Below are 72,089 nucleotides of genomic sequence, written 5' to 3'. Positions count from 1 at the left end.
GCGGCTTATATTCCTCTTTTGGCTTCGCCAAGGTCCGTTCCCTCAGGACCGGATCGGCTTCCTTCTAAAGGGGCCCGATCCCCCAAACGCGGTCGATAACATTATTTTACAAAACAAAACAGCAGGCATGAACTCCATTTCTATCGAATACAGGCACTTGCCATGTTATAAACTCCCAACTTACATACGACTCTAGCACATGCTGGGCGTATTGCAGTATTTGAAAATATTTACATGCGTGTGTAGAAAATATATATGTCAAAACAAAAATTGCAGTTAAAGTAGAACTCCATGCAATTTTTTTTAGTTTCGGTTAGTATTGTGTGGGGTTAGAGCCACTGTGAGATTTTAACTGCGGTCTGTATCCGCATTAAAAAGATTTAATCTCACTTCCTGCCCCCCAAGACAAGAGGAAGTAAGAGGAAATCTATCTCTAGGAAGGGAAATGTACTCTTGTAAGATTATGGGGAAAAGATGTCTTCACTGAAGCTTTATCACAGGGGTCTCCAAATTAAGGCCCATGGGCCGAGGTCATTTATCTGGCCCCTGCCCTCAGTTTTAGACTTAGGCTCACCCTAAGTCTGAAATGACTTGAAGGCACAAATCAACAACAACAACAACAACAACAATCCTAATTAACTTGACTATCTCATCAGCAAGAAGTAGGCCCACACTTCCTGTTGAAATCCTGGTAGGTTTATCTTGGTTAAAATTGTTCTTACTTTTAAATATTGTATTGTTCTTTCATTTGTTTGTTTGTTTGTTTTTGCACTACAAATAAGACATGTGCAGTGTGCATAGGAATTTGTTCATTTTTTTTTCAAACTATAGTCTGGTCCCCTAACACTTTGAGGGACCGTGGACCGGCCCTCTTCTTAAAAAGTTTGTGGACCCCTGCTTTATCACTTTGATCATCCTTGGTTCAACGACAACCTAAGATCCAATTGACACAGGGAAAGAACGTGAAGTGAAATCTTCTGAACAGGGGTATAGATGACAGAAAAAAATGCTAAAGCGGTATCCCTATGATATCTAAGAAAACAATTTGGCTGGAGTTACACTTAAAAATGTACCTGTTCCAATTTACATACAAATTCAACTTAAGAACAAACCTACACAACCCATCTTGTTCGTAACTAGGGGCGGATCCAGACAGCAGTTTAAACCGGGATCTGTTGCATTTTTTAAAAGCTGGAGTTCCTGACTTCTAGTTCACACACGCTCCAGAAAATGTGTGCTTTCTGGGGCAGGTGTCCAGATGCCCTGCTGGGCCTTCCAGCAAGGCACCTGGATACAAAATAAAACCCCTTAAAAGCCTTTTGAAAAGTGAAATAACTCACCAGGCCTCCATTTTTTCTTTGGCTCTCTTCAGGGTCATGCTAATGATGCTCTTAGAAAGGGGGGGCAGGAGTGATCCCCCCTTTCCAGGAGCATCATTGGTACAACCCAGAAGAGGGCCAAAGAAGAAAAAGTGGAGGCCTGGTGAGTTATTTTGCTTTTTAAAAGGTTTTTTAAGGGGCTTTGGGAGGGAGTGGGGTCTGTTTTGGGTTTCTTGGGCTCCAGGAGCCCAAAAATCCTGAGACATCTGTGTGGATTGGGACCGGAAGTTGCGCAACATGTTCCCTGTGCGCAATCCACACAGCCTCTGCAACTGGAAAGACGTGTCTTGTCTTTCCAGCTGACAAATAATCTCGGGACAAAGGAGAGTTTTCCTCCTTTGTGCTGGAACCATTCACATTTACCTGAGGCGTCGTCTGGATGCCCTTCTTAAAGAAGCGGGAGCTCCCACTTCTAAGGGGCTGTCTGGATGGGCCCTTGGGGACTGCCTGTGTAAAGGACAATATTGCAAGGCCTCTAATGTTAAAAAAGAAAAGCAAGACCTGCAACTATGAGCAGCATAGTAGGTTCGTAATCCTTTAGTACTGAGTGATTTCTTGTGTACATTTTAGTATTTGGGGAAGGAGATGTGCTGAAATAATAAATAATGTATGTGTGCTTTTTAGCATCTACATGGAAAACATGGAGCTTTTCAAAGAGAACATGATATTCAAGAGGTTTCAAAGTTCTGGCTTAATTTTTTTGCTAGTTTAATACTGTATGATGACAACACTCCTATCATGAAGTGCAGTCAAGCCCAAACAAGATATATCGTAACCATACTCACTTGAATACTTACCAACTTAGAACAAGAGATGCTAGATACAGCCTGTGAGCCTACAGATGATGTTGAAGTGCATTGCCCATTATCCTCATTGTCAGGCTATTTGGGGCCAATGTCTGTTAGAGTCAAAAAAAAGTTTGGAGTGGCTGCTGGTTTCCCCACCCCTCACTTGGAGTAAGTGAGACCTTCTTTGTGTGGGAGAACCTAACCATGAAATACATTTGCAAACAAGCTGAAACCTACACATTCTTCTTTTCCAGAGCATAGTACATGTCAGTGTGAACAAAGACTGAAAAGACATGAAAGAGTCCATTAGCACCTTTGAGATAAATTGGGAAGGAGACATTTTTATTTTAGGCATTCATAGCCACAGTCCACTTTATCCATTGCAAACATTAGACATTGTCTCACATGGATGATAATCTGGATGAAACAGAATCTTGAAGCAATGACAAAGCAAACAGCCACAGCAGTCTGTGCTAACAGATTTCAAGGCTTGTTGAGGAGCTATTTGGAGAAAACACTACTTTGTTTTCTTTCCACATAACAATTAGGCAGAAGATAGCCATGTATAAATATGTGAGGGGAAGTCATAGGAAGGAGGGAGAAAGCTTCTTTTCTGCTGCCCTGGAAACTAGGACATGGAGCAATGGCTTCAAACTACAACAAAAGAGATTCCACCTGAACATTAGGAAGAACTTCCTAACTGCAAGAGCTGTGCGGCCGTGGAACTCTCTGCCCCGGAGTTTGGTGGAGGCTCCTTCTTTGGAGACTTTAAAGCAGAGGCTGGATGGCCATCTGTCGGGGGTGCTTTGAATGCGATTTCCTGCTTCTTGGCAGGAGGTTGGACTGGATGGTCCATGAGATCTCTTCCAACTCTATAATTCTATGATTCTAATTTATTTATTTCGTGTCAAAAGCATTGTACATTTCAAATAATGGAAATAAAAATAAAAAAAATTTAAAAAAGAAATCACAAGCAACTAAATAGTTTTGGACCAAAAGTGGGCAACAGCAACCGCATTGTCTGTAGCTTTAAACAACTCCTCCTCCGTACATGAGGCAGGGCATTGTGGGCAAGCATACATATGCTGAGTTGTTTGTTCAGCTCCACAGTCACACAAGGTGGAGGATTCCTCCAGGTAGTGCCACCTTGCCAAGTTGTCTTTAGATCTGCCCACTCCGCTTCTGAGTCTGTTCAGGGACTTCCAAGTTGCCCATTCTTGGTTTGCCCCTGGAGGAAGACCCTCATGGGGGGTCATCCAGTTAGAATTGCCAGGTTTAGCTGCCCAGAGAGACACCCTTGCTGCTGCTGGAGGAACATCAAGGGGAGTGGTGGTTCTCATGAAGCCCTTCCTTGATTTGAGTCTGGTGGGAGGAGGCTGATAGTCATGCAGTGGGTGGCTTTCACAATGTTCGACCTTTTTTCTCTCACCATTAGTGTGATCGAGGTGACCACCCCCCCCCCCCAGGACTTTGTAAAAGATAGTTCAAAAATCAAGACTTTATGTTCTATATTCCATATATTTATAGTAGAAGGTGATTGAGACTTTTTACTGGAGTTTACTGTGACTCTCTGCACAAAAGGTGTTTGACCTTTTAGCCTGAGGCAAGAGATAACAACTTCATGAATTGTAAAATCATGCTGCTAAAACTCCACTTTTATGAATTTCCATGCTGGGTTCTCCAGATGTTATGAACTTCGTTCTTATCAAATATTTTCAATTGTTTATATCATTCATGATTCCCCTTTATGCAATGTAACTCACTTTTATGAATTTTCCCTTATTTCCATGAAATCTATCTATCTGCCTATATGTATTTGTACTCTTTGGGATCCCCGGAAAATATGTATTTTTCCCAGCATGGTTTATATTCCAACTTTATTTTATTTTTCATTTTATTTCATATAATTGTCAAATCATGAAATCAAATAGGAAATATTTTGAACTCAACCTGAACCCCAGAACTTATCCCATTTCCTATGACCCAGGCTTCCTTTCCCAAAAACAAAAGGATAATCTGCCACCGCTAAATCCAATCAAATTCAAATTGCATGGACAATATAGGGCTTGAGTCGCCGAATTCGGAGTTTGCTGACCTAAAGGTGATTCGCCCCAAGGCAAACATTGTCATATCTCACCCAAAGGAAAAACCAGGACACCTCAGGAAGGCGCCCTGCAGAGCCTGTCAATATGGCTCATCACCACCCATCTTTGCTTCCATCTCTGACACCCCAAGGCATATCTAAAATCTGTATACGTGACAGAAACCCGGACACCCTTGATTGCTGCCATTAATAAATTAAGCACCCTTTAGAAATCGGTCTAGCAGGACTTAATCCGCTAGTTCCTGTCCCGTCACCTCATTGTTTCGATAACTCCCGCCTTCTCTTTCCTGATTGGCCCGAGTAGAGACCAAAGGCAGCTTCCTATTGGGCCAACGGAGCAAGGCGGGAAACGAAAGCCCGCCTCGTTCAACCTTCTAGCCTATCAACGATCAGATGGGCGGGGAAGCAGGGCGGGAAATTCAAAGGGTTGTCAGACTGAAATTTTGTATAAGTATGGCTTTATTTTGATTGTATGGTACCCTAGTAGACCGAATGATCGCTACTAGAGTCCTCTTCAGCTGAATTGCTCAATAAAGACTCCTTGGCGGATTTTCCTTCAACTTTGGCGGACCTTCTTCATTTCGGCTTCAGGTTGTATTGCGGCTCGTAATTCTCCTTTTGGCTTCGCCAAGGTCCGTTCTCTCAGGACCGGATCGGGTCTCTCCTTAAGGGCCCGATCCCCTAAAACGCGGTCGACAACATTAGCAGCAACTTCCCGTCGCAAAAGCATTGGATGTATGATTCTAAGAAATGCCATTATCGTTTACTGCTGAGCTGAGGAGAGGACTGAAGGTGGGTTCTTAGCTATCAAGCTTGGGGAACATCTACACTTAACACAGAGGTTCTCAACCTGTGGGTCCCCAGATGTTTTTGACCTTCCACTCCCAGAAATCCTAACAGCTGGAAAACTGGCTGGCATTTCTGGGAGTTGTAGGCCAAAACACCTGGGGACCCACAGGTTGAGAACCACTGACTTAACACAACGGGCTGGGGAATCGGCTCCAAGGCAGCCTAATGATAAAGAGAACTGATCAGCGTTAACATGGGCCAAAGTGGCTTAACATGGCCTCAGGTTCACCAAAGCCATAGGTTACTACACATTCTCCCCAGAATCTGAGCAAACTACAACTCTGGATCCATCTAAGCAATTGAGCTGGAATTGTGTGCAACTGTTTACATGACCATTCCATGTTTCCTGGGCTCAGGTGACCTGGGAACACAGAACAGCACTCATCATCCCATCACTCCCCCATGTTCCTCATTGCAGTAGCCAATGTGCACAACAAGGCTCATGCTGGTTGCTTGTTGCCTGGAGTGATGCTGGTCAGAGTGATGAGGTGATTGGGGACAGGGAGAGGAGGGGGCACTTTTTCCTCCCCTCCTCCCATATCACTCTGGCTGGTGTCATTCCAGGCAACAAGCGCCTGGCACAACCCTTGTCATGGCCACTGCCCACCGTGATGAGAACAGGGGGAAGAGTAAAGGTGGCCATTGGGCACCTTCCAACAGGAACCACTGGATAGTCAGGATTCCCTCCTGTCTCAGCAGCATCCAGGTTGGTGGTGATCTAAACCCCCTCAAAGGAGATCCAGCACTCTCCACTGTGGGCTGGTCCTGGAATAAATGGTCAGTGTAGATCCACTCCTGGTTTGACCTTTCAAATGCATTTCATTTTTATTATTTATTTTATTGGATTTACCTTTATTTATTGGAGTAACCTTTCTTCTCAAAAAAATGCTCTCAAGTTGAGTTGAGACCCAACAAAAAGACTATGCAACTCTAAAAGGTAAAGGTGAAGGTTTCCCCTAACATTAAGTCCAGTCGTGTCTGACTCTGGAGGTTGGTGCTCATCTCCATTTCTAAGCTGAAGAGCCGGCGTTGTCTGTAGACACTTCCTAGGTCATGTGGCCAGCATGACTGCATGGAGCGCCATTACCTTCCCACAGAAGCGGTACCTATTAATCTACTCATATTTGCATGTTTTCGAACTGCTGGGTTGGCAGAAGCTGGGGGCTAATAGGAGCTCACTCTGTTCCCCAGATTCAAACCAGCAACCTTTCGGTCAGCAAGTTCAGCAGCTCAGTGGTTTAACGTGCTGTGCCACTGGTTAAATCATCTGCAACTCTGGATGCATCTAAACAGTTGGACTGGTTTTGAGATGGAACCGGGCGCAACTGTTTACATGGCAATCCCATTTTTCCTGGGCTCAGGTGATCAGTAGACAGACAGTCAGAATGCCTTGTGAATTGTAGTTCTGGGAAGTGAAATAGTGCTGACGGAGAATTACAAATCCTTTTCTTAACTACAAATCCCATAGGATGAAGTTATGACTGTTAAAGTGACATGTTTCGCTATAATTGTGCAGTGTGGATACAAACTAACTTGTGAAAAAGGCAAGAAATAACAGCAACTGCCCTTTTCCTATAACATTATGTTCATTATACCTAGCCTTTGCATAATACAGTTTTACCATACTTTTGCCCGCACTAGTCTCCCCTCCAACCAGCAATGTAATCTTATGTTCAGCACATACTCATTGAGGCTGTGTCCCTAAAAAATGCAAACAGGAACATCTCATCTCCATAGTTAAAATTAACACCTGATATGTGCTCAGGAACACCAAGGTTACTTCTTTATTGTTTCTGCTACTCATAATCCCTCCTCTAGTCAAAGACTATTGTTATAGCCCATCATCATGATGAGAAAGTTATTTCAGATAGCAACACTTTTGAAAGAGGTGTTCTCAGATTCCCAAGTTCCCTTTGTTGGGTACAACCAACACAAATGAGAAATGAATGATCAATAATCAAGCTTCATATATATTTTCAAGAACTACATGAGGTATACTGCTTTGTCTCTGCTTCCCTTGGAGCTCTGTACTTTACTATATCTTAACAGTTTCTTTCTTTAAGAGTTCCTGCCCTTCTTTGAAAGGAGTGGCGCAAAACAAGAGTGGATAAGAAATGAAGGCAGCATGTGCTAAGAGGATTACTGCTAATTCCTTATTACATTTTATTGTTTTATTGCTCCTTCCTAAATTGTTTTACAATCTTTTCTAATTATTTTGTAAACTAACTTGGGGAGGGCCAAAGACTGAATTCTCCATAGTAACCTATGGATGCAAGAGCTGGATCATAAGGAAGGCTGAGTGAAGGAAGATAGACACTTTTGAACTCTGGTGTTGGAAGAAAATTCTGAGAGTGCCTTGGACCACAAGAAGATCCAACCAGTCTATGCTCCAGGACATAATGCCCAACTGCTCACTGAAGGGAAGGATATCAAAGGCAAAAAAGAAGTACTTTGGCCACATAATGAAAAGACAGGTAAGCTTAGAGAAGAGAATGATGATGGGGAAAATGGAAGGAAAAAGGAAGAGGGGTTGACTAAAGGCAAGATGGATGGATGGGATCCTTGAAGTGACTGGCTTGACCTTGAAAGAGCTGGGGGCTGCCGACAGGAAGCTCTGGCGTGGGCTAGTCCATGAGGTCATGAAGAGTTGGAAGCGACTGAATGAATAAACAACACAAAGACTGAAAGGAGACTGAAGAGTGAAAAGAATATTTGACTCCTGTCTCTGGAGACGGCTGATGTGTATTGTGAAAACCAAACCCAGCAAAAGTAAATAAGTATGTAAAAATGTGACAAATATGAAAGTAAACAAGCAAGACAAACAAGCAGGGCAAATAAAGAAAGCTGAGCAAAATGAGAATCCTGGATAAAGCTCCAGCCCTCCTTACATATCAAGAGGAATGATGGTGATGATGTCACAATTCTTAACACTTCTAGTGATAAATGTTTGTGTCTAAGACTAATGAAGCATCTATCCACATTAAACAGTTTTAAAAGAGTAATACAATAGTTAAAAACAAATAAGTGTTTTTTATTTATCGTGTCAGAAGCGAACCAAGGGTACAGTTGTAATGTATTTAAAAACACAAACAAAGTTAAAAACGTCACATTATATTAAATGTCTTTTGACCAGTAGCTGCCCACTTGGACTGCCTCTGGGTTGCTATAAGAGGGATCACCATTGTGCATGTGACAGGGCTCAGACTGCATTATAATAGGTGGTCTGTGGTTTGCTCATACTCACATGTCGTGGGCTCCACTTTGTGGCCCCATTTCTTAAGATTGGCCCTGCATCTCGTGGTGCCAGACCAGAGTCTGCTCAGCACCTTCCAAATCTCCCAGTCTTGTGTGTGCCCGGGAGGGAATCTTTCATTCTGTATCAGCTATGGCTTGAGGTTCCGGGTTTTAGCCTGCCACTTTTCGACTCTCACTTGCTGCGGTGTTCCTGCGCGTACCTCTATAGATCTTACGAAACTATTTCTTAATTTTAAGCATTGGTGTTCTGGCTGATATCCAAACTGGATGGGCTAGAGATGTCACTGCCCAGGTCCTTTCATTATTGGCTGCTACTTCCCAGCAGAAGGTGGTGCAATACTGGCTAAGCAGTATAATTTCTCCAGTGGTGTGGGGCATAGACATCCTGTGCTAATGCCGCATGTCTCATTAAGAGCCACATCCACTGTTTTAATGAGGTGAGATGTGTTCCACACTGGGCATGCGTACTCAGCAGCAGAGTAGCAAAACGCAAGGGCAGATGTCTTCACTGTATCTGTATCATGTTCTGTTTCTATACATTTACTTTGTTTGCTGTGTTTCCTTTTTGTTTTTGTTATTTAATTTGGAACTGCATATCTCCACAGGACTAAAAAGATGTTTCTACATTTGGACAGAGGTCAGGAAGTTGCGTCGTTGTACAAGATCTGCCAAAAAGTAAATAAAGGAGGAAGACAGTCATGTGGGGGACCATTCATGAGAGGAATTGAGAGGAGTTATCTATGCGCCATATGATAAGTCAAAGATGCATTATTTTATTAGATACAAGAAGAACAGCGCCTGGTATGATGGGGTTGGGATGTATCCAGTATGTGTCAAATTCTCATTCAGTCTTCTTAAAACACAGGTTGATGACTTAAAAGGCGTTTCCTCTGGTGCGTGTGATCAGGTCCTTGAAGATTGAAATTATTCTAAGCAGATTCCAAGTCTGGCTATCTATGCCTCATAGTGAAAGACACTTACCGTATATACTTGAGTATAAGCCGACCCGAATATAAGCCAAGACACCTAATTTTACCACAAAAAACTGGGATAACTTATTGACTTGAGTATAAGCCGAGGGTGGGAAATGCAACAGCTACAGGTAAATTTCAAAATAAAAATAGATACCAATAAATTTTCATTAATCGAGGCATGAGTAGGTTAAACGTTTTTGAATATTTACCGTATTTCAAAGAAAAACAATAAACTAGCTCTATAAATGGAAAAGTAGGGGCAACAAAAACAATATGGTATCAACAATAACATAACAACAACAACAACAACAACAACAACAACTTCATTTGGATCCCACCCTATCTCCCCAACATAGTAACAGGCAAACATTCAATGCTTATATAAACAATACAGAGCTAGATATAGATCTATAATTATAGATACTATTTTCACATATGCAATTAGCTGGCTACTTGGAGTGCCTCTTGTGTTGTTATAAGAAGGTCCTCGACTGTGCATGTGGCAGGGCTCAGACTGCATTGTAATAGGTCAGTGGTTTTCAACCTTCCTAATGCTACCTCTTAATACAGTTCCTCATGTTGTGGTGACCTCCAACCATAAAATTATTTTTGTTGCTACTTCATAACTGTAATTTTGTTACTGTTATGAATCATAATGTAAATATCTGATATGCAGGATGTATTTTCATTCACTGGACCAAATTTGGCACAAATACCCAATATGCTCAAATTTGAATACTGGTGGGGTTGGGGGGGATGATTTTGTCATTTGGGAATTGTAGCTGCTGGGATTTATAGTTCACCTACAATCAAAGAGCATTCTGAACTCCACAAACGATGGGACTGAACCAAACTTGGCACACAGAACTCCCATGACAACAGAAAATACTGGAAGGGTTTGGTGGACAATGCCCTTGAGTTTTGGAGTTGTCATTCACCTACACCCAGATAGCACTGTGGACAATGATGGATCTGGACCAAACTTGGAACTAATAGTCAATATGACCAAATTTGAACATTGGTAGAGTTTGGGGAAAATAGGCCTTGACATTTGGGAGTTGTAGTTGCTGTGAGTTATAGTTCACCAACAATCACAGAGCACTCTGAACTCCAACAACGATTGAATTGAACCAAACTTGGCACACAGAACTCCCATGAAAAAAATGTGCTTTTTGATGGTTTTTGGTGACTCCTCTGACACTCCCCTTAAGACCACCCCCAGTGTCCCGACCCCCTGGTAGAGAAACGCTGTAATAGGTGGTCTGTGGTTTGCTCTTTTCCACACTTGCATGTCGTGAACTCCACTTTGTAGCCCCATTTCTTAAGGTCGGCTCTGCATCTCATGATGCCAAAGCGCAGTCTGTTCAGCACCTTCCAAGTCGCCCAGTCTTCTGTGTGCCTAGAAGGGAGTCTCTCATTTGGGTGAGTTAAAGCACACAGATCATGTTTGGGATGTAGGAAACATTACAAATAACAAAAGGGGGTTTATGGCAATATTTAGAGTAACCAGAAGAACAAGGAAGCAGCACGTATGTGGTTTTGTATTTCTCATACTGTCATTCATGGGAATATTTCCAGTTCATTTCTTTGACCAACCCAGTGTAAATCTATATGAGTTAGTTGAAAATGCTTACTGATTCAAAATGAGGAAGCTACAGAACTAAATATCAAAGTGCCAGTTGCATTCAATAACAGTTGCAGATATTCACAATAAGTATCATGTATTAAAAGTTAAAAGTAGCTAAAATGTATTCTTTAAACACTCCAAAGAAGCTCTGAGATGTCAGCCCTACAGTTAATCCCAAGACTAGAAAACTAAGTGGTGCTATGATAAAACCTACTGTATACAGAACAAATGTTTAATTCAACCCATTAGTTAGGTAGTGACTTACTTAGTAAGTCATGTTTCAATTCAAGCCCTTATCTCTGAACACCACAACTTCTCTTCTGGGAAAAGAGAATTTAAGCAGTACGTTAGGCTTGTCCAGGAGTTCCCTTGGAAATATATATCATTTTCAAACAATCCCAAAGAACAAGTAAACAGAAATAAAAACCTGCAATGGTGAGAACAGGATTTTATTTCATTTTAAAGCTTGAAGGAGACATGTTTTTCCCCCTGACAGGTTTTGCTTCATGCTGGAATGTTGCAATAGAAAAAAAAAACAAAAAACAAAGTCTGATGACATCTCAATGACTAGCAAATATTTTTGGGAAAGAGCAGGGGACTAGAGACATGAGGTTAGAACAGAAATTTGAAAAGTTTTGCTTAATCACTTCCTTCATTCCAATCCTTACTTTCTGAACTGGATTGCAACTGTTCTTCTTGCTCATCTTGTTGGTTGGTAATAATACAGACCTGAATCATATGCTTGGTCAAATCATTTCCGAGCAGACATGGCATTGAAATATCCAAACAAAAACTAGATCCTGTTATCCCTACCAGTCTTTATATTTAATGCACACCTTTGCAACTGGTATTGGAAAAGCTGGTCCTAGGCCCTTAAACATGACTAGTTTCCTTCCAAAATATTTTCTTTATTTATAAGGTGAGATTTGGCAATGTGTAAATGCCTGGATTGTGTAACTTTCTCTTTAAGGACAGCATCATACTGATTGCTCCCCCCACCCCTCTATTTAATTCTGCTTTGTTGGCAATTGCCGACGAAATGTAAGGCACGCAGGGTGCCTAGCAGTGACCAGCACACTCTTCCCCCATCACATGGGGGCATCGAGACAAGGTGTATTGGCACCCTATCCCTGACCTCATCAGACTGGGGGAAAGGGCCAAAATGTGGATAGCTCAATTGGAGCAACCCAAAAAATGCCTTACTTCCTGTTGTTGGTGAGGAAGCATCTTATGACGATCAGTGGGGCGGGGCCATGGACAACATCATGTGGTGGCGCTCAGCAGGCCCCATCCCCAAAGAGGAGCAAAGACCCCAAAACCCCCAGTGTGATGAAGTGGCAAGAGCAGAACCGGTCTCAAGTGTGGTAATACATATACAATGCAGCAAAGTTCCTGAGGTTACAATGTCAGATGTTCCTATGGGTGGTTGTTTCATTGGAAACCTCACTGGCTTTTTCGCTAGAGGAGACTGAATTTTCCTTGCATGGTTTACTCGACTTTGACTTGCAAGTATATTTCTTTTAATTGTGACAGGGCCATTATACTGAATGTACGCTCACAATGCACATAAAACAAGTTTTCCTTCCATATTTTCTCTGGTTTGTGGGCTAGCAGTAAAACTCTCTTCATTTCTGCCATCTATTTTAGAACAATGCCACTATCAATTTCGGGGGGGGGGGGGAGGGGGAGGGGGGGGAGATATGGCAAGGTTCTGATTCCATTTCTGAAAAAAATTGTCTTTTCTCTCTTGTACCACATATTAACACCAGATCGTCCATATTTCACCTGCCTTTGCCACTGTTTTTAATTGTTTGTCTTGTACCTACCACCTGAAATCTTGAGGTAAGATGTTATAAAACTGTTCCAATCCAAAAACATATATTACATTTCACTAAGTTTCAGTCTTGAATCCTTCAATCCAGTTACCCAACAGCTTCTCCAAGCTACAGCCTACTTCTGTCCAGATTTCCTTGATCTTCTTTTTTAATCTTTTAAATGCTTTTATATTGTTTTCTGGTGTTAATCCTAATATTTGTTTAACTCTTTCCTTAAATAATTCATAGTCCTTTGTTTTTTCCAGCCATTTCCCCAAACATTTCTGCCAGATCTCCATGAATTAGATAGCTCAAATATCCTATCCTTTCCTCAGCATTTTAGACATGAAAGCAAAGAAAATGATCTCAAATGGAGGAAAACACTTATATTGTGAATAGGAAAAAATAATATAACAGAGGGATGAAATAAACAGCTTTACTTACTCAAAACATTTGATTGTATTCAAAATTTATTTTGAAACAAAACCAAGACAATAATTTTAAATAAACATGGTATTCTTAACATGTTGACAGACAGTTTTAAATTAGCCATTTTGAACCCTTACTTTCTGCTGTCACAGTGACCTCCTACAATTTTCCAAAATATTATTTTCTATTTCATAATCAACCCAGTTTCTTATACAAGAAATCAAATTACTCAAGTTTCACAAATGTGTACACACACAAATGGACACACATACACCCACACACCCTCTAACTCTGTTCTTCATAGCTACCACACACACACACACACACACACACACACACACACACACACACTGAAGTCTGTTCAGCCTTTTTGGTTTTTGGTATTACACTGCACTCATGGTGATCATCACCAAGCCAAATCAGCTATGCTTCATCTTAGCAGTGCAATGGATGGCATCAACCAAACTTCTCAAAACAAATAAAAATGCAAACTTTATAATACACAAAATCAACAGTGATTAACAATGAGGACAATAAAAATGCAGCCTGACAGGGTCATAACCAGACTTGTTTGCAGTGTGCAACCTTCCTCAGGAAGCATTCTTCCCGATTCACATGTAGAAAATGGAACGCGCATTAAAAGCCTCTGTTTGTGAAGATGCCCTTCAAAACAAATTCTGTAATGTCATAAGGCAAACAAAGAGAATTTGGGATATGGTTTGGGAATGTTTCATAGTATTCGTCTGCACACAAAACATGTGCATGTATATATACACACACTGTTACATTTCAATGTGTGTACACCAGACAATCAAATGGACTGGCTCAGTAAATCAGAGAAAAGTCTATATAAACACTCAAGTTATTGCTAATATGCTACAGTTCTGGTCTGTGCCACAGACCTGGCATAACCTAGAATTTAAAGCTCCCATGTTGGCAACGCACTTAGCAACAGACCTTTATGGTGACAACATGCCATGCCCATTTGAAAGAAAAAAGCAGCATAAATACATTTATAAAAGAAAACAAAAGGCTTTATACCATGCCCCTCCCAGTTTTGCTTTCTGTATTGTCAGTTTTAAACAAGTCCAGTTCACCATGTTAAGACTAACCCCACAGCAGGGTTAGAGAGCAAGCTGATAAGAAATGAGAGAGAAAGAGAGGGGTGCGGAGAGAGAGAAGAGGGGAAAGAGGCAGCATGCATTTACAACTTGTTTACAATCTAGTCTTTTTTAGCCATTACAAGTTGAATACAAAAATCAAATTTAGAAACTAGATTAAATGAAGGAAGGAATCAAAATTAGTCCTAGTTTCATAGTTAAAGCTTACAATTTCGTATCAGTAAGAGCAAACTCATCTTGCCTTTTAATATATTGACAAGTATCTATTGCAATTTGATATTCAAGGATGACTAATGTATAAGAGAGATCTATGTCCATTTAAAAAAGATATTAAATACCTGCATCATGAAGTTACATTCTTAAGAAGACAGTGTATAGGAAAATAGCTCAGACATGAAATGTTTCTGAAATGCATCCCCCACCCCATAATTATCAATCATTCACTCACAAGGAAACAAAAAACCTCACCCCCTTAAAAAAAAGTGAAGATGGGAATGAAGGAGAATATTAGCGAGGCTAATTACAGCACAGTGATTAAAAATGGTTCAAGACAGAACCAATTAGAGTTGGCCAAAAGATGCCCTCTAGGCATAGCTAACCATTAATTCTTCCCACCCTGCCACATCAAACTTTTGGCTCATTACAGAGAGACCAAAATCATTTAATCTATATATCCACACACAGAGACAAGCCAACAGCGTTTGCTTTTTTTCATAAGACTTACCTACACATTTCTATTTGTCACACAACAACTGCAAGAGGTAGGCATATATCAACTAACAAGCTTCTCCCCTTCTGTCTCATCACTTGTGCTTTCAAAAGCAAACTGCACTTGTACAAAAAGGTTGTTAGCTCTTTGAAGGATGCAATCCAATGACCAAAAGGCCATGGAGAACAAATTCACAGCTGTGCCTTGCACAGTTCTCATTCGTTTCCAATGGACTTCTTATGTCCTGCTGATTAATTCCTTTGATTAGCAGAGAGTAGCTTTAACTATGCTGAAAGATGCCATCTTTAGAACTTCCTGCAGAAAATTCCTAAGAAAAACAAATCCTGGAACCAATTCCCTTGATTTGGTTTTGTACATGGAAACAAGGTACCATTTGGCCAAGACTACAGATGTACTTTTTCACAGATGCAAGTGCCATGCAAAATAAATTAAAGAAAGAGATACGAAAACATACAGGTAATAAAACTATTGAAGGTAGATCTTTTAAAAGCATTTATATAAACATAATTTATAATACTTTCTTTTTTCTCCTTTTTTCTTTTCTTGAAATACACAGTCATAAAGCTGTGGCTATACATCAAGGATCTCCTCTGCAGTGCCTCCACAGCGTAACCTGTAGCGTCCTGTCCTCCAGCTAATCGTAGGATCCCACAAAGCCGAGAGGAAAATGTATATCGTCATTGACTCTCTGATGAACCATGCTACTGCATAGTCAAGTTTTGAAAAGCACAGCGAACCACCCTGAGGATGATACAAACAGACATCCACACTTAGTCAAAATGCTAAAAACTATATCTAATATTTACTTAATGATAACAAGCAATACTGCTATAATGTCTAATTATCAGTAGATCTGTTAAGGTGTTACCCTTTAGCTATACGGGACCATGTCTGGGATATCTCTTTCTCTGAGGCCGACAGAGCATGGCTTTCCCTGAGTGAGCAGGGATTTGAACCTCAGTCTCCAAAGTCACAGTCCAGAGCTCAAACCTCTATAGTATGCTGGCTTATATTAAATTTAACAGTAGTTCCTCAATGAGCATACTGTGGGAATATTATCAAGAATTTAACTTACTTTTAAACTTGTGGATCTAATAACTGTATTACAGAAATTTATTTAGCTATTTGTTTGATTTAGATCAAGTGTTAGCTTCTATCTTTTCCTGGTTTCAATACAACCACACTATTTAAACATCAGTTCTAACACAAAATCCAGTGTATATCCAATTTTAGGCTCTCTGGAGCAGCTAGCTTTTACTGTTTCCAGTCTTAACGGAAAAGTTTCTGTACAACTAGTAGGTAGAGAGGACATTTTAAAAATATTACCTATCTGTTACATTTCATCCTGCCTTTCCAATGAAAATAGTTCTTATTATACTGAATAATAAAACAGAAACAAAAGCAAGTCAAACCTCTGATTTTATGCAAGTCCAATTTTGTATAGGAATTATTCCAATTAGGATCTATCATTTCTTTCTATCACAACACAAGCAACAATAAAGTATTGAGATATGGAATGTTAAATGATATGAGTTCTATATCATTTTGGTAACAAAATTATATTTAGTAATTGGGATTCCCTCCCCCACTTTAAAAACAATTCTCCCACTGCATTTAACATGCAAAATATATCATTTAAAACATTTTAAAAAACTAATGACAAGTGCAACCAATTTGGTGCACCAGAAAAACTAGGAGGCTCTAAAAAATGGAACCTACCTGGACAGCTCTGAGTTGAATGTAGTCAAATATAAACCATGCCAAACAGTGACACATAAAAAAGACCATTATATCCCATCTGAAAACATGGTGTACTGCCCATCCAATAATTAAGCTTGCAACAAAGCACTCTGAAATTGGTTCACAGATTATCGTGGCTGGAAGCATGTTGATTCGTAGCTTGGCCCACCTATGATTAAGCAAGGGAAAACGTAGGTTTGAATCAAGTAGCAACTCTTAAGCTACATTAGTAGAACATCTTTCTGAGATCAAGGTAAATCCTAGTTTATAGGAACAGAGAGTTAGTAATACAGTTGATGGTAATGTTTAGTGCGCTGAACTGGCAATTGGGAGAGCCGAGATCTAGTCTCCATGGAGCCATTAAACTTCCTGCATGATCTGGGACCAGTAACTTTCATTCAGCCTGACCTACTGCCCAGGTCTGATATCAGGATAAGGGAAGGTGAGGGAGAAGTACATACATAGTCTTGAGCATGCTGGAAGAAAGGCAAGATGTAAATCAAGAATGGAGTATGTGTGGTATGCATATCACATAGTCCCCTAGCCATGTTTTCAGCCATACCCCTATACACTCTCCAAGAGGATTTGAGGCAATTGTACTTCATTTTTGCCTCCATAGGTATCTTATAGCAATAAAATTGCCAAGAGCGGGTGGAAAACCTGGCTAAAATTTCCTCCACATGCCCTAGAGGGCATATGGGGAAATTTGGCTGCAAATAAATTATAAAAATTGTTGAAGGGAATCAATGAGGAATGTGACCTTCTGAGGTCTTCTCAGAGCCAATGCAATCCTATAACCTATGACAGCTGGTCTATCCAATATAAATGAAAATGCAGTCCTGATTTTTATGCAGTGTTATTTTTAAAATATATACTTTTTCAAAAAATAAAATATCAAAAAGTTACATAACTAGACATTCAACTTATGGAGGAAATGATAACATGTACTACTTTGATCATAGGAAAAAAAATCAAAGATGAGGGAAGAATTGCTATTTATTCTGAAAATTACCGTACCACTTTCTGATCTTTGAGCAGAATCTTGGAAGAAATGAACACATGATATTCTAATATCTTTTAAAAGATGTGCCTTTCACATGAATGTAGTAGATTTTATAGCAAAAAAGGTGTAATAAGTTTTTTCCAGTTAAAACGCTGATTAAAAATAACTACCGTATTTTATGAAACTAATTTCTTACTAGTTAAAAGCTTTTCCAAATTTAATCATCCAATATTAGAATAAGGAGCATTACCATACAAGATAATAGCTCAAAATCAGTCAATCAGTGCGGTGAACATATATAGCTACTGCTATACAAAAAGCAGAATGAGATATAGTTTAAAATTATCAGGAAACCCCCTTTTCAATACTTGAAATGAATACCTGAAGTAATTTAGTATTGTATGAGTAAACTTATCATTTTAAAATAAGTAACTGTAGGAACTATAAAGGCTAATTTGGTTAATAATTTTACTTCTAAATATGTGACATTGATCTACGTTTAGTTAACAGCAACAGCAAATCTGTCCTTTTGTATGTACAATCATTTCATGCCGAGCTCATACATAGAGAATTAAGCTTCCCAAGGCCATTCAAGAAGCAGTTCCCTGCCCCATGTAAGGCTTGATGGATTGTTTTCTTTCTGTGCATAAAAGCAAGGAGCTTTGATTTCACCAGTAAATGATCATACTTAAAATACTATGCATCTGTACAATCCATAGTTCCCTGCCATGGCTTATACCAGTGGTTCTCAACCTGGTGTTTTTGGCCTTCAACTCCCAGAAATCCTAACAGCTGGTAAACTGGCTGGGTTTTCTGGGAGTTGTGGGCCAAAACACCTGGGGACCCACAGGTTGAGAACCACTGACCTATATCATTTTTTTTTTAATCGTGTCAGAAGCGACTTGGGAACATGCTGCATGTCGCTTCTGGTGTGAGAGAATTGGCTGTTTACAGAAACGTTGCCTAGTGGATATTGGGATGTGTTAGCTGAGAAGCTCATCTCATGTCTCCACAAGCTAGAGCTGACAGATGAGAGCTCACCCCATCTCATGGATATGAACCAGCAACCTTCGGGTCAGCAACTCAACCTTCAGGTCAGCTACCCAACCTTCAGGTTAGCAGTTCAACCAACACAAGGATTTAACTTATTGCGCCACCTTGGCTCCTTTGGTCATACAGCAAAAAGAACCGCCAGACACATTTCCTTGTCAGTATAACTATTACAAGAGGAAATTTGCATGTTAAAAGGTTAAAAGTAAAAGTAACTAGAATAATTTTACCTGATCATTCTGGATTGAAATTGGGAAATTGAATAGGAACCAGAGTTTTGCATTGCAACTTGTGTAGCCATTGCAAATTTCCAGCCTCTGAAAATTAAAGCACACTATGAATGCAATTATAATAAATAATGAGCAATGCTAGGTTTGAGAATTCCTATGTAAAGGTGGCTTCTTTTACATACCAAATCAGCACACTGGAAAGAAAATTAGATTTAAAAGTTTTCTGTTACCTATTTTCAGTATGTGATGAAATTTAAACACACCATCTCTAGTCTAAAATTATATATAGTCCAGCTCAAACTACACTACATAATCCTTTCAAATATGTTGGCTCTTAATTTCTGTTTCTGAAGACATAAAATGAGATTTCAGTTCATTTCCTACTACACAACCACTTTGACGCCAATCAGCTGTACTCCACAAAAAATGGGGACAGAGTAATAAAATACAACATTAGCTTCATGACTTCTTACTAGGTATAACTATACTTGTTAAAAACAGTTGTTCACACTTATTGAATCATGTTTCGGGATACTTATTAAAAGAAATATTCATGATATACCATAATATTTTTTCTCTGAATTTTTACCAGGTGCTAATGATCTGAAATAAGAAAATATTGGCTGAGAAACTATTAAATCTTGGGTAAACAGAAAACTCCTCTGGTATTTCTAGATTGTCAAACTGTCTTTCACATGCTTTCAGCATTAGAAGTTCCCAAGCTACCCTTTTTCCATACTATCTCAGCTCCAAGGAATCCTAAATAGTGGAAAAATAGATTATTATTATTATTATTGACACAACGACGTTGTATGACACAGCAAACAAGATAGATATGCTGGATTTCGTTTCACAAAATCACAAGTCGAACACTTCCCAAGTGTCTAGGACTGTGTGATGTATTTTCGGTTGATGCGTGCAGATCCCAGCAGGGTGGCCTTTTGCAGTTGGCAGATCGTAATTTTGTCAATGTCTATTGTTTCCAAATGCCGGCTGAGATCTTTTGGCACGGCACCCAGTGTGCCCATCACCACTGGGACCACCTGCACTGGTTTCTGCCAGAGTCTTTGAAGTTCAATCTTGAGGTCCTGATAGCGGCTGAGTTTTTCCTGTTGTTTTTCTTCAATGCGACTGTCACCTGGGATGGCAACATCAATGATCACAACTTTTCCACAACTGTGATGTCTGGTGTGTTGTGTTCCAGAACTTTGTCAGTCTGGATTCGGAAGTCCCACAGTATCTTTGCGTGTTCATTTTCCACAACCTTTGCAGGTTTGTGATCCCACCAGTTCTTAACTGCAGGGAGGTGATACTTGAGGCATAAGTTCCAATGAATCATTTGGGCCACATAGTTGTGCCTCTGTTTGTAGTCTGTCTGTGCAATTTTCTTACAGCAGCTGAGGATATGATCAATGGTTTCATCGGTTTCCTTGCACAGTCTGCACTTTGGGTCATCAGCTGATTTTTCGATCTTGGCCTTGATTGCATTTGTTCTGATGGCTTGCTCCTGGGCTGCAAGGATCAGTCCTTCTGTCTCCTTCTTCAGGGTCCCATTTGTGAGCCAGAGCCAGGTCTTCTCTTTATCAGCTTTTCCTTCAATTTTGTCAAGGAACTTTCCATGCAGTGTTTTGTTGTGCCAGCTGTCAGCTCTAGTTTGTAGTGCAGTTTTCTTGTACTGGTTTTTTGTCTGCTGTGCTTTGAGGAGTTTCTGATTTTTGACTTCAATCAAAGCAGGTTCTTCACTTTGCTTTACATATTCTGCCAGGGCATGTTCTTCTTCTTTGACTGCTTGTTTTACTTGTAAGAGTCCTCTGCCCCCTGATCTTCTAGGCAGATACAGCCGGTCAACATCACTGCGAGGGTGCAGTGAATGATGAATGGTCATGAGTTTTCTTGTTTTTCTGTCCAAATTGTCCAGTTCCATCTGTGTCCAGTTTATAATGCCAGCAGTATATCTTATGACAGGTACGGCCCAGGTATTTATGGCCTTGATGGTGTTGCCTCCATTGAGCTTGCTTTTGAGAATTTTTCTGACCCTTTGTGTGTATTCTTTACTGACCACAGTTTTCACATGTTCATGCTTGATGTTGTCCAGCTGTAATATGCCCAGATATTTATAGGCCTCTGGCTGGTGACACCTTATTGTTTGGCCATTGGGCATATTGATGCCCTCACTTTCAATTATTTTTCCCTTCTTCAATGCCACTGTCGAACATTTGTCCAAACCAAACTCCATGCTGATATCAGTGCTAAAAATTCGGACAGTGTTGGTCAGAGATTGGATTTCAGTTTCCGTTTTCCCATATAGCTTCAGGTCATCCATGTACATCAAATGTGAAATTTTGTGAGAATTCTTAGATGTTTGGTAGCCGAGATTTGTTTTTTGTAAGATTGTTGACAGAGGGATCATGGCAATAATGAAAAGCAGAGGGGACAATGAGTCTCCCTGGAAAATTCCTCTCCTGATGTTGACAAGTCCATAACTTTCGTTTCCAACAAACAGTTCAGTTTTCCAGTGCTCCATCATGTTTTCAATGAAGGTGCCAACGTTTTTACTAATCCCGATGGCGTCCAGGCACTTGATGATCCAGCTGTGTGGGAGTGAGTCAAAGGCCTTTTTGTAGTCAATCCACGTCATGTGAAGATTAGCTTTTCGGCTCTTACAGTTCTCCAGAATCATTTTGTCAATCAATAACTGGTCTTTTGTGCCCCTGCTTTTCCGTTTGTTGCCTTTCTGTTCATCTGGCAAGATGTTTTTTTCTTCAAGATAGTCTTGAATTCTGTCAGCTATGATGCCAGTCAGTAGTTTAAACATAGTGGGCAGACACGTTATTGGCCTGTAGTTTCCTGGTGCTGCTCCTTTTGCTGGATCCTTTTGTATCAGGTATGTTCTTCCAGTTGTTAGCCATTCACTGATACTTCCTTTCTGCAGCATCTCATTGAATTGTTGGGCCATTTTTCCATGTAAACTAATCAGATGTTTGAGCCAAAATCCATGGAGTTGATCACTACCAGGCGATGTCCAGTTCTTGACTTTTTGCACTCGTTTGCTGATCATTTCAGTTGTTATTTCCATCTGTTCCATTTTGTTCTGTGAGAATTTTCCTTCAAACTCCTTTATCCACCCAGCGTTTTTGTTGTAGTTCTTATTGTTTTCCCAAAGCTCTTTCCAGAACTTCGTTGTTGCAGTTTTCTCTGGCTTTATGGTTACTGTGTCTGTTTTTTGGTTCAGGCTCTGATAGAACCGTCTTTGGTCTGATTGAAACAGTTGATTTTGTCTGTACTGGATGATTCTGGCTTCATACCTTTCAATTTTTCTGGCTGTTGCTGTAATTTGTTCTTTCACAATTTCCAAAGCTTCTTCAATTTTTCTGGTGTTCAGCCAGTACTTTCGGATCAGGTATTGCTTGATTTTGTCATTCTTCAGTTTCTTCTCTTTCATATTTTTCAGGTTACTTGCATCTGATCTAAGCTTTTTGATTTTCAACTCTAGCCTGACCTTCCACTTTGGTTTTCCAGTCGATTTTCTTTGGGGCTGCCTTGGTTGTAGGAGCCCAAGCTCTTCTGTTACTATCATTGCTGCACTGTAGGCATACTGGTTTGTTTGTTCAATTGATGTTATCTGGACAGTGGAGAGTGCTGCATTCACATCTTTCATGAGAGGCGCCAGGTGTCTCTTGGGCACTGTTTTTAGAGTTGGGAGCCGCTGTCTTATTGCATTTGCTGCAGCATGAGCCATGATCTTATCCTTGAGCTCTTGTTGTCTTGCTGTCAAGGTTCCTGGTGGTTCAGCAGATGTTTCAAGTGCTGGTTCATGAAATTCTTGCAAAAGCTCCACACTTTCTTCTGGTTCAATCTGTTCCACCATTCCAAGTGTTGCTGGAGTCTCTGCTGCTGTCTGTGCTGTGGTCTGATGGTAATTTACTTTGCAAATTTTCTGGATTTCTTCAAGTTCAACTTCACTGAATACTTTGTTTCCGATTATGAATCTTCGTTGGTCAGCCAGTCGGGGTTCTGTTATCTGTGAGTCAGGGTACTCTTGTTTCCATAGCTGATGCATCCTTTTTTTGGTAGCCACGCCTTTGAGGTTCAGATTTGTAGTAGCATTTCATAATTGTGCGGTTTTCTGGCATTGTATATTTTTGCCGCTTCTGTGACTGTTCATTTGGGTTTTGATGATTCCGTAGCCCACTTGTCGATGGATGTCCAGAATCAGCAGCATCCACCGCGGTCCTTTTTATCCTGGGCGACGACCGAGCCAGTATAGACTTCGTTTGGGTTTGTTTCTCCATAATGCTAATGGGTTAGGTGCTCTTAGTTCTGCTCCTCAGCTGAGGCCTCTCTGGCTTGGTTGGACCTGCCGGTAATTACACTACCGCCAGCACAGCCCTCAGTCATCATTGGAGCAGTTAAGCAGTTATTATTATTATTATTATTATTATTATTATTATTATTATTATTTAAAAAATCCTGTTTCTGGGTCTAGATGTGAGTACAAGGTCAACTAGGCCACCTGCCACTTGTCTTCCACTCCCACTGGTCTTCCATTTCTGGCATGGACAACAAAAGTGTTAAACAACTGGGAGAACCCTCTATTCTGTCACTGACTTGACACTATAGGATATCTGGCCACTTTCTAGGAATGACTGGCATGGCAGAATGGCTCTAACTGACTAAGATCATGATTATAACAGATTGTGAATGCAAAACCCCAGGAATTTCCTCTTTGAAGCCCTATTCAAGCAGATGATGTACCTTTCTCCAAATATGATTTGAGGAAACACAACCCAATGTCTGGTAATGTCATATGAAAGTAGTATTAATACTGAGTATTAGATTAGTGGAATTATACAATCCCATTTTTGTGTAAGAGTCAATAAATGCTTTGAATGGACTTTGAACTTCTACATACCTCTCCAACCTCACTGAACAAAGAATGGTTAAATGTTTTAGTTGTTTTATTTGTACGTATTAGTTTTAATTCAGAACACTCTTAATAATGTGCTTTAAAAAAGAGCATGTATGAAACTCTATAAAGAGTAAGATTAGGAAGAATTTTGACGAGAGAAAGTCTTTACTTACCTATCTGCTATTGCCTTAGCCATGAAGTAATCCTCGGCAATATACTGTGCGAAGGCTATAAGTCCTCCAGCTTGGTCCAGAACATCCTTTCTCATCAAGCAAGACATCCCAGTTACACATTTGAAGCCAGTTACATGGGCAGAAATATATGTCCTTGGATGGGAAGTGCCAAAATACACCTGTCCAAAAAAAGGGATGACGTATGGCTAAGTACTCTCACTTCTCATATTGTCTTCCATGCTGGCATGCATTTTGTTTGCACTTTCACCCATCATATGAATTTTAAATCCTCTGTCTACTGTATGCAGAGACAGCATACTTTTAATGGTGCACAACTAGCATACTGGCTACCACATTTATGTAAATGTTTGTAAAATAATTGCATCAATTTGCAAAGGCAAGACACATCTTATTATTAAGCAACCATTTATGCCTGTCTGTGCTTAATGGAGATTTCGTCATTCATATAAAAATCTGTGCAGATGCCTTATTGTGAATTTACTAGTACAGACCATAAAAGTTGAACCTGTATGTTTACTTTATGTTGTCATTTTTTAAAAGAGAATAATGGTTAAAACTAGTATTTGTCCTAGGCTACAAAGAGAAGCCAAATGGAAATATTCCATATATAAACCAATACAATCAATTTCACTCTTCTATGTAGATAAAAAGGTATACCCCAAGTTAAAATTACATGGATAAGTCTATGAATTTAAGAGTATTCTTATTCTACTTTTTAAACCAATGTTTGAAATAGATTACAATAAAATCATATGTAATAAAATCAACGGCTAAAAACAATACAATAATCCAATAAAAACCCTGCTAAAACACATGGTAACTGATAACATTAACAATCAGATATATAATGTCTCCATTCTCATTTTCCTACAAAAATCCTATGTGATTGCCTAGGCAAACAAATACAGTTTTTGTTGACTTTGAGATATCAACAAAACCCAAGGTAAGATTGTTTCTCGTAGGGGGCATCTACATATTTAATGAAGTTCAATACCATTTTAATTCTCATGGTTCAATCCTATGGAATCATAGTTTTACCCTTCTCTGCAAAAAAGTACACCAAACTACAAATCCCAGGATTCCATAGCATCGAGCCATGGCAGGTATCAAACTGCATTAATGTTATAAATACAGTACATGTATAGGCACAACAACAGAAAATGCCCTTCATTGCACCTTAACTAAGTAAACATCAGTAAGCCATGGTGTGCATGGTAAGCAGGTTAATATTATTCCGAGAGCAGAGAAACTGCAAATACAGCAATGACGTAAGAAAAAGAAAAAAAATATTAGGAAAAAGAGATGCAAAGTAAACAAGGTGCCATGAAATATGGTAAAATGTGTTCCACATCAACACTTTTAATTTCTAATACTAATCACCAAAATACTCCACTTTAAATCTGATGTGCCAGCATAAAAACGCAGTCTTAGCAACAAAAAGCTTCAATCATTTAAGTGCTCAGACATAAAAGTTAGCCAAAACAAGCAAAACACCCGAGCAATGATGTGTCATACCAAACATATGTTACTTGGTCTGTGTACTATACAGCAATCAATAAAATATTTTTAACGGGGGGGGGGGGGGGGGGAGGGGGGGGGGAGGGGGGGGGAATCAGCAGCAATTATATTTTTCCTAAACATGCTGATTCATCAAAAGGAAGTTTTTAAGTAAAGAATAGATGGCCATCTGTTGAAAGTGTTTTGATTGTGTGTTCCTGCATGGCAAGGGATTGGACTGAATAGCCCTTTTGGTCTCTTCCAACTCCAAGATTTTATATGTTATCAGCTTTGTTTTAAATATATTACGTTGTATACTTTCAGAACAGACATTGATGATAACCCCCTTTGTCCCCTGCATGCCCTCACAAATCTGCTTCAGTATGGAGATATGTCTGTGTGCAGAGACTGGAAAGGAAGATGGGAAGAATTCCATCTATGCAATACTGGATTTAACCAACTGGTTTAGAATTCAGGAAAATGAACAAATGACTACGTGATGTAGCCTCTAGTCCAGTGTTTCTCAACCTGGGGGTTGGGCCCCTGGAGGGGTCACAAGGGGGTGTCAGAGAAGTCACCAATGACCATCAGAAAACACATCTTAAGAACGCCTTTGGCAGAGAAGGATGGATGTAGGTGAACTACAACCCCAAAACAAGGTCAATGCCCACCAAACACTTCCACTATTTTCTGTTGGTCACGGGAGTTCTGTGTGCCAAGTTTGGTCCAATTCCATCGTAGGTGGAGTTCAGAGTTCTTTGATTGTAGGTGAACTATAAATCCCAGCAACTACTACTCCCAAGTGATCAATCCCCCCCAACCCCACCAGTATTCAAACTTGGACGTATCAGGTATTTGTACCAAATTTGGTCCAATGAATGAAAATACATCCTGCATAACATATATTTACATTACGATTCATAACAGTAGCAAAATTACAGTCATGAGGTAGCAACAAAAATAATTTTATGGTTGGGGGGGTCACCACAATGTAAGACACTGTATTAAGGGGTCATGGCATTAGGAAGGTTGAGAACCACTGCTCTAACCCCACACAAAAATAATGACCACAGAATAATGAATCATTATTGAAAGCAAATAAAACATTCAAATTGCTTACTCACTCAAACCCATTAGAAAGCCCAGTTAAAAGGGATACTGCATACAAGACTGATAAACTATAGCTTTTCTATATGAAACCATCAGGAAGAACTAAAATATTTTATCCTTTATTATCCTGTATTAAATAATGAACCATAGAATCACAGAGTTGGAAATGGTCACATCAAGCCCAAGTTCTTGCTCAGTGCAGGATCTTCAGCATTTTGATTAAAGAAAGAATAGAAAGAAAACCAGGAAGGTGTTTTTATTGTTCTTACACATTTCATGATCTCAAATAGCTGGTGTTTCTGTTGCTCTTTGAGCTTTGGAATTGTCAGAATTCCCAGAAATTTAAACAGAAGAGGGAAAGAACTGAGAAAAAAAATGCAAAAGCACAAAATAATACTCACCTGTTCTAAAGTGGCAGCAAATCCCTGTCTATCTGCTACATAGGGAAGACCATGGACAAGTCCAACCTTTTCTGTCATTTGATTAGCCATATCTGTTAGCGTATCTGGTGTTACTAAAAATAACAGTGTAGATTGTAGTTAATAGCTAAGAATTCTTTAAAAACATTATTTTAGGCTTAATATAGCTTAAATTAATAGGAAAATATTCACTTCTCAATTATACAAAAGATTTCAAGCTCATAAAATTCACATTTTTATGTTCATTTATAAACAACAAAAAAGAAAGACAGCCATCAAGCCCAAGTTCTTGCTCAGTGCAGGATCTTCAGGATCTTCTTGACATATACGTATGATAACAAGACAGTTACAACAGTCTGAATCTGAATTTTAAACTCAAGCACTCTTGAAAAATTATCAGAAAACAAACAGAGATGTTGCAAATAAATCTACATTTCCAGTTTTCATAATGTGAAGCAAAAAAATCTCCTAATGCAAATACCTAAGTATCATTCAGGCTTCAAATGTATCTGGTACAATAAGAAACAAGATCTATACTACAGTCAGAAGTACTGTGTCATGTAGTCAAATGAGTATTATGCCTACCCTGCTAAAAGTGAGGGTAACAAATTATTCGGCCTGGGCAGTATTTTTCACTTGATGTATCTTGCAGAATCAGAACCAGCAAATTCAAGTTTTAGCTTAAGATGTATTAATGTGATGCCACTACACAAAAATCCAGTCTTATTCCCCAAACTTCACCTAATATGTGTATGTGTATGCAGTAAAGCAAGTAGTATAATTAATTCATGATAAAATATTGTGAATGTAAACATATTTCATATTGCTTTTAAATACTAATGATTGAGGCCTTTGATTACAAATGCTCAATGCCACCTTCCTTTCACTGTGACTGTTCCCATTGTCTCCGGTTTCCTGAAAACTGATGCCTTACCTTCTTTGGGTAGCAACCTACTATTTTTATTACTGTATATATTCATGTATAAGTCTAGAAATTCAAGTAAAAAAATCAATCCAAAATATCTGGGTTGATTTCTCAAGTACAGTCCATTAACTCTTAAAGAGTGCTTCTTTAGGCTCTACTGGGATGGTCTATGCTCTTGGCTTTCAACACTCAACTCACAGAAGGGAATGATTCATTTTTTGATAAGAAGTTAGTGCTGTACCTGAACTTTGATCAAAAAAGAAACCATTCCCTTCTCTGAACAAAATGATGAAAGGCCTTTTTGAATGCCTTGGCAGGAAAATAGTGGTGGCAACGTAGCCACTTTCTCCTCCCAGCACAATGACCCTTGACTTACCCATGGGTAATATCAAAATCCATAATTTTGGCCTCCAAATGTGCCCTTGACTTATACATGAGGTCTACTTATACATGAATATAAATGGCACACTCTGTCAAGTCCTATATACTGATGGAATAAAAGCAACTATTAGTTAGTTATTATCAAATTTAACAGCACGCTTTCAAAGTTTTTGCCACGTACCAAACTCACATACCTCTAATGCCACTATCACAAATCCATATGAGGTCATATTTGGCAACTTCATATGCTGGCATTAAATTGTTGATCTTTGGATTTATCCCAACCTTTTTACCACCTTAAAGGAGGAGAAAAATAATGTATATTAAAAAACTATACATTTGTTTGTAGGATACCAATTTCCAAATAAAATGGTGTTAAAGAGGTAATTTATGAAATGTCAGGTTCACAACACAGAGGTTCATAACCCCTAATCAGGTTCTCAAACTGGAAATCTAGCTGGGGAAAGAATAGCAATTTTGATTTTGAATAAACATTGCATGATCACCAGATGCAGAGTGAACTTGAGAAGCTGAAGTATAGATCCTTTGATAATATATGCCTGTCTGCAGCAAAGAAGTAGAAGCACAGATGTATAGACAATATAACATCTTGTTGCAAATATTTCTTGGTGATTACATTTACATACACCAAGCTGTATTAGTCACTTTCAGGAAGTGCAGCAGTTTCAATAATATCTATCCAGCAGCATCATAATACTTCATCTTCTCTGTAACGTTCTGGCTCCACTGCACTTTATAGTTTACTGACTCTTTGCTACCAAGCAAAAGAAGTTAGAACTGACACTAAGTCTTTATGTTGAATATATTTGCAAAAACATTAATCACAAACATTTCATGGGATTACAAAAAAGTTATCAGCTATGGCATGGTAGACGCCAGAGATGGATTGACATGCTTTACTTGTCCTTTGCATTTAAGGTACAACATTTTGAAACTAAAAATATAATATTGTACAAGCAGCAGCAATAACGGACAATGTTAACTCAAACACCGTTTACAGTCAAGGTGCTGCACTGATGTTTTTCTGAGTAACTGCAGCAATAGAAGTTGATGTTTGTATGATTACAAAGTTATTATGATCAAATGTAATTCTGATAAATATGAAACATCTATTTAGAGCAGTTGCTGTTAAGCTATGTTTGCATTTGTTTTACTATCCACAGTGACAATGTTTTAAAAAGAAAAATAAATTGACAGGTTAGCATCACTGTCCCAGATTCTTCTCCACCTGGGTTTCTCTCTATTAAAAGGCAACTCCATGATATGCAATTGCTCTCACTCACCTATAAATAGTCTTGCATCAATATTGGGATATTTGCCAAGGAGCTTTTTGCACACGTCAATAGCAGGATCATCATGATCTTGGACACAAAGAAGCACTTCATACTGGGGAAAAGAGTAAGAGTATATAATCACAGAATAACCAATACCTTTAATTTTAAACATACTGTCCTGAAATGATATAGGGAAGGCTGAAAGTCATTATTAGCATTATTTATAAAATTTGGCTATCAAGGTAATACTCTTGAAATAGTTTTCAAGTGACTATGTTTTTCTTAAAGAAATCTTATAGGAAGTGCCTTTTAACAAACTCAAAGCAGAACTCGACAAGTGGTTTAAATTGTTTGATAGAATTATTACCACCTTAATTTATTACCCTAATTTGTTCACTGATTTCTTTGTTAAGATCTGATTTTATGACGTAAGTTTTTTAAAAATCTATATAGTTTGCATGCTGCTCTAGAGAAATCTTGAACAGGTTTTAGATACATTTTAGAAGCTATTTCAGATTATAGGAGCACTGAGATTTTCTTTGTCAATAGTATTTTACTCCTTGGTTTCACAAATGCAACTATTAGAGACTATTCATGCATCATCAAGCCATTTTCCTTATTCTGCAAGGTATAAGCAAGCCAACCATCAAGGACTATTTGTAGGTGTAGTCTAAGACATCTGGAGGACGCCAAATTCCTCACTTCAACCCTACAGAGCACTGTGGAATGAATCCATTCTATTCAGGACGGAACATGAGAACAGGCAATAATCAAACAAAGAAAACAGTTGAAGAGTTATGTTGGCAATCACCCAATCTATCCTCCTCTCACATCATATTCCATTTGTGTTGTGAAAGCTTTCCTGGAACTAATATGAAGATATTGCTTATTCTTTCCCGCCAATATTTAAGGCAGTGTGAATAAGTTATACTTTGACACAATTTTCATATAGGTATCACTTATCCAGCCAAGAAAAAAGAAAACCAAAATACCTATTTCAGGAATAAAAGCCATTGTGCTTAAAATGAAAAAAATAAGCAGAGGATATGAATAACTTATGACATATATGCTGCAAATTATCTGTAAGTACAATCAAGCCCTCTACTTTTACAGGGGTTAAGGGGACAGCCCCCACCTCACAAAAGTAGAAAAAAACATGACAATCTCGAATAAGGAAGTTGGTGGTAAAGCAGCTACAGTCCTGGAGCTATGCACTGTGGTCCTAGGGAGAAAATGGACAGGAGAAGGTCCTGCATGCCACCATCCTTTTCACTTATCCTGTGGATGTTAACTCCTTTTCCCCTTCCTGCATGCTGTTTCCTCTGGTAACTCTCCTTTGCCTTGGCAAAGCAGACATGGATAGCATACAGGCAGGGCCGGCCGGAGATAATTTAAAATATTAAGCGGGGGTGGGGAAAAGCGCCCCCCCCCGCCGGTGCCACGGGAGGCATGGCCATGTGCCGCCCTGGCCCCGCCTCCCGCACTGCTCGCTCTGACCCCGACTCTCACGCAGCGTGGGAGGCGGGGTCAGGGCGAGTAGTCCCGCCTCCTGCGCTACTCACCCTTGCCCGTCTGGCCTTTTCCAGCTGGCCAGACTGCAGCGGAGGTCCCTCCAGGCCGCGATCACCACAAGGCAAGGCCAGCCAGGCCACAACGCCAGCCAGGCCAGGGCGCACTGGGCGGGAGGCGGGGCGCCGTCAGGGCGGTGCCCCGCCTCCCGCCCAGTGCGCCCTGGCCTGGCTGGCCTTGCCCACCCGGCAGTGCCCATGTGGAGCTCACTAGTCGCCGAACAGGCCTTCCTGTTCACCGGCAAGCGAGCCCATGGTCCCCGCTGGGGCGGGGGAAGCCTGACGGCGCCCCCCGGGGACCTGCGCCTGAGGCAGCCGCCTCACGTGGCCTCTATAGTGGGGCCGGCCCTGCATACAGGAAGAGGAGGAGCAAACCCCAGTGTGCCACCTCCATTTCATTCTCCCGGCAAAACTTGCCTTCTCTTCCTCTTCCTGCATGCAGTGGATGTCTGTTTCACCTGGCACCTTTCAGAAATTGAACAGTAGAAATAGACACATGTGACACACAGGAAGGGGAAAATGTTCGACAAGAAGGGCCTAGTCCCCTTCCTATGTGATGGTGTGCATCTGTACCAGGGCAATACCAGGCAAAACAGATGTACAGCATGGCTGGCTCCTCGGGAGGTGGAAGCCCTGTCCTCAGAAGGTTTTTTTAAATAGTGTCAGAAGCTACTTGAGAACATACTGCAAGTTGCTTCTGGTGAGTGAAATAGCCGTCTACAGGGACGTTACCCAGGGGACGCCAGGATGTATTACCATCCTGCTGGGAGGCTTCTCTCATGTCCCCACAAGCTAAAGCTGACAGACAGGAGCTCATCCCATCTCGTAGATTCGAACAGGCAACCTTCAGGTCAGCAACCCAATCTTCAGGTCAGCAGTCCAGCCGGCACAAGAGTTTAACCCAGTGGTTCTCAACCTGTGGGTCCCCAGATGTTTTGGCCTTCAACTCCCAGAAATCCTAACAGCTGGTAAACTGGCTGGGATTCTGGGAGTTGTAGGCCAAAACACCTGGGGACCCACAGGTTGAGAACCACTGGTTTAACACATTGCGGCTCCTTCCTCAGATGGTGAGATACAGTCAGGAAGTCTTCAGCTCCCCTGTTCATCTCCTAAGGAAGGGCTACTGTGTGAATGTTCAGATATAGCCACAGCTTTGGAGGATTTCAAAACAATAGATACACCAAACATACGTAAACATATTTGAATTCTACCTCTTCCAAGATTTGAGGCTTACAAAAATTTAGGTTTGGGACGATCACTCTTAAAATGCCATACAGTAACTAAAGGGTGTGTTTTAAAATTGTGATGCTATACTGACTTGAGGCAAAAAACCCACCCAAAGGAAAACTTGGAGCCTGATCATCTATGATATGAAAAATATACTACGTCATCATCATTATGTGTGAAAACCCAAAGAGATGGGATTCCTTTGACTTTTCGTTTAAACCCACTCTTGCTTTTTTTAAATGGGAGAATTCTTTTGTCCTCTCAATTTTTACCCCCTCCCATCCTTCACATCTCTCTTTCTTATATTTTTATTTTGAAATTAGCCTTTCATTATATGAAGACTATTCAATATCAAACTACTGCAGAAAAGGGTTTAAGACAGAAAAGACAACCAAGAAGAAATGGGGGAAACAGATGACAAGCAGTTTCTAATCAAGATAATATCGCCTAGGTGATGAATTAAGGATGATGTAGTAATGCAGAGAAGGATATTATCGCACCCATGACAGAGCTGAAGAATTTTTTATCTGGCTGCTATGTCCACTCATCCACAAATACTTTGTGTAGTTTACATATGAAGAGAAACACAACAAATAGTAAAAAATATACAAAATGCAGTGCAGCATTATATCCTCTTGTTAAGCAAATCAACATAGCATACACAACACCTTGAATTATAAGCAGTGGGAGCCCAGAGAGAGATTCAAGGTTTGGAGAAAACAAAGTCTTCACTTTACTCTGAAAATAACATAAATTGCAAGACCCTGTTCGGTCCATTCATAATGTAAATTTCTGCCATTATATAGTTATACACAAGGATTAAGTACACAGTCAGCAGATATGTTTTAAAAAATCTGTACCCTCAGGATCCAGTAAATACAATTCCTCTAACACAATGGATCAAATTGTGCTGTACTCTCGTTGTAAATGACATCACATCAGCTCTGCAGTCTTAAACATGATGGATGAAAACAATATTACCATAAAAAGGATTTGCAGATGTGTCACAACACAATTTCCCCTCTCCAAAGTCTGATCCAAAGCTCCTGCAGTACTCAGAAAAACCTTTGCTGATGGCAACAACAGTATGCTATATTGAAGAAAAACTTTTTCCTCCTTGCCATCACAAAATAGACTCAACACCAATAGTAGATTCACACTTGTAATCAATCTGTTTCATCTTGACTTCCTTCACATATGTTCCGCCCTCCTAATTTGCTCCATGTTTCTCAGCTTGAATGTACACCAATGAGGCAGCTGTTCATATCAACTGCTTGAGTCATTCCTCCATTCCAGACAGCAAGCAAGATAGGCCCTCAACATGGGACATTTAATATGCCTCTTTCCTATTTTTGCAGACTGAGCTACAGATGTCTAAATCTCAACCGGAAATGACCTGGTTATGACAAGGGAACAAATATAAAATCCCCTTTACTGGATCATTACTCTCCTGAGGTGTTGAGAAAATCAAATCTGAAGTGTCTCTCAATATATTTTTATGGATGAATGGCATGTTAGGATAGCCCCTTAGTCGTCATGTTAGTCTTCAACTACTCCAAACAAAGCTAAGTCCCCAGTTCTGGCACTCTGTAACACCAAATCTCAGAGATACTGCGGGACAGCAGAACAAGTAACACAGTAGCAGAACCCCAGTCTGTCCCAAGAAGGGAAGGTAAACACATTTGAACCAGATACTAAATCTTTGCCAGCCCTCCTAAAAAGAAAGACCAGGTCCTTGTAACACTAGCAGTCACTCGAATGGTGCACAAACAGAACATCTTTCTGATAATGACATATATGTTAAGGAACAAAAATGAATGGAAAGAGAGGAATTCTAAGTCAAGGGCTAGCATGTGACAACAACAAAAAAATTCAGGCAGTCCCCAAGTTATGAACAAAATAGGTTCTGTAGGTTTGTTCTTCTGTTAAATTTGGATGTAAGTCAAATCAGGTATGTTTTTTAATTGTACAATAATGTTTTTACTGAGTGTCATATTTAAATTTATTGTTTTTTCTCATTTGGAATTTTATTATAATGAGTTATTGTCATTTTATACTTTTGATATTAATGAAGTAGTTGTGGCATCGAATGTTTTCTTTATATATATGTTAACCGCCCTGAGTCCCTCTGGGGAGAGAGGGTGGTCTAGAAATAAAGTTGTATTATTATTATTATTATTATTATTATTATTATTATTATTATTATTATTATTATTATTATTATTGGAACTCCAGCCAAGAGTATGTATTTTAAAGCTTTGGATAGCATAGTGGTTAATACCTCTATGGTGTTTGCTTTTCTGTCTGTGCCCCTATTCAGAAGATTTCACCTCTCTTTCTGTCTCTGTGCTAATTGGATTTTGAAAAAAATGGCTTGTTGTGGAAACAATGATTGGTGATAAAACTCCAGTGGTGACACCTTTTCCTTGTGATAACTCTTTCAGGAGTGAATTTCCCTTCTGAGGGGTAGATTTTTCTCACTTCTTGTTGTCTCATCTCTGTTCTTAACTATGAGTTGTTTCTAAGTCGGATATTTGTAACTTGGGGACTGTCTGTACTTTCATTTTTTATATTAATTACCGGGAAAAATTACAGAAAACAGTTACCCTAGTCCTATTAATTCCTAACAGATACCTCACAGATAACCACCTGTTCTGAGGAGGATTTACTGTACTGTATTTTACTGCAAGGATGCACTGCTTACAAATTATTAAATATCCAGCAGACTGCTACTACCTGTGGACCTATTGAACTATTCCAAGAAATCTGGTAACTTATAAGTGTATGGGTTATTTTTTAAAAGTAGCTGTGTCAATCCCTTGCAGTCTAAAGGGAAAGGAAGAAAAAAATGAAATGTAGCAGTATCTTTAACCCTAACTGGTTTTTATTTTATTAAGATGAATACTGCATCTGAAGAAGTTTATATCCATGAAGGCTCATCTATAAACATAATAAAAGTGAAAATGTCTATGTATGTATGTGGCAGGGGTGTCCACTTACACAGACAGCTTCTGGCCTCCACAAACAGCTTTAACCCATAGTCCTGGGGAGCCACCAAAGTCCTCCCTCCACTGACATTGCAGGTTACAGCGGGCACCATATCCCAGTGTTCCCTTTTCTCTCCATTGGTGTGGAATTTGCATGACCCCACTCACTGCCTCTTTCTTAACCCTTTCGTATTATTTTCTATGGTACACAGCAACTGATGGGGAGAATTTACCATGATTTATAGAAGTTATAGCAGCTGGGATGTATAGTTCACCTGCAATCTAAGAGTACTCTGGACCTACCAATGATGGACCTGCAACTATCTTGGCACACAGACCCAACATGGCCAACTTTGCATACTGGTAGGGTTTGGGGTGATTGAACTTGACATCCAGGAGTTATAGTTCACCCATGTTCAGAGAACACTGAATCCATCTGATGACGGATCCGGACCAAACTTGGTACACAAATTCGAAATGGCCAACTGCGAATACTGGTGTCTTTTGGGGTGACTGACCTTTAACTCTGGGAGTTATCATTCATCTGTATTTCGTGAGCCCTCTAAACCCCACCAATGATGGATCTGGACCAAACCTGGCACTCAGACCTAACACACCCAACAGCAAGGGGGGGTATTGATATGGCATCAGGGAGCTTTAGTTCACCTGTATTCAGAGAACACTGAACCCAGCAGAAGACTGATCTGGACCACATTTGGCACACAGACCCAAGATCGCCAACTGTGAATACTAGCGGAGATTGAGGAGAATTGACCCAAGATTTTGGGGAATTGTAATTCACCCACATCCTTATGCATTTTCTAATGGGAGCATCCATAAAAAACAATAGGAAAAACTCAGTTTTTTCCCAAGAAATAGCATAACATATGACCAAACGGATATTACTAAACACCCAAGATCAAGCAATGCCCTTTTCAAATAAACCAGGCACCATTGGGTACCCAAGCTAGTACTAAAATAAAAACCAATTAATCCGGCTGCATTTTTTTCTCTACTCCCGTCTTCCTTTAGATCAGTGGTTCCCAAAATTATTTGGCCTACCTTTCCAGAAAAAATATTACTCAGCCCCCCCTGGAAAGGGGGGCATGGCTTAGAGGGGTGGGTGTGGCTCCTGCTCAAGAGGGCGGGGATGAGCCTCCCCCCTAGTCCAAGATGCAGGGCTGGGAGGGGGAGGTGGGTGGGGCCACAAATGGGCGGCCAGGACTGGGATGGGTGGAGTTACGAGCTCTGAGGTAGGGCTGAGCTTCTATCCCTGTCCTGCGGTGCCTGCCAGGACACAGGGGGTGGGGCTAGAGGAGAGGGCAGGGCTTCTTCCCAAGTGCCTGATGGGGCTGAACCTCTATACCCCGCCCCCGTGCTCTAACAAGCGCCTCAGGGGAAGTATACAGAGGCTCAGCCCTGTCTCATGCTCTTGGGAAGAGGCCTCACCCCCTCCCCAACCCTGCCCTTTAGTCCTAAAAAGCCTCTCAGGGGAGGTATACAGAGGCTCAGCCCTGTCTCGCGCTCTTGGGAAGAAGCCACACCTCTCCCCTGGCCCCGCCCCCATGACCTAATAGGTGCCATCACCGCCCCCCTGGATTGCTGTAGCGCTCACGAGGGGATGGTAGCGCCCCCTTTGGGAATCACTGCTTTAGATGTTTGATCATAATTCAACACAACTCTATTTAAAAAAATATCTAGGGAAGACAGTTTTCCTCACAGGAGCACAAATATGAACATAGTATGCTGCATGCAAAAGTCAACTGTCAGCCGGAACAAAAATAATGGATATTCATTGATTCATTTAGTTCCATTCAGATTAGTGCTGAAACCTATTTTGGATGTTACTGCTTTTGGTCAATAACTAACTTTAACCACACAACAACTTGGGGAAAAGACTATACATACACTGTCTGAAATATCATTCACCACAATATTCTACAACAGCAAACCTTAGAAGCATAGTTTTTGTAAGCCCAACCTTTAACACACACACCCAAACAGATCTTGATACATACTTTTGGATAATCCAACTCAAAGAAGGTTTCCAAGTTGTTGATGAGGTTTGGATCAACACCTTTTAAGGGCTTGAGAAGTGACACACCTGGAAGCTTGCTATATGGCTGCTTGTCTGTTGCTTTCTTGTTAAGGTGTAGATGCCTGAAAAAGAGAAGTGCCATTTAGAAAAGCTGTTTTAGACACTTAAACATCTGTATGATACTTTTTACTTATTAATGTACTTCTTGTATGGCTATATCATGTCTAGGGAAAGTGGTGAGAATATTAGACATTTCAGCCTATCCCGTCTGATCCAAATGAGGTTTAGAAAGCTGATACATGAGGAAAACCCCACATCCCACAAATATGCAAAAGTATGTAACACTGATGTGAGACAGAGCTTTGATACTCTCACTCTGTACTCCCATCTGACTGCTCTGATGAAATGGGGAATCAAAGCAATAGAAAGGATATGCAGACATATGCCAAGTTTATTTTTCTCAGGTACCACTGAACTAGAGAGACTACTAGTGACTATTACTTTCCAGTTTCGATAATTCAGGGAGACCCAGGAACACTGGAACTGTTTTGTAAATTTGAACTCTTCCCTGATTTTCCATGAGGCATACATTTTAAACTACTCACAAATGCAAAAGTACATATTTTTCTCCTTTTTTGCAGAGGTACTAGTTAAAACCAAACTAGATACAAAACAATGATATTTAAGTCAGATATGAGTCAACCTCTGAATTTTAGGAGACATTCTGGTGGCCCCAATACCTCAAGAACTGCCAAGATACATTTTAATTCTCTATATGGCAAATCATGCCCTCAGAAGTTTCTGAGGGAATGTTACACTCTCTATATACAATTTTGTCGTACTAATGAAACAGGCATTTAACAAACTGATCAGCTGGTCAGTTTAGATTTCTAAAGAAATATATTTTTTAGAAGAAAAAAATCTTCAGTTAATTATATTTACAGGACAAATCATACTATAACCAGAAGATTCTGCGTGTGCATGCTACCTACGGGTTTGGCAGTGTCCATGGCTCTGTATACAAACATAAGTCTGTAAAGCTCCTATAATACAAACACGTTTTGGGCAATATTTCTAAACTGCATGGAGAAGCTGATTTTAAAAAATGATTTTGTGTAATGTATTTATTTTCCCCCTGAAGGCGCAGGTGCGCAGTCTGGGGGTGATCCTAGACTCATCGTTGAGCCTGGAACCCCAGGTCTCAGTGGTGGCTAGGGGAGCCTTCGCACAGTTAAAACTTGTGCACCAGCTGCGACTGTACCTTGGGAAGCTGGACTTGGCCACGGTGGTCCACGCTCTCGTTACATCCCGTTTAGAGTACTGAAATGCACTTTACGTGGGCTGCCTTTGAAGACTGTTCGGAAGCTTCAATTAGTCCAACGGGAGGCTGCCAGATTAATAACTGGAGTGGCGTTCAGGGAGCGTACTACTCCTCTGTTACGCCAGCTCCACTGGCTGCCGATTAGCTACCGAGCACAATTCAAAGTGATGGCTTTAGCCTATAAAGCTCTAAACGGTTCCGGCCCAGCTTATCTGTCCGAACATGTCTCCTGCTATGACCCACCTCGAAGCTTAAGATCATCAGATGAGGCCCTGCTCACGGTCCCGTCAGCCTCACAGGTGCGGCTGGCGGGGACGAGAGACAGGGCTTTTTCAGTAGTGGCTCCCCGCCTATGGAACGCCCTCCTCAGTGAAGTCAGGAAGGCTCCCTCCCTCCTATCCTTCCGTAGGAAGGTTAAAACTTGGTTATGGGGCCAGGCTTTTGAATAATAATTGGCAGCGTTAATTATTATCATGTATGCTGGAACTCAATCGACAGACCCAGTTTTTTGAACTGAACACGCCTACCTGTATTTTATAATGTGTTTTATGAATACTGATGTAAGTTAATAATAATTTTTAACTGATTTATATTGCACTGTATTATTTTTATATATGCGTTTTATTGTAAGCCGCCCTGAGTCCCCTGTTGGGTGAGAAGGGCGGGATATAAATATTGTAATAAATAAATAAATAAATACTAAGTGAATCTCTTCACCCACAAAGATTAATGTGAAAAACGAGTTAAAGGTTCTGCCATGTTTCTTTTTTCGCCCTCCACTATCTTTTATTCTTTTAATGCTGCTGGAGACTAAAGGCATCATCAAAAATGAGCATTTTTCCACTTCAATCCACTGCTGTGACTGTCTCCTGCAGAATTCTGAGGCTTCTCTGGATAAGCAGTTTTAAGGCCCCTCCCTAAACTACAAACTGCAGAATTTGTAATTTTTTTTTCCGTGTCAGGAGCAACCGGAGTTGCTTCTGGAGTGAGAGAATTGGCAGTCTGCAAGGACGTTGCCCAGGGGACGCCCAGATGTTTTGATGTTTTTACCATCCTTGTGGGAGGCTTCTCTCATGTCCCCGCATGGAGCTGGAGCTAATAGAGGGAGCTCATCCACACTCTCCCCAGGTGGGATTCGAACCTGGCAGCTTTCAGGTCAGCAACCCAACCTTCAAGTCACTTAGTCCACTATGCCATCTGGGGGCTCCATTTGTAAATTAGGGAGGAGTCTTTAAACAGCTCATCCAAAGAAGCCCCAGGCCTCCCTAAACTACAAGCCCCAGAATTCTACAGGAGACAGTCAGAGCATTTAAAGTGAATGGAAGTGGAAAAATGCTCAATTGTGATGAGAATGTAACACAGCAACATTTTTGAAAACTAACACTCTTTTAAAAGTTAATTTTATATCTTTAAAACAAAAAAGTACTAAAATGAAAAAAAAAATTACATTTGTCATGAGTCAAATTGTTTCTATCTGGGATTAGTAGCCAAAAATTATTTCTACAGCCAGTAGAAATAAAGTGTATTCTGCTGAAACTAGTTTACTTATTCATCCATGACCTCTCCCCATGAATAATGTATTAATGTCTCTTTTAAAAGTCTACATACAGCAAAACATCCAGAGAACAAGTGTGCCTAGGTGATTTTTTAAAACTTCAAATACATGGGGAAAGTATTCTATGTTGAATCAGAACCAGTTCCTTGAAAACGTGAGGAACCAAGTGTTTAACAGAATACATCAGAGCAAAAAGTGTTTAACAGAATAAAGTACATCGGACATTGAGCATACTCAACATAGCTCAAGTATGTCTTCAATGACAGCAGATGCTTTGATGCAAAGATCTACTAAAGTGCGCACTCTTTTAAATATATAGATTAAAACATGAAGAGAAACCTTACTGATATTAAGAATGAGCAAAGAACTTGCAGACATTTTCAAGCATTTAAACTATTGAAGATTTCTTTTAAGTCTGACTTCGGTCTCTGTTCAACAACTGCAGTTTACGAATTTGGTAAATAAAGGAGCAAGGACTGTTACAATTTTCAAGGAAATACACTACTAGGTTTTCCTAAAAATATGTACAAAATGAAAATGTTTCCACAGGATCTACAGAATTGTTACTGTGTATACCAGGGGTCCCCAAACTAAGGCCCGGGGGCCGGATGCGGCCCTCCGAGATCATTTACCTGGCCCCCGCCCTCAGTTTTATAATATAATATATTGTATATACATATAATATTGATAATAATATTATAATGTAATACAATATAACACTAATAATAATACCATATAATAATATTAATTAAATATTCTATATTACGTATAATATTACTAATAATATTACAGTATAGTGGTATAGTTCAGTAAAGTAATATATAGCTAATATTGTGCTATGCTAATAATATAATATATTGTATGTACATATAATTTGTAAGCCACTCTGAGTCCCCTTTGGGGTGAGAAGGGTGTGATACAAATGTTGTAAATAAATGCAATAAATAAATAAATAAATAATACATTTTAGACTTAGGCTCGCCTAAAGTCTGAAATGACTTGAAGTCACACAACAACAACAACAACAACAACAACAACAACAACAACCCTAATTAACTTGACTATCCCATTGGCCAGAAGCAGAAGCACCCTTCCCATTGAAATCCTGATAAATGTATGTTGGTTAAAATTATTTTTATTTTTAAATATTGTATTGTTCTTTCATTGTTCTTGTTGTTGTTGGTTTTTTGCACTACAAATAAGACATGTGCAGTGTGCATCAGAATTTGTTTGTATTTTTTTCTTCTTTTTTTATAATTAATTTTTGTTGAGAGGTTTCCGAGCAACTCCATACATTTCTTATAACAAAAATTCTCATTTCTCGATACAATAAAACACATATAAGACAACAAGGGTAACTGAGGTTTTTTTTTCAAATGATAATCCGGCCCCTCAACAGTCTGAAGGATTGTGGACCGGCCCTCGGCTTAAAAAGTTTGGGGACCCCTGGTGTATACCTTTGTATAAATTGTTTCCAATTTAGGGCATCCTTAAAGTAAATCTATCATAGCGTTTTACAGGCAAAATTTGTTCAGAAGGTGTTTGCCTTTGCCTTCATTTGCCTTCATTTGAAGCTGAGAGAGTGGGAGACACCCAAAGTCACCTGGTGAGTTTCCGTGGCCAGGTGGCAATTCAAATAAAATATCCAAAGTCATAGTCCAATGTTAAACCACTCCACTACCCTGGTTCTCAAAAGTAATTTCTGCCTTCTGGCAACCCTAAAATGAAACTATCATTCTTCATATATCCAGAAGGGATTGCCTTTCCCTTCCTATGAGCCTGAGATAGTGTGACTTGCCCAAGGTCACTCAGAGGATTTCTATGGCAAACAGGGATAAAAAACCCAATCTGCAGAGTCGCAGTTCAACAATCAAACCACTACACCACACTGGCTCTCAATGGTATAAATTATGTGTCTCCAGCTACTGCTTCTCTGTCTTTCAATGTTCAGCTGGATTTCCACTCTTACTTCTTCCTTCAGTGTAATTGAAGCACTGTTTTTCCATAATAAAAGTAGAAGTGGAATTAAAAACAAGGTACTATACTGCTCTTAATGAACTGCTATATTATCCAGCAATGATCTTTCCCTACAGGGAAGATTCTTTTGTAATGTCTGCTCATTATAGATCAATTCAGCAAAGGTGCTTTGTAATGCTAATTCAAAGTTCTTGTTTGCAGGCTCTGTTCTGTGTGAACAATATATTTAAACTTCCTAGAGTTAGTTTGTCTCTATTGAATGAAAAGGCTTTAATTACTGGTTTCTTCTATCTTTTTAAAAAATGAGAACACAAAGAAACTGTGATTTTGTCATTAAAAAAGTAAAAATTGAAAAGATCACTAATGATAGCTTTCAACATATAAGAAGCGAAATGGGTAATGCACAACCTTAAAGAGGTCATTCATTCATTATAAATCCTACCCCTTGAATGAACAGGAAACAAAAAAGACTCTACATAACCTAAGTATATGTGTAAAATATATGTGCCTTTTAAGCCACCTGTCAATTTATGGTGACCTCCTGAATTTTCCACAGATTTTTCTTAGGAAAGGGGGTAGTTTTGTCTGTTTCTTTCTCTGAAATATAGCCTATGTTATTTGTTGGTGATCTCCCATCCAAGTATCAACCAGGCCTTATCTTGCTTGGCTTCCAAGATCAAATGGGATCGAGTGCTTTTAGGGTATTTAGGCTCCATAAAGAGAAAAGGCTAAATTCAACTGCAGAAGTCCCAATAGCACTTTGTCTGGACATACTACACAGGCTGTTACTACAATTATGTTTTACCATAGAAATTACTCCTCTTTGAAGAAACAGGAGGATTAGAGAACACAGAAAATGAGCTGGAAGGGCTATGGACATGCTCTTTAAAAGGACTGAACAGGTTCCAGTTCAATTCCAGAGAAAGAAGCCAGGGCGGAATATCCCTCGTGAGCCTTAAACACTTAATAGTTTCAGTTCATCTAGACATGATGAGGCAGCCCTATAAGAGCACAGTTGATAACGATCTAATTTTAGATCAAAAGGGGGAGTCCCTCAGCTACTTGTAAGTCATCATCCACATTACCCCTCCCCAGCTCTAATTTATTCCTACCAATTAAACAAACGGGAGGAAGAAGAAGCCTGGGTGACAGAACTGGTAGACGATAAAGCAGAAATGTAATGACAGCTCAGCAACCCACAACTAAACATGCATTTGGATGTTACAGAATCAGCAAGTTGGAAGGGGCCCTTTGGGCCATATAGTCCAACCTCCCACTCAATAGAGGATCTTCACCTAAAGCATTCCAGTAGGTTGCTGTCCAATCCCAACCCCTCCCCTTTTCACATGTTCTCATCTTTGCAAAACTTAGGCCAAAATGTGCAGTCCTCTGAGGTAAAATACATGTCCAAGATCTGAAAACCACAAAACGTACAAAAGCTGTAAAACATGTAATAAGTTCATGAGAATTGGTTTATATGGTTAGCTTGATTATTTCCTCAACTCTAATCCACAAGCAGGGAACACCGTTAAGGAGAGTGCAATTTTTTACTACTGGCATTTAAAATTGCTTGTTTCCTAGTGAACCACAGATGCACTACAAATAATAAACTGTGTTATTAAATGAAGACTTCGTCCCTTGACCTTAGGACTTTGATTGTCTTTCCGAAGTGATTCTTACAACTTGATGAGACGGTATTTTTGCAAAACGTTTCCATTAATTACCCACAGCAAACCGTAATGGCGCTCCATGCAGTCATGCCGGACACATGACCTTGGAGGTGCCTACGGACAACGCCGGCTCTTCGGCTTAGAAATGGAGATGAACACCAACCCCCAGAATTGGACACAACTAGACTTAATGTGAAGGGAAACATCTACCTTTACCCATAGCAAACTGTAGCATCAGTGTTCTGCCCCCACGCTATCATAACTACTTAGAAGGTGAACTGGCCACGTAGGGACGCCATCCCAACTGGATCCCTCGGGGATCCAGCTGGGGTGGGGGAGGAAAGAGGCCCGCCACTCGGCCGGTGCAGGCCCTATTTGCGGTGGTGGGCTTGGAAGGGTCTGGCTCCAAGGGCCTGTACCCACCGAGCAGCGGGCACATGGCTTGGCCACACCCACTCTTCGCCTCCCTGTCACCATGGCAACCCCTCCCTGACCTCTTTTCTCTTTCCACGTGGATCTTCCCTGCAAGAACTTTCACCTCTTATCCATTCCTTTGCTATGGTGGGCCTGGGAGAGCATGGCTCCAAGGACCTGCACCAGCCTAGCAGCGGGCCTCTTTCCTCCCCAGCCCCGGCTGAATCCCTGAAGGACCCAGTTGGGATGGCATCCCTGCGCATGGCGCTATCCCCGCCGCCACCCCAGGGATTTGGAGCAAGACGTACTTGGATGAAGGAGCCACCTCTGGCTGGCATCAGGCAAGTGGGTGCTCCGATCAAACCCAGGCCAAGCTTACCTGGCGCCCTTCACGGCCTGCACTGCCTGCACCACTTGATGTGACTGAACAAAAACACTCCTCAGAGCCACAGGTACATTAAAAGAAGTAGGTAGGGAGGGAGGAAGGAAGGAAGGGATGCTATATTTATTAAAATAAATATAGTGTCCCTACTTCTCTTTGTGCCCGGCCCAGCCGCAGAGGCCGGTGGTGGCTCTCACTCCCTTTCCTCAGCTCCTCTTCCCTTCCCTCACTCGGCCTGGACAACACTCCCCCTACTTTCCTGCTCCTTCATCCGGGGCTTTGGCCACTCCCCCCGAACTGAGGCAATGGCCCGGCCTGTGGAGCCCCTTTTGCCGCACTAGCAGTGGCCATCATATTCCCTGATGTGACAGGAGGGAGTGGCTTCGAGCAATACTGTACATTAAAAGAGGGAGGGATGCTATATTTATTAAAATAAATATAGTGTCCCTACTTCACGTATTTCCACTTATCGCAGGTGGGCCTGGAACATAACCCCCGCGATAAGTGAGGGAACACTGTATTAAATATAGTTACAATTATACATTTTTGTTATTTAAACTATAAATATAGCAATATTATGGGGTTTTTTCTCGAAGTGACACACCACCTGAGTTATGCTTGGTTTTTTGGTGAATTTTGACACACCAGGCTCAAAAGGTTGCCCATCACTGGACCATATAATTGAATCAAAACTAGAATGTATTAACTTTCTCTCCTCCTGAGTATCACTACAAAGTCTTTATGAGGAGAGGTAAAGTCTTTGAGAGATAGACAGAGTTCTGGCTGAACTGAGGCTCTTGAATCTTTATTCCTTTATATTGTCTCTTTCTTGTACGGTGTCTCTAAGATGCTTTCAATATTTAACTATGACTGAACTTGAATACAGCTCATACAGCTATGATTGGACGTGCGATTCTGTAGACCTTCTGGCCTTCCTCTCTTCACCTTCCAGTCACGAAAAGGCTGACTCTTCCAAGAATCAAAAGTGCCTTGCCTGAGGCTCTGCCCAAGAGGATTCTTAAAGGGCAGGGCGATGGAGGCTTCAAATGCAAAGAGGCTGTCTAGACTGACTCCCCAGAAACAGTACATAAAATATCAATGTCTCTAACTAAAAAGGGCTTAACTAGGGGTAAACAGTGAGCGTCTTCATGGGGCATAGTAATCAGATCAGAAAGGGTACACTGAATCAGCTGGTGAAATTTCTTTGTTTGCACAGACTCATTAGACAAGCTCCTTTTTGAATACAACAAAGATGTACTGCTACACAATTTCTCACTTGGAAGGGTCAGAACCCTATTGGAAATGATTAGGAACAAGGTCCTCACTTCCATGAGTCTGCAAAGAATTGGTGGGAAAGAAGAGCAAATTTGTATACCTTGGTAGCTTCCTCTCCTCTCTGTCTAGGGTTTATATTTACTCATAAGTCTTTCTGGCTGGGCCTGCTATTCTCTTCTCCATGTTATTCAACCTTCAGCAAAATGCACCACACTTTGTAGCAACCTCCAGTTTTTCTCTTTCAATTTTTCTTCAACAGATTCCTCTTTCATCTCTCTTTTACATGCTATCAATGCCTCTTCAGTGACTTTGCACTCCTCCCTCTTGTCTGACCCCTTAAGAGGTACAGTTAATTATTATTTTCAATTTCTCTTTTCTTTACCTTAGATGGGGAAGAAGAGGGTTTTTTTTACTGTTCTTAGCTAGTTATAAAGAGGTATTTTGAAAACCTTTTGAGATTGAAGGAAGAAAACTCAACCAGAGGCTAGTTTTCACAAGCAAACAAATGCTACCATCATTCCTCCACCTTCTCCTTGAGTAACTGTTTCACCCTAGCAAAGGAAGGTAGTTAAAAACAGAAATATATGTATGCATGCCTCCCAAATAGCCCATGTGTTCACTTTCTGACCCAACTTCAGGAAGGGGGAGGGGTTATATCTGTCTCTCTGGATGTTGGCTGAAAGAGCGGAAGGTGCCACACTGCAGCTATTCTAACCCCACATTCTAAAAAGACAGTAAAATTTATATATAAATTTGTATATAAATTTATATAAATTCCTAAAATCAAAATAAGTTGAAAAATCACAATTGTTACAAAAGCACACTTTTAGGTTTCTCATATATATATACACATATGGTACATCTTCCATTGTCAATAACTGTGTGGACATGGACAAGGGTTGTTCAATCACTTTTTTAAAGTCTTATTGTACAGACATGTGTATAAGTCAATCTTGTGGATAAGTTGAGACTACGTTTTGGGCTGCAAATTACAGAATATGCCATGACATGTGGCTAGGTCAAGGGTAAAATGAAGAGCATGTAGCAAACAAATCTTCTGTTCTCTTTAAAAAAATGTTTTGGGGAAATATACTTAAAATAGCTAAAGAGAAGAGGACCTGTTTCTTTGAGGGGTTACAGTTTAATGTGTGTGTGCAAATTGCATTGCTATATAAATACTGATAGGGAAAGGAATATAAATGAGGACTGAGAATGAGCACAGAAAACAAGGAAGAAAAGATAAAGGAAGGCATCTTCTCTGTTAGGAACCCAGCACAAAGCAGTGGCAAGAGGCAGAGCCTCCTCTCTGTGGCTCTTATCATCTCTTTCTGGCCCAAACCTGAGTGGAATAGTTGTCAGTACCTAATTCTGGAGATGCACTTTGCCCCAGGAAAAGAGGTGGATAGTAAGAGGTAGATGGGGCAGCCGACTAGCCTTTGCCACTCCATTCCACAAGCAGACAAAATGTCAGGGAGCACAGAGCTCATCAAGCCAAAAGCATTATTATCTATTTCTAGTACTGATTTGTGGATAGGACAATCCAGGTTTTTAAGACTATAGATTAAAAATGATTTACAAAGTATCTAAAATATATGTTCAAGGACTGAACATTCACAAGAGATACTATTATGCTTGTTTATAAAGCTTCCAAACCTGTTGTACGCCTACAAGACATGGACCATTTACAAACATCACTCTCAACTTCTGGAATGATTCCATCAATGTAGTCTCTGAAAAATCCTACAAATCTCTTGCAAAGACAAGCGGACAAATGTAAGTGTTCTGGAAGAAGCAAAGACCATCCGCATTGAAGTAATGATTCTCTGCTATCAACTATGATGGACTGGTCTCATTGTTCAAATGCCTGATCGCCTCCCAAAAACAGTTACTTTACTCTCAGCTCAAGAATGGAAAGTTGGTGGACATCAAAAGAGATTTAAAGATGGGCTTAAAGCTAACCTAAAAAATGTGGAATAAACCCAGAGAATTTGAGCATCCCAGATGGAGGTCTGCTGCTACCAACTGTGAATTTTGAAGAGGCACAAATAGAGGATGAAAGGGAGAAATGTACCAAGAGGAAGACGCATAAAGAAAATCCTTGTCGGGACTGCCTTCTATATGGAAATCAATATCCTCACTGCAAAAGACCATGCACATCCAGAATAGGTCTCTACAGTCACTTACGGACCCACCGCCAAGGCTCTACCCTTAGAAGACAATCATACTCTGACACAAGTGACGATAAAAGTATACAAAGCAGTGCTCTTAATGAGGTAATATCCTAATCTCTTCCAGAAATAGGGTTCTTTGTGCATATTAGATGGGGGGATTATGGAGTATTATTGTGGGGAAATAATACAAGCACACATTTCTGGCATACATTTTTAAACGTTTAGTTTATACCCAAGGTTTTCTAATATGGCAGAGGGCCTGAATGAAAAACAGTATGGACACGAATGTGGTGGAAATTCAGGAAGGAAATGGCACAGTGACTAGGTAATGTAGAAAGTATTTCCACTAATCCAAATTGGAGGGAATGTATGAAAAGTCCTATGCTTTTCCTGGAATAATAAATTGAGAACAATAAACCTGCTTCATAGACAGCAGAACTTCACGTGCAAAAAGATCTTACCATGGGTTCTGAAATGTATAACAATTCTGGGTGAAGAGGTTACAGACACCTTCCTCCACAGTATGGTTTCCAATCTGCATCATCAGACAACAAAGATCAGATTTTGTTTGTCCCTCATGAACACAATCCTGAATGGGTGAAGGACAAACCTAAAAAATGACTAGATTTCATAAAGCACAGGGTACTTTGTACCATCACTCATTCACCATTGGTTCTTAAAATTCACCCTTCCCTGGACCTATATTTCATTAAGAAGGAGAAGAAAAGATTTAACAATGTAGTAAGGATTGATTAGGATAGTGCTGTGGAACGTTTTGAACACTAAACAAATTGGAAATATTATTATTTAATAAATAATTCCACACTAGAAATACACTACAAATTATACCTATTTGAATAAAATAAAGTATCAAGAAATGGAATTAGCAAGGGAATTGTTTTAAAGATTGTGGTGGAGGAAACTCTTGCAGAATGTGAAAGGACTGAGAAACTGCAGCACAAGAATACTGCTTCAAAACTGAGTTTCACTAATGAGGTAAAACCAAAACCAAAGGTAGGATGGGACACACATTGAATTGGAGATTTCCAGGCGGGTGGTCAAACCTGTTCAAAAATTATCAATTTATCTCCATCCTGTTGATCAAAGGTAGAGAAGGGACACTGAAAAGAGTGGAGAACACTGGCCTATAATCCAGCTTCACCAAAAGAAAGGGGCAACAAGAATTTAAAATTAATATAAAAGGATGGCAAACCTCACATATTAGGAAAAGCTGGATTCAATTCTATTGGAATCACTAATATGAGGCATTAAAAGATATGATGATGAAAAAGAAAAATGGAAATAAAATGGAACCTAGAAGCTACAGAGGGACTAGTTTTTCTTTAATGCTTTAAAAGATATTACAAACACTTGGATAAAAATGAAGAGATTATTAGCAGTCAATAATTTGTTTTTTTTACAAAGAACAAGATATACCAAACTAACCCAGTTTCTGCCTGAGAGAAAAAGACTGGTTTAGAATGCAAGAGCAACTCATTAGACTCCCAAAGTGATTCCCAAAGTGGGCGCTACCACCCCCTGGAGGGTGCTGTAGCAATCCAAGGGAGAGGTGATGGCCATAGGTACATATATCTTTCTGTTTAACTGCTATTAAAAAAAATTAAAAATTAATTTCCAGGGCACTGAGTAATATTTTTTTCTGGAAAGGGGGCAGTACGGTAGGCCAAATAAGTTTGGGAACCACTGCATTAGACCTAGATTAAAATTCTTGTACAAAGCTTTAAAAATGAAGATATGAGTCAGTTCCTTTTAAAAGATGTAACTAGTTTTAAAAACTGTATGAAGAGGGCAGTAGTAGATGTAAAATACAGGTGGTCAGAGATCAGAATCTAGGGTTCAAATATAATCACCAATAAACTAATAAAGGAAACAGTTTCAGAAAATACTTTGTAAAACATTAACTACATTTACAGAGAATATTTCATAATTGTCATTAAAGTTTTAAAGAAAAGATTTAAGCTTCTCCTTTTTTAATAAAAGAAGACTACAATCCCAGAAATATTACAAAAAAACTGAATAAAACTGTATAGAAATCAGGCAATACATCAAAGTGGAAAGAAAGATCAAATACACAAGTATTAGAAGCTAGGCACTAATAAACAGGAAGTATACAAGATTCATGATCTGATATTTGACTTTTATACTCAAAAACCATTATAAATATACACACAAATACTACCTCTTCCTCTACAAAATTTTAAAGTAGCAATAGGACATCTTTATCAGTAGTAGGCAGAAGGCAGTTGGCACATTTGCACTGCTACGTCTTAAAAAAACCCGAAGTTGCTCTTAATCCTACAGAGCCAAAATGCTAAAATCATTCCTTCAGTATCATAGCTCCAAGGGAAACTGAAATATTCCGATCTGCTTTCAGGGGTCATATACACAAACAGGCCTATGAGATGTTTGAAATACTAAAGAAGGTCCAGGATTTATTGCAGTCACTGTTTAAACAGAATGCTGGACTATATGGGCTTTTAGTCTGATCCATCAACATCTTCTTTACATTCTTAGGACAAAATTGCACCATCAAATCTGCTCTAAACCAGACAGAATTGCCCAAGATTGGTTTAAACATTCTGGCAAATGACTAGCTGATGTCTATAATAGGATGAGTGACTATGGCACAAGAGACCAGTATGTTGCTAGTTGTACAGAAAAGGAACAGTGATGCAAATAATCACAGGGGAATTTCTCACCAATCCTGTATCCATTTTCTGGACCTTCTCAAATATTCTCTTATTCACCATATATTTGCTACTGATTTTTCCACTGAATTCGCAGAACAATGACAGAATAAAATCTTATCCCTAATGACACACATACTTTACAGGAAAGTCTAAAAAGAACTAGCTTCTTCCACTGAAGCACAAGAAGCCAGAAAAAGGAAACAATACAATCAGAGCATAACAGTATTGTGGAGAACAAGTGCCCAAGATCTACCTCTACCATCAGAGAAACATACAGGAAGTATGTTTGGTCACTAGTATGAGAGGTCACTAATGGGTTTCCAGGGCTGAGTGAGAATTTGAACCCTGGTCTCTAGTCATAGTCCAACACTCAAACCACTACAATCACACTGACTCAAATTCAAGTGTATCAAACATAGTTCAAGAAGAACTGAAAGTGAATAGAGGACAAAGACTAGAATAGAGTACAGAAGGTTATTATTATACATATAAGTTTTATCAAAGATCAGAGATGAATAACTAATACAAAAGTAGACATGTTGTCCAAAAACCACACCATGCAATATATTATTGTCTTCCAAGACCAGCAGTTACAATGAAGTATCAGATTCACAGAATCTGAAATAGAGGGTGTTTGAAAAAGAACTCCCTATTCACCATTTAATTTAAATTGTGAATAGGGAGTTCTTTTTCAAACACCCTGTATAGTCTAGGTGAAGGAATCCAAGATCACGTAGGTAGAAGTTCTGCTTCTAGATATCTTTAACTGTGGCAGACAAACTAAAGAATCTGATTTATGTATTAAATCCTTTAATTTATCATAATCAAAGACATATACAAAGCTTCATTTTTGATGAAATGCTTATTTCAATGTGCAACAAATGTTTTACAAAAGAATTACCAATATAGAATAAGCCAAGAATCTCCAGGAATCAAAACAGAAAGACCAAGTTTTCTATCCAGGTAACACAGCAAACCATGGAATGAATGTTTGTGATTTGTTAAGCTGCTGACCCTGCCAGTGTTTGTGGACAACAAGCTGCAATCCCTGCAGCTCCATGACATGTCAACAGAACCAGGATACAGCTTTACATCTTTTAACTCCTTCCTAAATGCTAGCAATCCCAGTTCTGGAAATTCATATGCATAGAGTGCCTTTTGGTATTACTGGTCTTTCTAACAAACTATCTAAAGTGTTATTGTTGTTCATGTTTCTTTCAGTCATCCACTCTTTTGTCATTAGTTGCCCCCACAAAGTTAAAGAGACGAGCAGCTATACTATAATGTTAGAAGAGCCACTCATAAGGAAAACTAAAAACATTATCCATTAAATACCCCTTACTTTTTTTAAAAAAATTAGTTTTGAACAATGTACCTCTAAAGGATGGGGTTCTTCCACAAGGCAATTTTGGTTGCAACCAGACCTTCCTAAGCAGCTTTTCCTCCCACAAGAGAAATGACACAGAGATTTCTATCTCTCTCCTACTGCAGAGAACCCGCTCAGGGAAATTCTGAACAGAAAAACAGCCTGAAGGAAAAGGATTAAGGAAGTCTCCTCCTCTCTGCCCAACAGTATTCTGGTCCAGACTGTAACCTATGGCAACTGCTTTTTATTTTAAAAGATGCAGAATGCTAAATGAAATAAAATAAATGGGGTCTGATCCACAGTTATTTCATTTATATCCCAATATGTACTGGCATATTTCAATAGATAAGCATCTCTAGCATCATTGTTCACCTGCCTGATGGCAAGTGGGGAGAATAGACATGGTGCCTGTCTTTAGGGATGTACGGAGAAATAACAGCTGTATATTATTTCTTGTTTAGTTTCCCACAGAATGATGGTTAAACATGTTTATAAGACCACGTGTGATGAATACAAAAAAGAATTCTGCATAACAAACTCTTTTTAACCAATACATATTGTTCTGCAACTTTCAAATATTTAAGATATTGGCGATATCTTGAAATGGGACAAATTCATCCTCATTTGTCTGAATTGAAAGCATATAGTCCCTGTTATTTCATTTACAAAGATGCTCTATTTCTATTACTATAATCTATGCATTCCTTTTGATACTATCAAATTATGAATGAATGAGCACCTTACCCCTTCAGATGTTTTTGGATGGCAAATGTAAATAATACAATACACTCATGACTATGCTGCCTAGGCTTGATGGGATTTCCAGTTCAACATTAGGAAAGCCCAATTTGTCTACCTCTAAATTAACAGAACTCCAAAGTGATGACACATTATGAATGTAAAGTGATCAATTATATAATTGAGAAAATCTTTGAAGAATCATAAATTACAGATTTCTATTCTATTTGTTCTGTAGTAAGGTATAAATATGTTTTCAGAGCAAGAAACCAGCTTCTTCATTCTACACTTACTGCATACTTTTTTACTGTCCTATGTGAAGACAACAATCTTACCCATTTTATAGTAAAAAGCTTTTAGGCCATTAAGGGAAAGGTCTACTATACTTTCTAACCACAGTGTGCCACGTTACAAATTATCATAAAGCTATTTAAGTTACTATTAGATACAGTTTCTGCTATGCAGAACATGGCTGTAAGAATTATTACTATGTCCTGAAACACTGTAATCATGTTTCTTCCTCCAGGACTAAAGAAAAACATAGCAGGAGTTGCTGGGCTTAGCTTTTTAATTTCATAGCGAAGTCACTGGCAGTATCTTAATACAGTAGAGTCTCGCTTATCCAACACTCGCTTATCCAACGCATTTTTATAGTCAATGTTTTCAATACATCGTGATATTTTAGTGCTAAATTCGTAAATACAGTAATTACTACATAGCATTACTGTGTATTGAACTACTTTTTCTGTCAAATTTGTTGTATAACATGATGTTTTGGTGCTTAATTTGTAAAATCATAACCTAATTTGATGTTTAATATGCTTTTCCTTAATCCCTCCTTATTATCCAACATATTCGCTTATCCAACATTCTGCCGGCCCGTTTATGTTGGATAAGTGAGACTCTACTGTATTAACATTTACTGAAAGCACATCATTTATAGGTAGTGTGGATACTCAGGCAGAAAGAGTACTTGCTTACACACATACATGCACACATACACTCTTCCCCATTCATATCCTTATTTTTCTGAACTGTATAAACTGCTTCATCTACCTGTCCCCACAGACCAACTTTTTGTGTGCTAAGCTACTGCAGATATAGTGTTCTATGAAATTTCACCCTTGCAACTGTAATGCAAGAGGAACAAACACAACAACGAGCACAATAGATGGCATGGCTATTCTTAGCCACTTTTTTATACATAGAACAAGGCCTCAGGCTCATACTGCATGATACAGTGCTTGAGAGCTACTTTTCTTGCTATGCAACAAAAATGAAAACAGAACAAAGGTTTCTCCCTTTTATAGTTACTTTAAAAAATTAGTGACTGGCATACCTATTTAATAAAATCCTGTTATGATTATGCAGCTAATCTCTACTGTCCAGTGTGCAAAAAATGCTCAATTGGACTTTTACTCCACAGGTGAGATAACACAGAAAGGTGTGGTGTCCTTATGTCCTGAAAGGCACTAGAAAAACAAGGTATTGTAATAGAGTTAAGAGCCACAGTAAAATAAACTAGCTTATACAATAAAAGTGCAGCATTCTGGACAATTAATGACTTTTTGATATTAGGGTTTAAAAAACACACCACCTTATTAAATACATACATATGTACAGCCAAAACACCAGAAAAAACAATTTAAGTGCAACACCACAAAATGTACATAACAAAAAGAACACTGTTCCCTGCCCAAACTTTTTGTGTTACCCATAAAGCCACGTGGAGTACACAGTGAAAGGCATAACAAATGGGGAGTTTAATTTTAAAAGGGGAGTGTCAAAATTAATGACAAAGTATTCTCTCTTTTTCCTCTGCCCCCCCCCATACCCCTTCCTTCTTCAAGCAGTACATAAATACACCAGTGCAAACACACTATAATTCATTAATTACCATTTATGCTGGGTGTGTGGAAAAATGTATATTATGTTACCTAAAAAATTGCCAGCAGACTTCTCTTTCCATAACATAGTTCTTTAGTTAAGAAAATTTCAGTAATCATTCCATAGCAATGCAGCTATGTTTACAAATCTTATCACTAACAAAACCAGAGAGATGAATCTATGTAATGCTCTCTTCTACTTCATGCTTTTAGATGCTGAAAGAGGAACAGCAGGCCAATGTATGTCTATGTTCCTAGAAATCTTTAAAATCATCTATGCTACACCTATAAACCTATGGATTTAAACATACATTTTATTAGTAAGAATGATTTTAATGTGTTTCAATCTCATGTGTACCTTTTAATATATGTGACTTAATTGTCCTGTTTTTATCTTACGTATTTTAAGATGTTGTACTGCACCTTGAGCCTTGTGGAGAGGTGGATAATAACAGACCAATCAACAACAACATACCAACAACAACAGACCAATCAACTCATTTAAAATACTGTTGTTGTATTAAAAGTGAGGAACATACTCTGCTGCAACAGTGACACCACATTTAGAAAATTCCACAAACTACAATATTTCCTGCAAAGATATGGAGGAATGTGATCATGTATATTATGCTAATCTCCATAGCAAATAAAAATGCAAGAAAATATTGTAACAAAAAGAAAGAAAATAATGCATTATTGTGCATATATAACCACATTATGACCAGGGCAGACCTGAAACTACTTGTTATATATCTCAAAGAGAGCCATCAACTCAAAGCATACAAATAATACAGGTGTGTGAAAGAGTCAACATGATTTTGCAACACAATCCACTGATTAATCATACATAATCCATACCATAAATATATGTTAGGTTTCACGATGCCTAGGCACATAAATACCACCACTGTTCCTTAGACAGGAATTCATGCAGTATATCTAGATCTACAGTCCTAAAGGAAGGGATTCACAAATATTCAGTCCACTGCAATATTGGAAGACATTAGTATTTTCACTGTTCAGCGTTTTACAGAACTTGCCAGGATAGAGATTTCTTTTTTAAAAAACACTTCTGGGCCACCCTGAACAGATACTGCATGAAACACAAGGGAGAGGGAGCTCTTGGACACACTATGCATGGGAACAGGTGCATGTATATTGTGTGTGTACAAGAAAGGGAAAGCTCGGCGATTGTATGCAAACCTCCCTGAGAACCAACAATTCACTTGTTTGCTGTTATCTGCCTTCCAAGTCACTGGCAATGTATGGGGAAACCTATCTATTTCAGGGATTTCTTGGCAAGAGAAAGCTTTGACATGGCTGTCCTCTGAGGCTGAGAGAATGTGACTCAACCACAAATCATCTGGGAGGTTTCTATGGCCACGCAGGGATTGAAACCCCAATCTTGAGTCCAACATTCAAAACACTACATCACACTGACTCTCATGCCATCGCGACGATGTGCCCCCAGCTTCTACTACCAAGTCTTTCAAGAAAGGGTCTTTTTTGAGAGGCTAAGAAAGTGTGACTTGTTCAAGGTCATTCAAGTGGCTAAGGAGGGATTCAAACCGGGTCTCCAGAGTCCAGTGGTTATAGAATCATAGAGCTAGAAAAACCCACAAGAACCATTCAGCCAAACCTCATTTAGCTAGGCAGGTTAAAGAAGTCAAAATGCTCCTGACAGATGTCCATCCAGCTCACACCACTCCATGGGAAGGCCTGGGGTAAATAATGTGGGGAATGCAAAGCCACTCAATGCTAATCAAGGTGGTCAATTGCAACATTCACACTTGCCTCAAGTAGACAAGAGTTCTTTCTCCCAACCTGGACCTTCCACAGATATACAAATCCCACTTGCATAGTTTTCCAACAGACCTCACAACCTCTGAGGATGCCTGCCATAGATGTGGGTGAAACGTCAAGAGAGAATGCTTCTGGAACATGGCCATACAGCCCGGAAAATTCACAGCAACCTAATGTGGGGACTGTGCCTGCAAGACCTTTGAAAGGATGCCCTCATTGAGGAGAGGGCAAAAGCTCCTCTGGAGAATAGAGCACAAAGCAGCACTGGATTCAAATGAGAAGAGATTTCAGCTAAAAACATTGGGTAGAACATCCTGATGGTCAGAGATGTTAGATAGTGGAGGAGTGGGTGGCTATTTGTTGGGAGTGCTTTGATTGTGTGTTCCTGCATGGGTTGGTCTGGGGTGGCCATGGTAGTCTCTTGCAACTCTTAAAGATCCAAGCACCAGGGAGCTTTTTTGGGAGGGGAGGGGGCGTTGCTGATACCTTTATCATTGTATTGTCGAAGTCTTTCATAGCCAGAATGACTGGGGTGCTGTGAGTTTTCAGGGCTATATTGCCATGTTCCAGAAGTGTTCTTTCCTGATGTTTCACACGCATCTATGGCAGGCATCCTCAGAGGTTGTGAGGTCTGTTGGAAAACTATGTCCAGGGTGGGAGAAAGAACAATTGTCTGTTGGAAGCAAGTGTGAATATTGCAACTGGCCACCTTGATTAGCACTGAATAGCATTGTAGCTTCAAAGCCTGGCTGGTTCCTGCCTAGGGGAAACCTTTGTTGGGACATGTTAGCTGGGCCTGATTGTTTCCTGTCTGGAATTCCTGTTTTCTGAGTTTGTTTTTTTATTATTATTTACTGTTCTGATTTTGGAGTTTTTTTAATACTGGCAGCCAGATTTTGTTCATGTTAATGGTTTCCTCCTTTCTGCTGAAATTGTCCACATGCCTGTGAATTTCAATGGCTTCTCTGTGTAGTATGACATGAGGGTTGTTAGAGTGGCCCAGCATTTCTGTGTTCTCGTTCTCTCTCTGTGTGTGTGTGTGTGTGTTTCTGTGTTCTAAAATAATAATATGCTGTGCCTACGTTGGTTCATCAAATGAAGCCACTGAAACCCACAAGCTGCAAGGCCATTCAATGCTAATGAAGGTGGTCAATTGCAACATGCACATTTTCCTCCAACAGAGAAGAGTTATTTCTCCTAACCTGGGCTTTCTCCCAACCTGGGCTTTCCCCACTTGCCTAGTTTCCAACACTCCTCACTACCTCTGAGGATACCTGGGCGAAACGTCAGGAAGGAATGCTTCTGGAACATGTCCATACAGCCCGGAAAACTCACAGCAGCCTTTATCATTGTCACCGTGGGCTGGAAGAGGCCCGCCAATGCAGCCCAATGAAGCCGGCCTTGCAGGGAGAAGGAGGGAGAAAAGGGGGGAAAGGGGGAGAGGAGGCGTGAGTGGGGATACCACTTCTTCCTCCCCCGCCCCCAATGGATGGGAGGGGGAGATACTTCTGCCTTGAAACCAGCCTTGAAAGGGGAGAAAGGAAGAAGGCCCCACTTACGTGTAGATGATGGACATGAAGTGCATGAGCCAGAGGACTAGGAAGAGCGAGAGCCCGAAGATGGCGAGTCCCTCCAGGGCTAGATCCAGCACCGCCATCCCCGCCGGGCCGCCGCAGGGAAAGGGAATAGAAAGAGCAGAACAGTCGCCTCGGGTTGGTTAGTTGGTTGATTGGCTGCTTTTTTTTTTCTTTTGCCTTTTTAAAAGGGGAGGGGTCGCGAAGGGAGGCCCCGCCCACTCGCCGGCTTTGCCCTCACGTCGTCTCCTCACACAGAGAGAGACAGGCAGACAGAGAAGCCACACGCCGCCGCCTCCTTGCTTGCTTTCCTTCCTTTCTTAATCCCCTTCGTTCGTCGTCTGAAGCCTTTCTTCTCTGTTCTCTCTTTATGGCTCCTCTGCTGCCTCCTTCTCTTGACTCCAGCTGCTCGCTCTCTCGCGCTTGCTCTGGCTTCTCACTCCTCCTCCTCCTCCCTCACTGCTGAGCCAAACGGACTCGCCTCGCGCTGACAAGCCTCCCAAGCCACGCCCCCCTTTGGGGCGGCTCCCCTCGTAAGCCACGCCTCCTCCTCCCCACCCCTACCTTTTTTTCCTTCGTCCCCTCAGCGCTGGTGACGTCATCGACGCCCTCCTGTTCCCCCCCCCTCCTCCTCCTCTTAGAGTTTCTGTCAGAAGCACTGAGAGAAAGAGCGGGGGTGGAGGGAGGCAGGCAGGAAAGAAAGAAGGGGGCGGTGACGTCACCGAAACCGTTGGAAATAGGGGCGCCCGTGCCCCTCCTGAGGAAAGAGGGAGGAGGAGGAAGGAGAGAAGATGAGGGACAAGAAGGAATAATATAACTTGAAGGAAGGAAGAAAGGAAGGAGAAACAGAGGCCACTTCCTCACAGCTGAATAAAATCCCACATTATCTGCTTTGAACTGAAATATATGGCAGTGTGGCCACACAGCCCTACATCTCTAGAATATCAAGGCAGAAAGAGGGTTGTTGTGTGTTTTCCGGGCTGTATGGCCATGTTCCAGAAGTATTCTCTCCTGACGTTTTGCCCACATCTATGGCAGGCATCCTCAGAGCCTGTGAGGTCTATGGCCATACAGCCTGGAAAACACACAACAACCCTGTGATCCCGGCCATGAAAGTCTTCGACAACACATCAAGGCAGAAAATTCCACAGTATTTGCTTTGAACTGGGTTATCTGAGTCCACACTGCCATATATTCCACTTCAGAGCAGATGTGGGATTTTCTGTCTTAATATTTATTTATTTATTTCCATCATTTCTATTATTTATTATTTATTTGCAGTATTTATATTCCGCCCTTCTCACCCAAAGGGACTCAGGGCGCCTTACAAAACTGGCAGAATTCGATGCCAATACACAACAATACAAAAGAATAAAAACATAAGCAGTTAAATACAGATTTAAAACAATACAAAATACTTGAGCCATTCATCCACAAAAACCTTGTACATAAACCAACACTCTGAAGGCAGAGGGCAGCTAATGACTGAACAAAGGATGCCCCCAGGCAAGAGACAAAACCTTTCCAATGCTAATTAGGGTGATTAACTGAAACATTAATTTCGGGCTGTGTGGCCATGTTCCAGAAGCATTCTCTCCTGACGTTTCGCCCACATCTATGGCAGGCATCCTCAGAGGTTGTGAGGTATACCTCACAACCTCTGAGGATGCCTGCCATAGATGTGGGCGAAACGTCAGGAGAGAATGCTTCTGGAACATGGCCACACAGCCCGAAAGACATACAACAACCCTGTGATCCCGGCCATGAAAGCCTTCGACAACACATTGAAACATTAATGCTGGCTTCCCAGTGACAAAGGACTCTTGCCACACCCTGGACTCTCCACAGATATATATTCTTTCCTTTCCTTGCCTAAGTTTATCCATACCTCACGACCTCTGAGGATGTCTGCCATAGATGTTGGCGAAACATCAGGAGAGAATACTTCTGGAACATGGCCACACAGCCCGAAAGACATACAACAACCCTGTGATCCCGGCCATGAATGCCTTCGACAACACCTTGTACATAAACCTTAGTCCAGACCGAGTTGAAGCCAACAAAACTTATTCTTTGAACGCTTGCTCACATAGCCAGGTTTTCACTTTCTTTCTAAAACTCAAAAGGGATGCCGGATGTCACTAGGGAGGGATATGCCTGTGTGTGTATACAGCCAGGAAATCAGAAGACGTTGACCTCTTGGGAAGAGAGCAAAGACCAACCTCAATAAAATAGTGAAGAGTAGAGACATCACACTGGCAACAAAAGTCCGGATAGTTAAAGCAATGGTATTCCCCATAGTAACCTATGGATGCGAGAGCTGGACCATAAGGAAGGCTGAGCGAAGGAAGATAAGACACTTTCGAATCTGGTGTTGGAGGAAAATTCTGAGAGTGCCTTGGATTGCAAAAAGATCCAACCAGTCCATACTCCAGGAAAAAATGCCTGACTGCTCACTGGAGGGAAGGATATTAGAGGCAAAGATGAAGTACTTTGGCCACATAATGAGAAGACAGGGAAGCCTGGAGAAAATAATGATGCTGGGGAAAATGGAAAGAAAAAGGAAGAAGGGCCAACCAAGGGCAAGATGAATATGGATGGTATCCTTGAAGTGACTGGCTTGACCTTGAAGGAGCTGGGAGTGGCGACAGCCGACAGGAAGCTCTAGCATGGGCTGGTTCATGAGGTCACAAAGCATTGGAAGCGACTGAACGAATAAACAACAACATTGTGTGGAAGAGGGCCCTCAGATAACCCAGCTCAAATGTAGCAATTTGCTTCAATATCGAGCAAAAAGTGGGCACTAGAAACAATATCATACAAAAGCTGACTGGCACAACCTAGGGATCACAACCAGACACAGTGAAGACATCTGCTCTTGCGCTTAGCTACTCTGTTGCTGAGTACGCATGCCCATTGTGGAACACATCTCACCACGTTACAGTGGATGTGGCTCTTAATGGGACATGCTGCATCATCACAGAATGTCTATGCCCCACACCACTGGAGAAATTATACTGTTTAGCCCAGCGTTTCTCAACCTGGGGGTCGGGACCCCCGGGGTGTGTCAGAGAGATTGCCAAAGACCAGTATTTTCTGTTAGTCACAGGGGTTCTTTGTGGGAAGTTTGGCCCAATTCTATCGCTAGTGGGTTGAAGGGGCTCTTTGTAGGTGAACTATAAATCCCAGCAACTACAACTCCCAAATGTTAAGGTCTGTTTTCCCCAAACTCCACCAGTGTTCACATTTGGGCATATTGAGTATCCGTGCCAAGTTTGGTCCAGATCCATCATTATTTGAGTCCACAGTGCTCTCTTGATGTAGGTGAACTACAACTCCAAAACGTCAATGCCCATCAAACCCTTCCAGTATTTTCTGTTGGTCATGGGAGTTCTGTGTGCCAGGTTTGGTTCAGTTCCATCACTGGTGGAGTTCAGGATGCTCTTTGATTGTAGGGTAACTATAAATCCCAAAAACTGCAACTCCCAAATGACGAAGTCATTCCTGCCTCCCCAACCTCATCAGTGTTCAAATATGGGTGTAAATTTGTGCCAAATTTGGTCCAGTGAATGAAATTAGATCCTGCATATCAGATATTTACATTCATAACAGTAGCAAAATTACAGTCCTAAAGTAGCAGCAAAAATAATTTTACTGCTTGGGGTCATCACAACATGAAGAACTATATTAAAGGGAGCATTAGGAAGGTTGAGAACAACTGATTTAGCCGGTATTGCACCAACTGACATCCGCTGGGAAATAGCAGCCAATAATGAAAGGACAACAGCAGTGACATTTCCGGTCCATCCCCTGCTCGGATATCAACCAGCACGCCAACGCCTTAAATCAAGAAATAGTTTTCTAAGCTCTACAGAGATACTCGCAGGAACACCTCAGCAAACGAGAGTCCAAAAGTGGCAGGCTAAAACCCAGAACCTCAAGCCTTGGCTGATGCCGAATGAGACTCTCTCCTGGGCACACAGAAGACTGGGAGATTTGATAGGAACTGAACAGACTATGCTCTGGCACCATGAAATGCAGAGCAAACCTTAAGAAATGGGGCTACAAGTGGAGTCCATGACATGCGAGTGTGGAGAAGAGCAAACCACAGACCACCTATTACAATGCAGTCTGAGCTCTGCTACACCAGAGGCACTCCAAGTAGCCAGCTACTGGTCAAAGGACATTTAGTATAATGCCAAGTTTTAACTTTGTTTGTGTTTTCAAATACATTACAACTGTAGTCTCTGTTCACTTCTGATACGATAAATAAAAAACCACAAGCTACTTCCAGTGGGATAATGAATTCTATGAACAGAAAGATGAAGTAGCCATGTACAGCCCTCTCAGCCCAGTCACAGCTCATTTCTACATGGAATGCTTTGAAAAACAAGCCCTGGAAATAGCACCAAAAAGCCCACTATATGGTTCAGATTTGTGAATGACACCTTCACCATTTGGAGCCACTGAAAAGTAGAACTAAGCAAGTTCCTGGACCACCTCAACAGCATCCGCCCAAACATCCAATTCACCATGGAAAAAGAAAAGGAAGGAAAACCGCAATTTCTAGATGTCCTAATCACCCGCAAACCCAATCAACAATTGGGCCACACAGTTTACAGAAAACCTACGCACACTTGATAAATACCTACATAAAAACTCCAACCATCACTCAAGTCAAAAAAGAAGCACAATCAACGCCCTGGAAGATCGTGCAGAAAGAATCTGCAAACTCCACCTCTTCCAAGGGGAACTGAACCACCTAAACTGGACTCTACAGGCCAATGGAGACTCCACCACAGACATCAGAAGAGCTGCAAGGCCAAGAACAAGCCAAAGACCCACTCAGAGGAAAAGTGTTCTTACCACACATCAAGGGAACCACTGACTTCATACGGAAGTTGATGAAGAAACACAACCTACAAACTATCTACAGACCCATTAAGAAAATCTAACAAATGTTATGTTCAGCAAAAGACAAAAGGGATCCTCTCACCTTTGCAGGAGTCTACCATATACCATGCAGCTGTGGACAAGTCTAATATGTCTCGTAAAATGGCAGTCAAAGTTATGTCAAACTGGCATAATTCTGCAGTACGGATACAACCTCTTGTCAACTTCTTCAGACGCATGGAAGAGCAAGCAACTGCATGTATCTGAGGAAGTAAATGAAATATACCAAAGTTTAGGCTACCATATTTATTTCTCTCAGAGGTGTTGTTACAAAGATCATTTTGCAGAAGGAGGGAGAAAGGGATTCAGAAGACAATCTCTTTCCCACACCAGCCACCCTGCCTCTCCCTCCCTATTTTGGATGGGAAGCCAAAAAATGTTTGTGGTGTTTTCTTTTCATTATGACAAGTGTTAAGTATCACGAGTTGCTTCCAGAATTAATCATACTTAAAGGTGACCCACTGAAATCAATGGGAATTAAGTTAGTCAAGACTGACTTAAATCTGATTGATTTCAGCAGGTCAGTTGAAAATAGGATGAAATTTTGATTCAATCTCTTACTAAAATTAGGAGGGAGGGGGTTAAAAATCAATAACATCATAAATTGACATAAATCAATTTACATTTCTCCCTGTGTTGTATTCATTCAGCAAATAAGAAACTAATATAGAAAAAAGGAAAAGAAGATATTTAATGCACAGCTTCCCTACACCCACCCTTTAAAAAGTCCACATATACAATTATTATTTATGCTTATGCTGTTTTTTAAATATAAATATCAAAAATGGGCAAAGAAGCAAAGAGAAAAGAAGAGGAGAAAAGGAGTAATGTGTATTGTGCTATCCATTTTTAGGTCCATTTTTATTCCACTTGCTCTGAAAATAGATGGCTGTTGGGAAAAACCATTCCATAGCATTCAAAGATTAAATGCTCACATCACAGAAAACAAATCCAATCCTCCTCATAGCAGTCAACTGAACTCTTTAGAAATGTGGTACTGGGGTCCAAGAGGAGATCAAGCATGAACTCTTCTTAAAAACTAGAATGACAGGACTGAAGATATTGTACTTTGAGCATATTATAACAGTCACGGTAGTTCCATGTGATTCATTATAAAAGATAAGCCTTGGTATAGCTATAGGCAATAAGAAAAACGAAGACTGTATTTGACATGGATAAATTCAATGAAGGAAGCCACAGCCCTGAGTCAGCAAGTCCTTAGCAGGACAGTCCATAAACAACAGGGTCTCTCATAGGGACAACATAAGTCAAAGTTGAGCTGACTGCAGTTAACAATACCATTGTTGTCATCTGTCATTGTGGATATTTATTTCAATATGGCACAAACTCTTGGCCATCACAATCATTATAAAGAGCTGAAAAATGTAAAACATCATTTCTGGTGCATGTTATTTCAGATACCTTGTTTTTAATGCTGTTGTTCCAAATCGGTCTGAGAAGAAAAGTGTGCTAAGGAAAATTACACATAGAATAGTAGAAAAATTGAAGACTTCATATTGAGTTGTATTCAGGTTTCTGAATTTCAGTACAAGAAGAATATATTGCATTCTGCTATGCTGAATTCTCAGCCCAGGTAAGAAATATGTAGAAATCAAAACAGGGAGAACAATAAAAGAGAAATTGATCATTTCTCAGCAAATCTGGTGTCCATAGCTAAAGGGACAGGCCCACAGGTCTTGCTGGAAAATTATCCATATCTGCTCTGGTCATGTGTTGGGCCTCCTTTGTGATCTGTGATGGATTTTGATCATTGTGAGCAAGGAAGAGAAGACATGAGAAACATTCTTATGATCCGTCCTTCCAAATGATGAAGAATGGGTGAAGGAGGTCCTGGGACTGCACAAATTATATCTGCCCTAACTGCTAATTATCCTGTTTTTCACATTCAGAATGTCTTAGTAAGGGATATGGGCACGTAGGACACCACAAGAAAGCTGTATCCAAATTACACCTTGCGTAGAAGAGCTCCCTGCACATACAGCAGTACATGAACACACAATCCCTACCCAGGTTTTCCCAAACCATGAATGTTGTAGGCTGCCAGTTGAAAGCTGGTAAATGATGTGGGAAGGGGCAAAGCTAGTACATGTGGCATCACAACCCTGTAGTGCCAGATTATTTTGTAGCCTTGTGTTCAAAGTGTATCCTTTCCCGTTTGCTTACATAAAAGTATGAGCTGCAAGCATATGCCTTTGTACAATGTGTTCCTGTTATGAGGAGTTATAGTGGCAGTAGTGGGCTTTGATTTGAGTTATGCTTGTCTCAGAAGCAGGTAAAAATGCCTCTTCTCGGTATGTTAGAATGACACCTCCCAGAATCCCCAGCCAGTAGGTATGCTCACTGGCAAATACAAGTTTCTTATATCCAATCATTTCTTATAGCAAAGTATTGAGATATTCATTTATGTACAAGTAGCTTTTTAAAATCCTATGACTAAAGTCAAGGAAGAGATCAATGCTTTGCTCTAACCACGTTGTTACACCAGGGCTTTAAAGTGGGAAGCATCGCATTTCTACAGCCTGTAGAATTCTGGAAAATAAAGTTTGGGGAAGCAAGGACTTCTGTAGCTGAGAACTGAAAAAAGGCCCCGCCTTAAACTACATTTCCCAGAATTCTGCAGGTGGCAGAAATGCGGAGCTGATAACGTCTTTAGTTTTGCAAATAGCATATACTCATGTAGAAGTTGACCTCATGTAGAACTTTGGTTTCAAGGCCAAAACTCTGAATTTTGATATAACCCATGGATAAGGCAAGGGCCATTCAATGGAGAGGGGAAAGCATCCATGCCAACAGGGAGCCACCCATTCCTAGCCACCTCCACCCTTTTCTGGCCCAGGCCTTGAAAAAGGCCAGAAAGAAGCCCCTAGTGGTGGAAGCGGAGGGAGTCAGTGCTTCTTTTAAGTTCTCCTGTGCCTGCAGTGGCGCAATGGGTTAAAGCCTTGTACCGGCTGAACTGCTGACCTGAAGATTGGAGGTTTGAATCCACAAGACAGGATGAGCTCCCATCTGTCAGCCCTAGCTTGCAGGGGCATGAGAGGAGTCTCTCAGCAGGATCGTAACACATCTGAGCTTCCCCTAGGCAACATCTTTGTAGACGGCCGATTCTCTAACACCAGAAGCGACGCAGTATGTTCGCTTCTGACACGATAAAAAAGAGTAAGCTCTTGCCTTTCCCCACTCTACTCAAATAAAGTGATGGTGCGCTTTTGAGAAGAGCTGAGGTACTGTTCTTACACTGACCCATGGATAAATCGACTACTCTATATCCATGAGTATATAGAGTAATTGCACCAAGCCTTAAAGGGATACATGACATAAGTGCAGTCCCCATCCTTCATTTCACCCATTCTGCAAGTGCATTTTTGTCGATGATGCTATTCTACCAGTCACACCACTAGCATAACATACTATCAGAGTGGTGACATAACTGCCAGTACCACAGGAGATCTCCCATATAGGACTCTCTTCTTAGTGAGAAATTATAGGCAACTCTCAGGGTAAAGTACCAAGAAGGAGAAGTCTTAAACCCAACAAACTATACAACCTCTTGTAATGATAAAGAATTCGGTAACAACCTCAAATTATTAAATATCCAGGTTCCATTATACCACAAACTATTTATCCTCCTATTTACAGACATAGGCATTCTACAGATAGGAAGTCGCAACACTTGACTGACAAATTTTGATTTGAGATAAAGCCAAATAATTACAATATGGAACATTTTGATTATACCTTTAACATCAAATTTATGAATAACATTAACAACTTCCTGTCTTTGAGTGTATCTACACTGTAGGAATAATGTAATCTGACACCTTTTTAGCTGCCATAGCTCAATGCTATAGATTCCTGGGAGCTGTTGTTCGATGAAGCACTAGCACTGTTTGGCAAAGAAGACTGAAGACCTTATAAAGTAGTGTCAAACAACTTAAATTCTACAATGTAGATGCACCTTTTTTCCAACAATTTTAGCAAAACTTTTTTTCTTTTTTTTTTTACTAAACCTTTCACTTTGTTTGCAATCTACCACAGAATCTGTGCAGATCCTTTGGTCAGTGTTTTTTTTTGCAAATGTTGCATCTTATTTTAAGGAAAATTGTCAGATTTTTCTTTCCTAGGCACCACTGAAGCTAACAGTCTCTCTCTAGTCTGCTCACCTTTTAAAATTATCATTGTTTAAACAAAGAACTGCCATTTTATACCTCATGTTCCTGAAATAAATCCTCTTTACCCCTCTCACTTACTGGTATTTCCATGAAAGATAAAGACTCTGTGCTCCTTCATACCATTGTAATTCTTCAAGTGCATTGTATTTGTCTTCCTTCCTTTTTCCATTTCTCTGTTTAGTCGATGACTAAAATGACCCCTCATAAAAATCCTTGCAACATACTATACACAAGCCAATTTGATTTTTTGTCTACAGTCCTAATTTCTAAAAGTATATATTTCCCTTTTCTGTGACTAACCAGTGATGAAATCATAAAGAAGTGAGAAAGAAATTTGTTTGTTTATATTTGGCTTTAAAAAAATTCCCACATCCATAATGAGTTTATTGCAACTTGAACTGTCTCCAGGATACACACCTCTTTCCACAATTGCTCTTAACAACACAGGAGACAATAATCTAATAGGAATCTAGACAAGAAAAATAAAAGACTGGATAATCACTTACTTTTAAATTAGATCAGTCCCCTCTCTCCTGACTTTCAGGAAAAAGCTAAAAACATGGCTCTGGGACCAAGCTTTCGGCTCGCAATTTACTAGTGCAATATGCAAACTCAGAATAGAGCAATGACAACTGGAACAACCTTGGACTATGGTATGGGATTGCATGATTTTATATCAATGTTTTTAATGCTGACATATTTTACTGCTTTTAATGTACATGTTTATTTTATTGGTTCCACCTTTTAGCATCGAATTGTTGCCTAAATATGTAAGCTCCACTGTGGGGTGGAAAGACAGGCGGACAAATGTCAGCATGCTGGAAAAAATAAAGACAGCTAGCACTGAAATGATAATCCTACACCATCAACTCCACTGGACTGGCCACATCATCCGAATGCCCAATCACCGTCTTCCAAAGCAGTTACTATACTCCCAACTCAAGGACAGAAAACGGAATGTTGGTGGACAGGAAAAGAGATTTAAAGATGGCCTTAAAGTTAACCTTAAAAACTGTGGCATAGACACCCAGAACTGGGAAGCCCTGGCCCTTGAGTGCTCTAGCTGGAGGTCAGCTGTGACCAATAGTGCTGTGGAAGTTGAAGAGGCATGAATGGAGGGCGAAAGGGAGAAACGTGCCAAGAGGAAAGCATGTCATGCCAACCCTGATCAGGACTACCTTCCACTTGGAAACTGATGTCCTCACTGTGGAAGAACATGCGGGTCAAGAATAGGGCTCCACAGTCACCTACGTCTCAACTGCCAGGACACTACATCTGGAAGACAATCATACTCAGATGAGATTGCTTAAGTAAAGTAAATGACCTAAATAAATAAATAAATTGTAAAATGTTCATTGACAAAAATTTGGATTCTAGTGTTCATTCCCAATATCATTTTTAAGAAGAAATATTTTTCTAACTTAAAGAAAAACCAGGACTTGTTCATTACCTTTTTACAAGGATGGGAGCATTTGTCAACTGTAGGATTCATGAATTAGTAAAGTGTTACTTAAATTAGAAGTGTGATTATATATTATCATTTAAAGAGAATAGACAACAAGGAATAATAATTATCATATAAAGCATGGGTAATATGTGTCCTTAATGTGGATCCAGAATAGGTTTCCACAGTCACTTATGGACCCACCACCAAGACTCTACCTTTGGAAGACAATCTGACTCAGCCACAAGTGATTCAGATGTCTCTAGCCTCGGGGAATTTGAAGGGCTAGCTGTACTTTGGAGGAAAAAGAAAGAAAAAAAACACAGTCTGGAGAATTAGAAGTGTAGCACTGGGAAGTGGTTCCAGATTCTACATCCTGGAGATACCCAACTATAGTTACCATGCATTCACATCTAAGTGGAACCTACCGCCTCCCTGGCATTCCTTTAGCTCCTTTGTCAAGCTCATGTTTATTCTTCCTTTCTCTGATCTTTTCTCTCTTTTTAAATTTGATCTGAGCTGGCCACACTGAAGATGGGGAAGCAGTCATGCTCAGTGTGTTAATTTCTCCAGAGAGTCTCTAGCAAGCCTTTAATGATCCAGAATCATGCTGGACAAATTGCATGAATCTGCAGGTGTATCTGCAGCTTTATCCTGCAGCATTCCCAATCTCTTCAGACAGAATGGTGGCAGGGGAGAGGCAGGCAAGTATTGGGATAGTGGAAAGAGATGCAACAAAGAGACAGAAAGAGAGCGAAAGGGGAAAAAAGAGTAAAATCAGGAGAAAGAGCATATGAGTTGGAAAGCCTTAACCTCCAACTGTTTTGTTCCAGAATAGACAGTCCCAACGAATCTTCTATCATCCCACTTTTTCAGCCATTTTTAAAATGTCTGAATTTTTTTCTCCTCCTTCCACATCCCACATTTGTACTCAGCTTACCATATTGATGCACATAGAGTTCAAAGTGCCAAAGTAGTTTGCATTCTGCAGGAGTCTACCGTATACCATGCAGCTGGGGACAAGTCTACACCAAACACAGCACCCAAACACGGATCAAGGAACATGAAAGGCACTGCAGATTAACTCAACCAGAGAAGTCAGCCATAGCAGAGCACTTGAGGAATCAACCTGGACACAGTATATTACTGGAGAACACAGAAATTCTGGACCACTCTAACAATTACCATGTCAGACTACACAGAGAAGCCACTGAAATCCACAAGCATGTGGATAATTTCAACAGGAAGGAGAAAACCATGAAAATGAACAAAATTTGCCAAGTTCACCAATTGCAAGGTAAATTAATTACTAAATAATTTAGTCAGAGCTAAATTAGTTGCAGAATTATTCACTGAGCAGGGCAAAATGATTGAAAGGAGTTGTTTGTCCATTTATAAACAAATCAGTTACACAATTCCACAATTACACAAGTGATTGCCCAAGAGAACCTGTCACGTTAATCAGCCTTTTTTTTTAAAAAAAGGAAGGAAATTAATCAGCTCCATCTTTTGCAGTTCAAAGGAAAGGAACTTTGGTTAGCAAGTGAGCGCAACACAATTAGTAAAAAAAAAACAATCCATTAACACAGGTGCCAAATGTGGCAACTTCCTACAATGGTTCTTGTAGTATTAACTTGCTTTGAAAAGCAAATTATCAAAAAGGGGAGGAGTCTAATTCAGTATCTGAGATCTCCTGAGAAATTATGCAAGGCAAAAGATTATAGCCCATTCTTGATCCCTGCCACTATGCTGTCGTTCCAAGTCCATGTTTCCTACATTGAAAACTCGTATATCCATTCTCTGAGTTCTATGGCACTGCTACACTGCCTACCTTCCACTTTATAGCTCTTTTATGGTGCAGCTGAGCAAAACAATGGTAAACCTCAAAGTTTCAGATCAAACCAACAGGTAGACTGTCTTCAACTACTGTGCGTTGATGTTGAGTCAGCATGAGATTGAAAGATCCCAAAAACGCAGGAGTTGCCTATGTTCTGGAATCACCTGTTTGCTTGCTTGCTTCCTCCCTCCCCTCCACTTTTGAGTTCTTCTAATCAGTAATACCCCGAAAATAAGACACCCCCTGAAAATAATACCTAGTAGAGGTTTTGCTGAATAGCTAAATATAAGGTCTCCACTAAAAGTAAGACCTGGCAAAGTTTTTGTTTGGAAGCATGCCTGCTGAATAGAACACCAGAGCATGCATGATCGGTAAATATACATACCATAAAAAGCTGTAAATGAAAATAATGGTAGTAACAATAAATTCTTGATAGGATTTACAGTTTGCCTGGTTATGCTGGTTTGTGATGACAACTACTGTACAGTATATAATAAATGTTCATTTTTTGTTCAACAATAAATATGAATTCTTCTTCTTCAGTATTTAGCAAACTCTATGACAACTAGTGGTGAGATGAAAAAGACTATCTATCACTTATCTTCATGAAAAGTCCCCAAAACAGGATACACAGTCTTCATTGTCCTTCTTAATGACATATACATTTTCAAGACATGGAAATGGTGGTACCCACTCAACAGCTAGGACCATCTCTACAGTAACATAGAGAAGCAAGCAGCAAGATTTTTAATACCACAAACGTGATCGTCTGCCTTCAAGTCTGTCACTTATGACAACTCAAATGTGTATCACATGGTTTTCTTGGCAAGATTTGATCAGAGGCTTTGTCTACTTCTGAGACTGAGAAAATGTGACTTGCCCAAGGTCATCAAGTGGAGTTCTATGACTGAGTGAAGATTCAAACCCTGCTCTCCAAAGTTAGAATCCAGTGCTGAAACCACACTGTACTATGCTGGATCAGTCAAGAAGATGCATTATAGGAAAAGGTTTGGGAACATTGTGTAGAAGAGACAAGAAAAAGGGATAAATATTTGTCAATGGAGCAATCTAAATGGAAATAGCTGCCTGTGAATGCACATTATATCTTCCCTTGAGTTTCTCTTTCAGTGGCTTTTGTTCTAAATCTCCAGCAGTTTGTTGAAGTCAAGGAAATGTAGA

The 72,089-nt window shown here is 40.2% G+C and overlaps 1 protein-coding gene and 1 long non-coding RNA gene across 2 annotated transcripts; one reads left to right on the top strand and one right to left on the bottom strand.

Annotated features, from left to right (window-relative positions):
- Positions 1-13,242: 13,242 nt before the first annotated feature.
- ugcg (UDP-glucose ceramide glucosyltransferase) lies at positions 13,243-58,999 on the bottom strand. The gene is made up of 9 exons (XM_003216590.4): positions 58,472-58,999; positions 37,624-37,765; positions 29,833-29,935; positions 28,723-28,824; positions 27,205-27,317; positions 24,176-24,354; positions 19,094-19,180; positions 16,790-16,979; positions 13,243-15,811 (listed from the first exon to the last, which is right to left on the bottom strand). Exons 1-9 carry the CDS (start codon positions 58,567-58,569, stop codon positions 15,641-15,643), a joined length of 1,185 nt encoding a protein of 394 aa, XP_003216638.1. The 5' UTR covers positions 58,570-58,999; the 3' UTR covers positions 13,243-15,640.
- Positions 44,658-52,799, top strand: LOC134296574 (uncharacterized). Its single transcript, XR_010003370.1, has 2 exons — positions 44,658-45,032; positions 52,611-52,799. It is a non-coding gene; the product is annotated as an uncharacterized LOC134296574 (long non-coding RNA).
- Positions 59,000-72,089: the final 13,090 nt, after the last annotated feature.

Source organism: Anolis carolinensis, chromosome 2, assembly GCF_035594765.1.
Source record: "Anolis carolinensis isolate JA03-04 chromosome 2, rAnoCar3.1.pri, whole genome shotgun sequence".
NCBI lineage: Eukaryota > Metazoa > Chordata > Lepidosauria > Squamata > Dactyloidae > Anolis > Anolis carolinensis.
This window is presented reverse-complemented; position numbering and strand designations above follow the sequence as displayed.

Coding starts and splice junctions, on each gene's coding strand:
- ugcg (XM_003216590.4), bottom strand. CDS start 58,569: ATGGCGGTGCTGGATCTAGCCCTGGAGGGACTCGCCATCTTCGGGCTC. Junction 27,318..28,722: donor TTGTGATAGTGGCATTAGAG/GTATGTGAGTTT, acceptor TGTTATTTTTAG/TAACACCAGATACGCTAACA. Junction 19,181..24,175: donor GCTAAGGCAATAGCAGATAG/GTAAGTAAAGAC, acceptor TTTAATTTTCAG/AGGCTGGAAATTTGCAATGG.